At 41.4% G+C, this 72,089-nt stretch overlaps 2 protein-coding genes across 2 annotated transcripts; both read right to left on the reverse strand.

Annotated features, from left to right (window-relative positions):
* Positions 1-20,360: 20,360 nt before the first annotated feature.
* On the reverse strand, positions 20,361-21,397 carry LOC143620642 (putative splicing factor 3A subunit 1). Its single transcript, XM_077092286.1, has 2 exons — positions 20,672-21,397; positions 20,361-20,591 (listed from the first exon to the last, which is right to left on the reverse strand). Exons 1-2 carry the CDS (start codon positions 21,395-21,397, stop codon positions 20,361-20,363), a joined length of 957 nt encoding a protein of 318 aa, XP_076948401.1.
* A 14,830-nt stretch (positions 21,398-36,227) lies between these two features.
* Positions 36,228-41,518, reverse strand: LOC143620723 (E3 ubiquitin protein ligase RIN2-like). The gene is made up of 12 exons (XM_077092350.1): positions 41,439-41,518; positions 39,716-40,164; positions 39,542-39,619; positions 38,923-39,009; positions 38,710-38,831; positions 38,536-38,632; positions 38,344-38,449; positions 38,105-38,262; positions 37,886-38,023; positions 37,295-37,362; positions 36,679-37,216; positions 36,228-36,582 (listed from the first exon to the last, which is right to left on the reverse strand). Exons 2-12 carry the CDS (start codon positions 39,953-39,955, stop codon positions 36,526-36,528), a joined length of 1,689 nt encoding a protein of 562 aa, XP_076948465.1. The 5' UTR covers positions 39,956-40,164; positions 41,439-41,518; the 3' UTR covers positions 36,228-36,525.
* Positions 41,519-72,089: the final 30,571 nt, after the last annotated feature.

The following is a 72,089-nucleotide window of genomic DNA, read 5'->3' on the forward strand; positions in this document are numbered from 1 at the left end:
TTATTACATTTTTCTAATATTATCGTTTTTAACATTTTAAAATAATACACATTTAATATGACATTTTAGAAACTGATTTTCACCATTCAAATTCGGATTTTCACTATTTATATGAAGTTTACAAAAATGTGTTATATAGTTTGAATTTCACCGGTTATTCAAAAACCGAAATTTAACAAATTTGACCATTTCATATATTTTCAATATTAATGCCTTAAATAAAAAAAATTATTTTTGATAACCATTTCTAAATATTTCAAGTTATTATGATTTTAATGTCAATTTCAACTAAATCTATTAAAATATTTATTCCTACACATTCAATATTCATGCCTTAAATATAAAAAAAATTAGTTTCTTCTAAACATTTCAAGTTATTATGAATTTAATGCCAATTTCAACTAAATCTCTTAAGTGATTAATAAAAAAATATTTATTTAAACCATTTTAAAATTCGAATTCTTGACCACTTATATGAAGTTTACAAAAATAGGTTATATAGTTGGACTTTGACTATATTTTCACAAACCGATTTTTAAAGGTTAAACATTGATCGAATTTGACTATTTTTATTAATATGATTTGACTTTAATTTTGGTAAATTTGAACATTATTATAATTTTAATAATAATAATTTATTTTCATTTCTATTTATTTGAATTTTTACAAAAAAAAAAAGTTAAATAATTTATACTGTATAATCAATACATTTGTTCTCATTGTTCTCATTAATTTATATGTTGATGTATACTTATATGTATCTAAATGATTTTCAAATTCGAATTCTCAACATTTATGTGAAGTTTACAAAAATATGTTATACAGTTGGACTTTGACTATATTTTAAAAAACCGAATTTGAATAAATGTTTTAAATGTTTGTTTTTTAGATGTTAGTAATACCAGTTTAATTCTTATTTACTAAGAGGTTATTTTAAATGTTTATTTTTAGTTTTAGTTTAACACTTTTTGACGTTTGTATCTTAATTTTTTCTTAATATTCATAACACATTTAAACTTTATTAAATACGGAATTTTACCAATTAGCAACAAACTTTTAAAGCTTTCTATACTCTTCAAAATCAAAAAACCTTTTCATTTTCTTATATTTGACCATTTTTTTAATTATGCATAAATGTTAAAATTAATGTTTAAAATAAACACACCATTTTATTATTTCAAAAATAATAAAATTTTTCATATTTTTTGGAAGTTGATTAATTAACCAATTTAATTTTAAAATTTTTCATAATTATGTAAGGCCCCGTTACCTGTAGCCCCTACATTTGGTGTTGGATTTACTCATAAACACAGTTCTAAATATCAGAGTTAATTAAAACTTTACGCGGAATATAACTTCAACTATAACGTATTACAAAACTGTCAAATCTTGTCTTAACAAACATTCAAATTTATTTAAACATAAAACATAGTCTTTAAACTTCACAACATTTCTTCGAGATGCTAGTGTCTTCGATTCCATGCCATGTGTCTTCAATCACGCGAGCTGCCTCAATCTATTTGCCTGCGTGCATACTAAAAGTCAGCTACGCTGAGTGAGTTCTAGTTAATCACATAACTTACTTTACATACACATACACGTGCCCGAAGGTACGCATTACATACTTAACCTGTCCATCATTCCTTCATATACATTCATAACTAACCTTACGTTATAAAGAGCATTCGCCCTACATACCTCGGATATTATTAGGGTCCGGTACCCTTCATCCTCGGATATTATTAGGGTCCGGTACCCTCCATCCTCGGATATTATTAGGGTCCGGTCACCCTTCATCTTCGGATATTATTAGGGTCCGGTACCCTCCATCCTCGGATATTATTAGGGTCCGGTACCCTTTCTTCCATACCTCCTTAACATACCTTCTATATACATAATCGTAAGTTTCACACATACATACATCATTCATTCTTCATCTTACAACATAAGTATAACATCAACCATTTCCTGGCAGTACATGCAATTCCGAAGATCGTTCATGTACCAACAAGAAATCATTCATACATTTCACATAATACATATATGGCATACACTTATCACTTAGGATGAGTGTATTAACTAATCACATCGAGTATGCACACAGCCCCGAAAACATAACAAGGAATGGGGCTAGAAACTCACCTGAAGTCGGTTACGTTCACCTTTAATTGTTATTCCTTTCTTCAGTTGGGCACGGCTAACTGTATAATAATTACATGCATCAATAACTATCACTACTCATCTCGCGTTTCGAGTCTAATTATAACCCACAACGAGCGGGGTCCGGGGGTAGCGCCCCTAGCAGCGGGGTCTAGGGGCGGCAGCCCCTAGCAGGGTCCAAGGGGCAGAGCCCCTGGCTGGGGTCAGCTTGGAAAAAATTTATTTCCACTAACTGTCATAACATATTTTCCATTAAGATTTTAAATTATTAAATTTTGCTAACTTAAAAGTTCGAGGGCTTCTTTGCAATTAAATCAATCTTTTCTAAGTTCAGGGACCATTCTGTCATTATGTTAAACTTCTAATTCGTTACATTATTCTTAACAAATCGGGCTTTCATACGAACTGGTTCTTGTAACGAATTGAACCCCTTAAGGAACTGGTTGTTTAAACGAATCAGTTCCTGTAGCGAATTGGATAATCTAATTCGTTATCTCTTTTAACGAACTGGCTAATACGAATCAAGGGTAATTCGTTACCCTTTTCCCTTAACGAATCAGCTAAAGAATCACCCTCCGATTCGCTAAGTTACCATAGCGAACTAGGGTTAGGTCAGGGAATGTCAGAACATTCCCTGACATTCCTGTTACCTCGTATTAACTTTTCCGGCGCCGCCTTTCCGGCGCCGCGCTGGAAAGCTGCCGGAAAGCCACGGATTCGCCGGAAAAACGTGTTTTAACTCGTTTTTCACCGTTTTTCGTCCCGTTCGATCCAGATCTGAGCTAGGGTGATCCCTAAGCTCATCTTAGGTTCGGTTTATACCCGATTCCATCCGGATCTCGTGACTTAAACGGTTTAACGGTGTCGGCTCGTAGTTTCGCGATTATATCTAACGGGTTTAAGTTAATAAACATCATACTAGTATTACCTCGGGTCGGTGCTCGGTTTCCTTCTTGGTTTCGGCTAGAGAGAAAAGAGAGAACTAGAGAGATGCTTAAGTGTGTGTTTTGGGTGGTGTATGGAATATGTGGATCATGGGCTTAAGCCCACGGTCTTTCCTTCTTTCTTTCCTAACCCAAGTCCATAACCCATATCCATTTACCCAACACTAGCTCAACTCGTAATCTATTTATCTAAACCGATAACGACCCACTATAAAATAGATGAAATTTATTTTATTATTATAACCAAAAGTAGGATGTTACAAGTCTTCCCTCCTTAAAGAGGTTTCGTCCCCGAAACCTAACTATTACATAAACAAATTCGGGTAAAACTTGAGCATCTCATCCTCCGCTTCCCAAGTGGCATCTAAACTTTTGCGATGCTTCCATATCACTTTCACTACAGGTATAACCTTGTGACGAAGTTGTTTCTCCGTGCGGTCGACTATCTCGATCGGTTGCTCAATGTAGTTCAATTGTTCATCAACCTCAATGTCCATCAATTGCCCGTGAGACGTGTCATCAGCTAGGCTTTTCCTTAGGTGAGAAACATGGAAGGTTAAATGAATTCCTTATAACTCTTCTGGCAAGTCTAGCTTATAAGCCACTTCACCTACACGATCTATAATCTTAAACGGTCCAATGTACATTGGACTCAACTTTCCCCTCTTCCTGAAACGAATGATTCCTTTCCAAGGCGAGACCTTGAGCATCACATTGTCACCGACGTTAAACTCAATCGGTATTCACCGCTTATCAGCATACGACTTATGTCTGTCTTGGCAGCTTTCATTCTTGCCTTGAACTGATCGAACTTCGAAGAGGTTTCTTGCACAACTTCTAGGCTTCCCATCTCTTTCTGACCAATCTCTCCCCAACACACCGGGGTCCTACATCGTTTACCGTAAAGCATCTCAAACGGTGGCATACCAATGCTTGAATGGTAGCTGTTGTTATAGGAGAACTCTGCTAGATGCAGATGATCATCCCAACTTCCTCCAAAGTCTAAAACACAAGCACGTAGCATATCCTCAAGGGTTTGGATCGTCCTTTCAGACTGTCCATCGGTTTGAGGATGATACGCCGTACTGATGTTCAATCTCGTTCCCATAGCTTCATGGAACTTCTTCCAAAACCTCAAAGTTAATCGAGTGTCTCTATCAGACACGATCGATAACGGCACTCCATGCTTGGCTACAACCTCTTTTATGAACAAATTTGCTAACGTTTCTGACGAGATGACCTCTCGTATGGGCAGAAAGTGAGCACTTTTGGTCAAACGGTCCACTATCACCCAGATGGTATCATGATGCTTAGCTATGCGAGGTAGCTTAGTTATGAAGTCCATGGTGATGTGTTCCCATTTCCATTCTGGTATCTCTAGAGGCTGCATCTTTCCATAAGGTTTCTAGTGCTCTGCCTTGACTTGCGAGCAAGTTAGGCACTTACTGACATAATCTACTACATCATTCTTCATATTCGGCCACCAGTAGTCTCTCTTCAAGTCTTGATACATCTTGGTGGATCCTGGATGAATCGAATATCTTGACTTGTGAGCTTCATCTAAGATTCGACCTCGCAGATCTCCATGGCGTGACATCTAAAAGATTTAGATGATTTCCAATCACACTAAAGTTTTTATTTTTTTATTTGACCAGTTTATAATTATGTTTAATTGTCAAGATGCATGCCTAAAATAAACCACACATATTTTCGATAACCATTTTATAATCACAGCTCATTATCTCTTGAAACTAACAAAATTCAAATACGAGCCAGTCATGAGAAATATTTAACGAAAAACTAGCTCAAAAGAAAGTGTATGAAATATGAATAACTTACCGAAACAAATATGACATTTTAATGTTAAAAGTTATACATTTTAATTAAAAAATTGATTTTTTTGCTTGATGGTAAGTTACTAACTATATATTTTTTTCTAGTTTGACATTTGTTAGAAGTAATTCGAATTTGCAGCAGCCAAGTCCAAGAGATTCGCAATACAAAGTATAGCATTCATTTCAAAGTTTATACTGTTTGGATAAATGAGGTGAATGTTGTGGGTTATTAGTTTACTTGTAATCGTCTTTGTATTTACACATATAATCTTAGATATTCACTATAATTGATTATTTATGCTAAATAATCATCTATAATTTTAATGATACATTTCAATCATTTATACATTTATTTATTTCTATTTTTAAGAATCGAATTTGACAACTTTTTTGTAGTTTTTAATAGTCTCCGATTTTAACAAAGTTTCCATATTTTATATTTGAATAATTTTAAATTACGCATAAATTTCAAGATTATTGTATACAATTGAGAAAAGAATTATATAATGAAATTAATTTAAAATAAAGTAATGATGTTAAAGAGTTTGAAACATAATTTACTGCAAATTGCAGTCACTTTAATAAAATTTTAATTAAGGAATGACTTCTATTTAATAAAATTAAAATTAACCGGTTTAATTTTAATTATCTCTATATTATATTAATAATACCTGAATAGTGAAATTAGCAGGATAAAACTTTATTGGTTCGATTTAACTTAATACATTTAACTAAAAGGTCTATGAATCGAAATAAAATAAAAGTTTAATTACAAAATAATTTATAATAAAATATACATTCATTTATTTATTAATGTTGAAATGAAACTCATAATACCTTAAGACTTTATTTGTATATTTACTTAGGTTGCTATGATTTATTTTGTCTTTTATATTGTGAAGCAAAATGACTTTTTTTTTGTGAAATGTCGAAGAAGTTGATGGTGGGCTAATATGATGATAACATGTTCATGTCTTAGTTTGGTTTTTTAATTTAGGTTTATAGTAAGTTTGTGTAAGTATTAACTTTTGATGTACACAATCTAAATGTTTAATATTTTGGTTATAAACTTATGTTAAATATTTGTGTTGGTTTAATATATTAGTTATGAAATTTTATGGCTGTCTATATTTATATGGTTGTTTCTATATTTTCAACTCATGTGTAACATGGACTACTATTATAAATATATATCGGTGGGTTAGATACCTTTATATAAATGAATTTATGATTATCTATGTTGATTCAAGTTTGCCGATAGTCTTCATATCCAATTAAGTAAGTTGTGTTATTCTTGTTTCCTGTGTAATATTTCTAATTTTCATGTTTTTAATATTTCTGTGAACACCAAATATAAATAACCTACAATGTTCACCAAAGTTAATAGTACTTGGTTTTTCGGTTTTCTAATTTTTCTGTTTTGTATATTAAAATCTTTCATTAAGTCAGCAAAATTGAAATATCATGCTCTATAAAATTTTATTTTTATATTTATGCTGTTAATATTTTTCATATACTAACCATATTAAATTCTATTATAGATGTCTTCATAATTAAAGAACGTAATTTTTGGTCAATCAACGTCTTCCAATAAGAGGGGTAATTCAAACGGTTAGTCATTTTAATATTTTTTAGTTACCCTTTAAATGTTTTTTAAGAATGCATTTTTTTTGTAAACGTGCAGCTTCAACTCCAAGAGAACTACTTACTAACATTTTGAACGGTAACATTTTATTTTAAATGCGTTAATACACTATATTGTATTAAAATATATTTTTTTTATTAACTAAAATATAGTAAATAAAATTTAATATGTTATTAACTAAAAATTAGGCACTTGTAACAGAAAATTATAAACGATTTTTAATATATTTATTATTAACTATATTATACCTTTTTGATAAACACTGAATATGTGTTTACATATTTCTTTTTTCTATTTTCTTTTTTAGAAATGATACGAAACATAATTTTCAGTTCTCCAATACTGTTTTATTTTCTTAAAACCAATTAAAATATATGTTTAAATTAAGATGTGTATACGAATCAATTTATGTTAATTAGAGACGCAAATATATTTCTCCATTATTTTTTTACTTATATTTGGTTAACTCAATTTATATTGTTTCCATATTTTACAACAAAATTAACAAATTTAGTTGTGGTCCATATAAAAAATTAGTTTTTTGGTTTTTAAGTAAGATCATACCAATTATTTTTTTTTTATTTTAATTTGAACTAAAGTTTACATAAACACAGTATGCTAAATAAAAATAAAAAAGACCAAAATTATTTTGACTCGTATATTGGTTCTAAAAGTCGGTGTGTCAATAATGTTACTAAGAAATATGGATCAGAAGAACAGTTTGTGTGATGGAACTAGATTGCGAGTAATTAATTTGGGTAGGCGTTTTGTTGTAGTAAAAGTTATTTCAGGTACTAATACTGGTTATCGCACTTATATAATTCGTTTTGGTCTAACACTTTCAAATAAGAAACTTTCGTTTAAATTTAAGAGAAGGTAGTTTTTTCCAATTGTATTCTATTTTGCAATGACCATTAACAAAAGTGAAGGTCAATCTCTAGCAAGAGTTGACATATATCTCAGAGACCCGGTGTTTATACATAGACAACTCTAAAGAAATCGATTTTGAACTTTTGACAATTTGGTGCGAAGTACTCCTTAATCGAGAATCGGGATACTAGACTCTTATTTTTAGGTTTCACAGTTTCGCTGTTTAAATTTCGTACATGCTAGATTTGGAAATGAAAAACAGAACATGAATAGGTCGTCAAAGCAGTCCACACGGATCATAATGGAATTGGTACCAGGTATTGAACACGAACTCAAAACCCAGACACGTTAATTTGGCTAACACCCAAACACGAATATTATTATTGAGAAACTTTACAAAACTCAATTACCCAATTACCTGATTATTGTTACAATCTCTAACCCCAAAGCACGGGTATTTATAATCTAACCTATCACGTTTAGACTACAACTAGGATTGCTAAATAATATGACATAATAATTATCCACTCCTTAAATCTCGTTACTTAACCTTGCACGCCAAATAACGCCTTAAACCGAAATTCCCAACAATCACCCCCGGAATTTCGAACTCGAAACTGACAAGTCTTCAACTCCAATGTAACATCCTAAAATTTATAATGTTGAATAAAGAAAGTTATGTTAGTGATTTCGCGTTTTTAATTATTAATATCGGGTAGGAGTGGATCAAGGACTTGGATTAATTGAGATGGGTTAAATGAGAATGGGATTTAAGGGATATAAATATCCACTAAACCCAAAAATATCTTCATTTACATCTATTCCTTCACACTTCCAAAACACACACACCCCATACACAAGCCGACCGGCGGCCGAGATCCGAGGAGAGAGAGAGAGGCCGAGAGCCGTAGAGAGAGAGACCAAGATCCGAGAGAGAAGAGAGAGCGGTTGGTTGTGATTAAGCAAGGAAACAAGATCCAACAAGCTCAAAAAGGTAAGATTCTTGAACTTTGAAGTTTAAAGATCCAAGCTTTTTAGTGTTAAGTGACCGGAAATGGTCGGGAAGCGTAGTGGGTGATACTGAACCATAGCGGGGGTGTTAAAATCGCTCGAAATGTTGGACAGAAACCAAACAGCAGGCTGTCTGGGCAACTTCGCCTTCATCTGGGCAACTTCGCCTTCATCTGGGCAACTTCGCCTTCAAGCGATGAACTTCGCCTGCAAGCTAAGTTCGCCTGAGGTTTAAGTTCGCCTGATGACAAGTTCGCCTGAGGTTTAAGTTCGCCTGATGACAAGTTCGCCTGAGGTTTAACTTCGCCTAAAGCTAAGTTCGCCTGAGGTTTAACTTCGCCTGATGACAAGTTCGCCTGAGGTTTAACTTCGCCTAAAGCCAAGTTCGTTTAGAAAATAAATTAAAAATCTAATGAAAGGAACGGTCTATGGTGATAAGGAAAGTTCTGGGCTTAATGTCATTTCGATGATGAAAGCCGAGGGTTTGCTAAGGCGAGGGTGTTGTGCCTACCTGGCGTATGTCGTCAACGCTACGGCCGAGACGAAAGAAATGAAAGATGTTCCTATTGTGCGCGACTACCCAGAAGTATTCCCTGAGGATCTTCCGGGGTTGCCACCAGAGCGAGAGATAGGATTTCAGATAGATTTAATACCAGGAGCCCAACCTGTCGCGAAAGCGCCTTACCGTCTAGCACCGTCCGAGATGAAAGAATTGATGTCACAACTGCAAGAACTCCTCGACAAAGGTTTCATAAGACCGAGTGTTTCCCCGTGGGGCGCGCCAGTTTTGTTCGTGAAGAAGAAGGATGGAAATATGAGAATGTGCATAGATTATCGTGAGTTGAATAAGCTGACGGTAAAGAATAGATATCCGTTGCCAAGGATTGATGATCTGTTTGACCAACTGCAAGGTTCAAGGTCGTTCTCACGAATAGATCTCAGATCAGGCTACCATCAGCTGAAGGTGAAAGAGGCAGACATCCCTAAGACAGCGTTCCGAACGCGGTATGGACACTACGAGTTCCTCGTAATGTCATTCGGTCTAACCAATGCTCCTGCAGCATTTATGGACATGATGAATAGGGTGTGTCGACCGATGTTGGATAAGTCGGTTATCGTCTTCATCGATGATATATTGGTTTATTCAAAGAGCGAGTCTGAACATGCTGAGCATCTGAGAGAGGTACTGGAGACTCTGAAGAAAGAGAAGTTGTATGCCAAGTTTTCGAAGTGCGCGTTCTGGTTAAGAGAAGTGCAATTTTTAGGTCACGTGATTAATCCTGAAGGGATTACCGTGGACCCAGCTAAGATTGAAGCGATAACGAATTGGAAGACTCCGTAGAATCCGACTGATATACGAAGTTTCCTAGGGTTAGCTGGTTACTATAGGAGATTCATCGAAGGTTTCTCCAAGATAGCCGCACCACTGACCGGTATGACCCGAAAGTCGATAGTATTCAGTTGGGAAAAGTTTCAGGAAGAAGCCTTTGAAGAATTGAAGAAGAGGCTCACGCAAGCTCCAATCCTTACTTTGCCCGATGGCGACGAGGATTTCGTTGTTTGTGCTGATGCCTCGCATCAAGGGTTAGGTTGCGTGTTGATGCAACGGGGGAAGGTGATAGCTTACGCGTCTAGACAGTTGAAGGTCCATGAAAGTACTTATCCGACGCATGATCTGGAGTTAGCAGCTGTAGTGCATGCTCTTAAGATATGGAGGCATTATCTGTACGATACTAAGTGTACTATCTATACCGATCATAAGAGTTTAAAGTACTTCTTCGAACAGAAAGAACTGAACATGAGGCAGAGAAGATGGTTAGAATTGATAAAGGATTACGACTGTGAGATTAGGTATTACCCCGGTAAAGCTAACGTGGTCGCTGATGCGTTAAGTCGTAAGAATGAGGAAGTCCTTGCAACAGTGAAGTCATATAAGTTGATCATGAACTCAAGTCTTTTTGAAGAAATCATCAAAGTGCAGTCAGAAGTGTTAGTAGACGAAGGGTTAGTAAAGAAAGAAAGGATTTATGGCCAGCAAGATGAGTTGATGGAAAACACTCATGGAGTTAAAACTAGATTTGACCGTATGTGGATTCCACGCCATGGTGATCTTAGAAGTCGAATCTTAGATGAAGCTCATAAGTCAAGGTACTCAATCCATCCTGGAGCTACAAAGATGTACCAAGACTTGAAAAGAGATTACTGGTGGCCAGGAATTAAGAATGATGTAGTGGATTATGTTAGTAAGTGCTTAACTTGCTTACAAGTCAAGGCCGAGCACCAAAAGCCTTATGGGAAGATGCAACCGCTAGAGATACCTGAGTGGAAATGGGAACATATCACCATGGATTTCATAACTAAGCTACCTCGTACAGCTAAGCATCATGATACCATCTGGGTGATTGTGGACCGTTTGACCAAGAGTGCTCACTTTCTGCCCATACGAGAGGCCATCTCGTCAGAAATGTTAGCAAGCTTGTTCATCAAGGAAGTGGTAACCAAGCATGGAGTACCGTTATCGATCGTGTCTGATAGGGATACACGGTTTACTTCGAGGTTCTGGAAGAAATTCCATGAAGCTATGGGGACGAGGTTGAACATCGGTACGGCGTATCATCCTCAAACCGATGGACAGTCTGAACGGACGATCCAAACCCTTGAGGATATGCTACGTGCTTGTGTTTTAGATTTTGGTGGAAGTTGGGATGATCATCAGCATCTGGCAGAGTTCTCCTATAACAACAGTTACCATTCAAGTATTGGTATGCCACCGTTTGAGATGCTGTACGGTAGACGATGTAGAACCCCGGTGTGTTGGGGTGAGATTGGTCAGAAGGAAATGGGAAGCCTAGAAGTGGTTCAAGAAACGTCTTCAAAGTTCGATCAGATCAAAGCAAGAATGAAAGCCGCGCAAGACAGACAAAAGTCTTATGCAGATAAGCGGCGACGACCAATTGAGTTTAACGTTGGTGACAATGTGATGCTCAAGGTCTCGCCTTGGAAGGGGATTATCCGTTTTAGGAAAAGAGGAAAGTTGAGTCCGAGGTACATTGGACCGTTCAAGGTTGTAAAACGTGTGGGTGAAGTAGCTTATAAACTGGATTTACCCGATGAGTTAGAAGGAATTCATTCAACCTTCCATGTTTCTCATCTGAGGAAGTGTCTAGCTGATGACACGTCTCACGTGCCATTGATGGACATTGAGGTTGATGAACAATTGAACTACATCGAGCAACCGATAGCGATCGTTGACTGCAAGGAGAAGCAGCTTCGTCACAAGATTATACCTTTGGTAAAAGTGATATGGAAACACCGTAAGGGATCAGATGCTACTTGGGAAGCCGAGGATGAGATGCGCAAGTTTTACCCTAGTTTGTTTATTTAATAGTTAGGTTTCGGGGACGAAACCTCTTTAAGGGGGGAAGACTTGTAACATCCTAAAATTTATAATGTTGAATAAAGAAAGTTATGTTAGTGATTTCGCGTTTTTAATTATTAATATCGGGTAGGAGCGGATCAGGGACTTGGATTAATTGAGATGGGTTAAATGAGAATGGGATTTAAGGGATATAAATATCCCATAAACCCAAAAATATCTTCATTTACATTTATTCTTTCACACTTCCAAAACACACACACCCCATACACAAGCCGACCGGCGGCCGAGATCCGAGGAGAGAGAGAGAGGCCGAGAGCCGTAGAGAGAGAGACCAAGATCCGAGAGAGAAGAGAGAGCGGTTGGTTGTGATTAAGCAAGGAAACAAGATCCAACAAGCTCAAAAAGGTAAGATTCTTGAACTTTGAAGTTTAAAGATCCAAGCTTTTTAGTGTTAAGTGACCGGAAATGGTCGGGAAGCGTAGTGGGTGATATTGAACCATAGCGGGGGTGTTAAAATCGCTCGAAATGTTGGACAGAAACCAAACAGCAGGCTGTCTGGGCAACTTCGCCTTCATCTGGGCAACTTCGCCTTCATCTGGGCAACTTCGCCTTCAAGCGATGAACTTCGCCTGCAAGCTAAGTTCGCCTGATGAACTTCGCCTGCAAGCTAAGTTCGCCTGATGACAAGTTCGCCTGAGGTTTAAGTTCGCCTGATGACAAGTTCGCCTGAGGTTTAAGTTCGCCTGATGACAAGTTCGCCTGAGGTTTAACTTCGCCTAAAGCTAAGTTCGCCTGAGGTTTAACTTCGCCTGATGACAAGTTCGCCTGATGACAAGTTCGCCTGAGGTTTAACTTCGCCTAAAGCCAAGTTCGTTTAGAAAATAAATTAAAAATCTAATGAAAAATGTGTTAAGACAGTTAATGGAAATAAAAATCTAAGCTCGACCCCAGCCAGGGGCTCTGCCCCTTGGACCCTGCTAGGGGCTGCCGCCCCTAGACCCCGCTGCCAGGGGCGCTGCCCCCGGACCCCCGTTCGTTGTGGGTAGTAATTAAGACTAGAAAGATGTTATAAGTAGTGATAGTTAAATTGATATGTATACTTGTTATACAGTCAGCCGTGCACAACTGAAGAAAGGGATTACGCTCAACGGAGAACGTAACCGTATTCAGGTGAGTTTCTAGCCCCATTTATGTGTTACGTTTTCGGGGCTGTGTGCATACTCAATATGTTTGTTAATACACTTATCCTAAGAGATAAGTGAATGCCTTATGTGGATAATGTGAAATGTATGAATGATTGCTTGATAGTACGTGAACGATCTTCGGATATTGCACGTACTGTCAGGTTGTAACGCTATGTATAAGGTAAGTATGTTATGTATGTTTATGTGTATGAACATGATAGAGATAATAGAAGAAAGAAATGATAATGTATGGTTACGAAAAGGGTACCGAACCCTAATAATACTCGAGGTATGATGTATGGTTATATGGTTACAAAAAGGGTACCGAGCCCTACTAATACTCGAGGTATGATGTATGGTTGTATGGTAACGAAGAGGGAATCGAACCCTTCTAATATTCGAAAACTAGGGACCAGACCCTTATAATATCTGTGATGATAGGGACCAGACCCTTATAATATCTGTGATGTTAGGGAATCGAACCCTTCTAATATTCGAAAACTAGGGACCAGACCCTTATAATATCTGTGATGATAGGGACCAGACCCTTATAATATCTGTGATGTTAGGGAATCGAACCCTTCTAATATTCGAAAACTAGGGACCAGACCCTTATAATATCTGTGATGATAGGGACCAGACCCTTATAATATCTGTGATGTTAGGGAATCGAACCCTTCTAATATTCGAAAACTAGGGACCAGACCCTTATAATATCTGTGATGATAGGGACCAGACCCTTATAATATCTGTGATGTTAGGGAATCGAACCCTTCTAATATTCGAAAACTAGGGACCAGATCCTTATAATATCTGTGAGGTTATAGAGCGAAAGGCTCTTTAAAAAGTATGATTTTGTATGTAGGGAAAGCATGAAGGTAAAAATGAACGTATGATTAGGAATGTAAAGAAAGTATGAAAGTAAAAATGTAAGTAAAAGCACTTAAGTGTGTATGAAAGAAAGTTAAGAGGTTAAGTATGAAGTGTAAAGAATGTATTGTATGATTATGTGATTAACTAGAACTCACTCAGCGTAGCTGACTTTTAGTATGCACGCAGGTGAGTAGGATGAGACAGCTGGTTTGAGCGGGGACACATGGCAGAAGGATAAGAGCCTGGCATCTGAAGACTTACGATGTTTTAATTTTAATGTTTTAATGTGAAAGACAAAGGATGTTTTGAGACAAGTTATGAAATATTGTAATGTTTTATGAAAGTTTTATTTTCCGCGTAAATGTTTTAATCAACTCTGATAGTTAGAACTGTGTTTATGAGTAAATCCAACACGAAAGTAGGGTTACCGCTAACGGGGCCTTACATCCAAGTAATTGCGTCATCTCCTTGTATTTGATTCTCCCAAGAGCCTTCGTCAAGATATCGGCACATTGCTTAACACCACTAACATGCTCGACACTTACTTCTTCACGATCAACATATTCTCGAATGTAGTGAAACCGAGATTTAATGTGTTTGGTCCTTCCATGGAAAACTGGATTCTTCACGAGTACTATTGCTGATGTATTATCGATACGTAACACCACTGCTTGAATTTCCTTGTCGAATAACTCACTTATCAAGTCTCTTAGCCAAACCGCCTGACACGCGGCTGCGCTTTCTGCCATGTACTCTGCTTCACACGATGAGAGTGCAACCGTACACTGTTTCTGAGAACACCAAGTAATTGGTGAAGACCCAAGATAAAACACGTGCCCCGTAGTGCTTCTGCCATCGTCCTGGTTAATGTTATGGCTATTATCACTATAACCAAGTAACACGTTTTTCCCACGAGTGTAAGAAATACCAAAACTGAGAGTACCTTGAATATAACGAAGAATTTGCTTTATAAGAGTTGCATGAGATTACTTCGGGTTTTGCATGTACCAGCTTACGACTCCAACCGAATACGCCAAGTCGGGACGAGTTTGTAACAGGTACCGGAGACACCCGACAGTCTTTCGATATCTCGTAGCATCAAAATCTTCTTCGTCTTCAAATTTAGAAACTTTTATACTCGAATCCATGGAATTTGAGCAGGATTGCAAATCTTCATTCCCGCCTCTGCTAAAATTTTCTTCGCATACGCTTCTTGCTTAATTTTTATCCCCTCCTTGCTTTGTGAAACTTCAATTCCGAGATAATAAGTTAGCTTTCCCAAATCCGACATCTCAAGTTTAAAGCCATGTCGCGCTTAAACTCCATTATTAAGTTTAAATTGGAACCCGTCACGATCAAGTCGTCAACATACACACCGACTATTAAAAGATCGGTTCCAAATTTCTTTCGGTATACCGCTTGTTCTTCTATGCACCGGTGAAACTTCATATTTAACAAAATACCGTTCAACTTTGTATTCCACGCCCTCGGAGCTTGCCTTAAGCCGTACAACGCTTTTGATAATTTGTATACTTTGTGTTCTTCACCCTTTTTAACAAAACTAAGCGGTTGAGAAACAAAAACTTGTTCTTTTAACTCGCCATGTAGGAACGCGGATTTGACATCGAGGTGATGCAATTTCCAACCTCCATTCGCTGCGAGAGATAACAATAAATGAACCGTTTCGAGTCTAGCCACTGGTGCTAAAACCTCGTCAAAATCGACTTCGGGTTGCTGAACATAACCCTTTGCCACGAGTCTCGCCTTGTGTTTATTAAGCGAGCCATCCGCGTTTCTTTTAACCTTGAAAACCCACTTTAAACCAATCGCCTGTGCACCACGTTGTAACTCGGTTAACGTCCACGTATTATTTTTATTTATCGAGTCAATCTCGATACGCATTGCTTTCATCCACTCCGGTTTCGATTTTGCCTCATCAAAACAAACCGGTTCATCATTAGCAAGCAATAAAAAATCGTCATCAATTATACTCGAATTCAAGACATAATCATTAAAATGTACCCGGGTAACTGTGGCTCGAGAATATCTCCGAACAGCTGGCTCAGGTGTAACCGTGTTCGTGTTGCTTGTATCAGCCAGGCTTGTTGGAGCATTTTCGACTATCGGTTCTTCATTGTCATCGTCACCCCCATCACCACTTGAACTCGTAGAGTTTGACCCAGAGCTCGACCCGATGTTTTCGGTATTAACGGTTCCTTCTCCGGTGTCAATTTTATCACCAAAGTTAACCCAAAACATGCCAGGTGCTCGATCCTCTTCATCGATTGTTTCGGTACTTTTACCCCAATTCCAACTTTGCTTTTCATCAAACACCGTGTCACCCGCTCGACTCACAACAATTTTTCTAGTCGATGGATTGTATAAACGATACGCCGCCGAACCTTTCTGGCTTCCGAGATAAACTAAACGAGTCGAACGATCGTCTAACTTCTTAATATTTCCCGCAACTATTTTTGAATACGCAACACATCCAAAAACTTTAAGAAATTTAAGATCCGGCTTATTTTGCTTTAACATCTCATACGGTGTTTTGTCTTTTAACGCTCGAGTTGGAATTTTATTAATCACGTCGGTTGAATGCCTCAGCGCTTCACCCCACATATAATTCGGAACTTGTCTCGCTTTTAATATGCTCCGAGTCATATCCAATATCGTGCGGTTCCGCCTTTCGACAACACCGTTTTGTTGAGGTGTATATGGAGCGGTTAAATGCCGAATAAACCCCTCGTTTTCAGAGAACCGATTGAAATCACGAGAAGTGAATTCTCCCCCTTGATCGGTTCGAAACGTCTTGATTTTCTCACTATTTTCCACTTCCACCATGACTTTAAATCGCTTGAAGGTATCAAACGCTTCACTTTTTTCCTTCAACAGAAGAGTCCACATGAAACGTGAAAAATCATCTATCAAGACGAACACGTACCTATTTCCGGCTATGGTACTAGGAGTAATGGGCCCGAATAAATATCCATGGATTAGTTCTAAAGCTCGGGTTGCTCTAAAAGTTGCCGACTTCGGAAACGGTTGTCTCGTTTGCTTCCCGACTAAGCACGAGTCATAGATTTGATTTTCTTGATCAACTTTTGGCATTCCAACGACCATATTATTTTTCACCATTTGTTTCATAGACTCGAAATTTAGGTGTCTTAGTCTCGCGTGCCAAAGCCAATTCTCGTTATCAATCCGGGCTTGTAAACACACGGGTTTCCCCGTCTTTAACTTAATCGTATAAAGACGATTCTTGGATCGAGTAACCCGTATCAACGATTTTCCTTGATCATCATACATCAACAAGTAATCGTCTTTCATACGAATATCACAACCACTTTCCGTTGCTTGCCCAAGACTAATAATATTACTTTGTAAACTAGGAATATAATAAATGTCGGTCAATAATTGTTGCTCCCCTGTTTTACTGACTAGCAATATCGACCCTTTCCCGCAAATATCCACATAAGACCCATCTCCAAATTTAACTTTGCCACCAACACGCTTATTTAACTCAGAGAAAAAAGATAAATTACCCGTCATATGGTTGCTCGCACCGTTATCCAAATACCACAAGTCTTGTTCGTTGGAACCACCCTCGTAATCTTTTGGTATAACCTTCTGTTCATTCAAGTACACTTTTTCTTGAATGCACTGCACCATATAGAGGGACAGACCTTTTTCTTTTGCTTCGGCCAAATATGCTTGTCTTTCTTTCCTTCGTAACGGACATCTCGAAACGAAGTGACCAAATTCATCACAACGAAAGCATTGAACTTCCGAGTAATCCTTTTTAACCTTTCGTTTATCCCCTTCGTTGGACCCTCCTTGTGAACCACGGTTTTGACTCTCACGTCCACCACCACATCCTCGATTCGAACCTTTCCCGCGCCCCCTACTCGATTCGCATGAAAATTGCTTCGAACTCGAAGAGGATTCAGAATTATTAAACAAAAGTTTACCTTCTTCAGAACGCAACACGTGTCCTTTTATACGCTCCTCATAAGTCTTCAGCCTCCCGACAACATCCTCAAAACCGACTGTTTTAAGGTCTAACACTTGCTCGAGGGATGCTACAACTTGGATAAACCGGCTCGGCAGGCTTGTGAAGAATTTCTGGACTAGCTTCCTTTCTTCATACGGTTGTCCAAGTGTGGCTGCTTTAGAAGAGATCGCGGTTATTCTCGAGGCATACTCATCAATGGTTTCGGTTTCTTTCATCATCATACCGTCAAATTCACGTATTAACGTATGAAGTCTAGCATCCTTCACACGTTCCGCGCCTATATTTCTTGACTTTATGGCATCCCACATCTCTTTTGTCAATTTAAATTACCGATTTGAAATATTTGTTCCTCGGGAATCGACTGGAACAGAAGCGCCTTCGCGATGTTATTTTGCTTCGCGTCATTAGAGCCCGGGTCAATCACATCCCAAACTCCATGAATCCCAAAAATAACCTCCATATGCATACTCCAAATCGTGTAGTTTGTTTTCGTCAAACGCGGACACTGAAACGACCCGGAGATCGTCTCCTTTTTCGCTTGGTTCGCGTCACCCATCTTGATTCTCCGGCTATAGGTTACCTAAAAATTCCGTGACCTTGATTCAATTGTTCCAACACGTGATTTGATTTATGTTCACAACCAAACCACCTTAAAATATTCAATTGAATAAATCTTTACCACCAAACCCTTTCACCAAAACAATAAACTTGACATTCTGTCAATCTTTTTGTTGGCACAGATTGATATAGATAAAGTGGAAAAGTAATGGCACCACCATTTGAATCACGTGAATGGTTGCAGATTTGCAGGTCTTCAATTAAAGTTATAAAAAACTTAATAACCTCAAAAGCTTCTTTGTTTGCCTTTTGCTTTCGTAGCCCCTGCCCACTAACTTATAACCTTTCTTTTTGTGTTCCCAAAGCTCAGACTCCAAACACAAAATTTCCTCACGTCACCGGAAATCAGCAGGTCCGAACAAACGTCAATCGAACACCGATTTCAATAATCTTCGCCGGAATTCCTCACGTCACAGGATACTCCGACCTTCAATTGCACAGGTCCGACGAACACAGGTTTGAGAGCGCCGATTACCGTCAACGAACCCAATCGATCGCTAAACACATTTAATTGTTTATAATTATCCACTCCTTAAATCTCGTTACTTAACCTTGCACGCCAAGTAACGCCTTAAACCGAAATTCCCAACAGATCATGCCTATTAAGATGTGATATTATACCAATTGTGTAATAACACGCACCTGACACTTGAAATATATTTTCTATCGAAAATTGAGGTGTCCAACGCGCTGGTTTAATTGTTATCACACCATCACTCAAAATACCTCGTTTTGAGTTCAGTTTAACATGATATGAATGAGACATTATTTTATCTGTCCATGTAGATTTTAAATTAGTAGTATTTTTTTTCCTGGTTAACGAAGTCAATGAAACAAAAACATGTATTTGTGCCTGGTTTCAAAGTAATGATGTTAAAAATATTGAGGTAAAGAAGACATTTTTTTATCCTACAAATACACCAATAACGATCATGTGATTCTTTGTTTTTGTTCACATGATGTAAAATCTGGATTCATTTACATAAAAATATTAAGCAAAAAGATGTATTTTAGGATTTTAGCTTGAAGTAAGATATAAAGCTACATGGTCGAAGTCAAAATACAAAAATTTGATCAAAAGTTTCCTTACTCTATGGGAGCCTATTAAACATGGCGAGGCAATTGGGTACATACATATTTTCCAACAAATTTTAAACAGGTCAGGTTTAACCATGACATGGTAGATATGTTAACTCCACCGTAACTCATATAAAATCTGATTTTTTTATATAATATAAAAGCACGTTGCTAGAGTGTTCGACGAAGTGAATTTCGAGTTACTTGAACTTTAAATTTTGACATTGGATCCGAATTCGAGTTGAGTGGAATTCAAATTTAGCCAAGAGTAAAACACCATGAACAAAGTAAACTTCATGTTGCAATTTGACGCCCAAGAGTAAAACACGCCAATCTAAAATACCATGTTGAAAAGAAACATCAAGATGGTGGAACACCGTGACCAAAACCAAGAACGACGCGTTGTTCGTCGTCCAATATGGAAAAATGTTACCACCAAAATTTGAAGAAAACTGAACCAAATTTTGTTTATGTTACATGCATCTATAGTTGAAATCCGTTCGACCTTCTAGGTTGAATTGTTGTATATTTGTGAAAGATTATACCAGTATCCTTTCTGCATATGTTTCTCATCTAACTTCTTAATAAGAAAACCGAATGCGAGTAATTAAGAAAAAAAATTGTTTGCCTCTCCTTACTTGATGAATCCCTAAAAGTATAATACATTCTTTTTTTATGAACATCAACTTTTCTACTCCTAAAAGACCAATGCCTCTCCTTACTTGATTCAATGCAATGTCGCGATCTTCCTAACACGGCCACAGAAAAAGCTTTTCACCTCCCGTGACGTTGTAGTAAGCAAGAGATAAATGGTCTTTGAAATAACCCGCCTTCCCACCCAGCATCTGCTTGTTTGCAGAAACCTCCATCTCTCGAGCAATCTTCTCTTTGAAACTGCTTACACTCTCAGACAACGACTCCACACTTATTTCCAGCTTCCGCCTGGTCTTTGGCATCAACACACTGATACAAACAGGTCCCTGTCACAGCCCAAAGCCCCAAACCAATTAACACACGAATCTTAAAGCGGATAGAAATGTTATTTTGTAAAAAAACTTACCGGATGTTGAGCCAAGAACTCATCCTCGGGGACAAGCAAAAAGTCGTCGTCATCATCAAGTCGTTGTGTCTTTGGTTCAGGTTCTTCAGGCATAGCTTCTGTGTGCACCGGCTTTATGCTTTCAATCCTTTCCTTGACAGCATGTATAAAATCTTGCTCTGTGGTCTTGAAAACCTCAGGATGTGTACGAGCAAGACCGGCAATAACTGTTGAAATTTCGTCATCTTGGGCAAGTGCAGTCTCAGTCTCCTCCCTGATCTTGGCAAACAGCAACTGCTTTTGTTCTTTATGCTTAGGGTCTTGAATATGCTCAAACATGTAACATACATAAATCGGTTTACCAGTGACGGGTGAAACGACAGACGAAGCATGCCTTTCCGCGAATGTCTTATACCACTCCACGGGGTCCTTGGTCTGGTAACTAGCACTGGCGGCAACAGTATCGGTAAACCATTTGGGCCGAATCCTGTCGGATTTGACATAGCCATCTTGAGCACGTAAGTCAGACATTTGGTGCAGGTAATAGGGATGATATATGTCTCCATCATACAGAAAACCATAACCGCGCCTCAATGTTTCAGCATTGTCAGCGATCATACTTTTTTCATTCCGAGGTTCGGTTAAAGCCATCCACCTCGCGACGTTGTCCACAGTTCTTTTGATGTCGGTGGGAGGAATTTGTATCGCCTCCAAATCGTTTCCGCCTACTTGTGATGGAGTCGGCATTTTTCTGCTTCAGAATCTTTAATAGTGACACCCTGCAAAGAAAAAGCTACAATTTATATCTTTGAAGAAAAATAATATTGAAAAAAAAACAACCAAAGTTACCAAACTACACCTGTGTCAATTACATATCATGGATACAATAATCAATGAATGTGTCAAGCATACGAGATCAAGCTAGCGTTTTAGATTTGTTACTGATTCTAGACAAACAAGCAGATATAACCTACGCAGTTAAAGCGGGGCAATCAGATAGCGGTCAAGGACCGCTATTTGAGATATAGGTTATCGCGGTGTGATAACAGTAATTTTAATATCATGCAAAATTTATATAATATATTTAAAATATTAAAATGTAAAACATAATAGTAATATCAAAAGTCAAAACACAAAAGTGTCAATATTTGAAACATGATCTAATCACAAGCAAAGAAATCTTCCTCCGAGTCCACATCAACAAAGGAATCCAATCATAAAATCATTCATCAAGATAGCGCCGATAATAGCGGTTCCGCAATTCCAGACCGCTATTTGATGCCGCTATTTTGCAAGGGACCGCTAACCACTTTCCCACCACTTAGGGGTGTGTATGAAACCGAAAAACCGGCTCAAAACCGAAAAAAAGCAGAAATATCGAACTGAAAAAACCAAACCTAATTAGAAACCGACAGGTTGGTTTTGATTTTTAGTAAAAACCGAAATATTGGTTTTGACTCGGTTTTGTGTCTTGTGAAAAACCGAAAAATCAAATTTTTTTGCCCGAAAATTACTAGGCCAATTACCAAGACCAGAAAAAACAGAATCCGAAGCCGAACTGAACCCGAAAATCGAATATCCAAAACTGAAACTTTTTCTCGGTTTGGTTGTAGCCCAAAACCGCACCACGCACACCCCTTCGGGCCCTACCCACTGCTATTGACTGCATAGGAGATCACAAGTTCAACCTATTAATTTGGGGTTTCATTCAGGCATTTGATCAAACACCTATTGTGCATTAAATTTATTATATCATGTATGAAGATAAATCATTAGCCAACAACACACTGGGGTTAAATACAAACAATCATTGGCGTATGTATATTTATACCTGATATCAAAAACAATCAGCCGTTGTTTGAATCAATGCGTATAATGAGAGTATGCAATTAGGGCTTTGTTTTCAAACCGACCTTAGATTGATTTATTATGATGGGTTATTTAGATTGAACTTAACTGAAATTGAACCGAAAACCGAATAAGTAATTTGGTTCGGGATTAAATGGGTTCGGTTCGGTTCGGTTCGGTTTAATTGGTTTTAAACCGAATATCGGACAAATATAACAAAGCTAATAGAATGTAGGTTCGATAACGTTCTAGGAGAGAAATTAATTGCGAAAGAGTGTTATTTTGAGAAGTTGATCGGTCCATGAGAAATAGATTTTGAGCTTCGATAATCTAAGAAATTGATTGACGGTTTGGTGTGAAGTGTTCCTTAATCGACAATCGGGATATCAGACTCTTCGGTTTCATAGTTTCAAAGTGTCATTGTTTCATTTTCGCAGATGCTAGAGTTTAATAACATGAACGTGATACTTAAAATATATTTTTCTATCGAAAATTGGGGTGTCCAAAGCCAAGGCTTAATTGTTATCACGCCACCAAGTACTCCAAATACCTCATTTGTTTTGAGTTTAGTTCATTAAAAAACCTGATATGAATAAGACGCTTTATTGGTTTATTTTGATAAATTTGTAATATTTTTCTTTTAACGAAGCTAAATGAAACAAAAACAAGGATTTGTGTTTGGTTACAAAGTAAAGATGTTATAAATGCTACAATGATTCACTTCGTGACACACAAACATGTATATAATCGTTTAGCTCTATAAATCCAACATAACGTGTAATTATGTTATACGGTTTTCAAATTTCTACTTAAAGTTGGCTTTTGCATTGAACTCATGCGCAAAAATATATGTTGTATACAAACAAATAACTCGATCATTTGTTATGAATCGGTGTCTTTCGTCGAGGTAAATCATAATCCATCACCATAACATCATTGTCATTCACGGGATCGATAACCTCTTCATCTTAAAAAGATTGAGGTAAAGAAGACATTTTCGTATCCTACAAATACATTAACAACGATGTCATTCTTTGTTTTTGTTCACATGTAAAATCTTGATATATTTCCATAAAATTATTAAACAAAAAGTTGTATTTTATCTTGAAGCAAGATATAAGATTACATGGTCAAAGTCAAAAGACAAAAATTTGATCAAAAGTTTCCTTATGGGAGCCAACTTTCTATTACCAATGTGTGTTCATTTCCATTTTACATTAGTAATTAAAATGTTATTATCTGGAAATAATTTAGTTAAATTTTTGTATTAATAAATCCATTAATTAATTAATTACCTTAAATTGTTTTCCCTTTAGCAAAGCCACATGATCATGAGAGGAAGAAGATTCAACAACTTCACTTCCTGCATATAGCCATATTATTCTCATTTAGGAAAACAATACATGTCGTAAGATAATGATAAATACTGGATCGTTTATTGATTAAGGTTATCATACAATCCATAAAGATTATGACAAAACCCGATAAATCTAAGATAAACCCGTGAACTCCAACTAATAATGTCTAATAATAATATAGTCCAATACATGCGACTATAAAACAAGCCTTAGCAAATAGCAAATGTATATGTATCGATATTAACATATATTGTGCCTTGTCTTCAACACATGACCAACTACACAAAACCATTAGTAACTAACAAACTAACTAACAAAGTAACAAACTTAATTATCACCAAAATAAAAGGTTTTTGTCCAAAATTGCATGCATGTTTGCATATGTCTTATGATCTATATATCTCTATAATCAAATGTTAATGTCTAAAACATGAGTTAACCGAATAATTAGTTGTGCGAGGGAGGACGCGTTCTTGGCCTTGCATAATCCGAATAAAGCACACCAAGATGCTCATTGCGTGACGAACCTTCTTTAAAAACTCGATGATCAATCTTCTTATCTTGTGTACTTAATTCTCCATATTCATTATTTGGAGATGGTGTCACATGAGGTTCAATTTTAGTTGCCTTTTCGGAAACCTGTAGGTTATAACAAGTATGATTATAACACGAAAATATCGATCAAACACTAAATTTATATACTTTTAGAGAAAGTAGTAACCTGGAGATTAGAAGAAGGGTTAACGATGGTGGTCGCGGGAGGTAGAAGACGAGCATTTGAGAAATGCATGCAAATTATAAGTAGGAAGAAGGAGGAAAATGAAACTACAAAAGCCATATACTTAATTAGCTAGTTGCTTCACAAGTGTTTGAACTTTGCAATATAAATATATATATAGGAGTTAACTTGACACTTGGTTCAGAATAATTTACTGTTTACAATAGTTTTAATTAACGGGAAGTCATCAAAATAGAGAGGTTATTAGACTTAAGACCACTATTTTTTTCTAAGGAATATTTCTAAATTATTTTAATCATAATGACTAACTTTACTTCTAAACCAATAAAAAAAAGTGCGTGAGCTAGAGTACGTAGTTTACACATGGTACAGTAAAATGATGACATTTACACTCAAAGGCCATCTTCGGGAATAGTTAAGGGTGAGCTAATTAAAGCATAAATGTTAGACCAAGAGTGTTTTCATTCGAACACTATTTGTTCGACATATTTTTCACCTAATAATAAAATTTGTAATTTGATCATCTTTATATTTACTTGTTTCACCACTGAATTAATTTACATTAAAGAAAGCAGATTGACAATAAGTTGCACTACTAGCACTTTTAGATTTCATATTATCATATAAGTATATAACTCGAGTCAATGTTCATTTTAATAATTTGTTTCGTCTATTTGTACATTTTTTTTGTGATTTCACATGTTTGGTTAAGTTTATATTAAGTTGGCTCGATCATCTTTTCTTAATTCCTAAATAATTAACAAACTGATATAATGCAAAAGATAAACTTAATTAATATCTATTCTAACGAAACTAAAGTTTGAGTTATTATATACACTTCAATATATGATTTTAGCGCATATGTTAGACAAAAATATTGTATAAAACAAATTTAAAGATCTTAGTTTTCAGGATCAAGTCAGTTTTGATAGAATATATACCTTTAGGATAGTTAAAAACCCTTTGAATTTTAATTTCTTGCTTGTTATTTAAATATATCTATCTAATTGGTATAGTTTAAATTAAAATTGATATAGAGGAGGTTATACGTTAGTATTTAAAAAATATAAAAGCAGGGTTGAACACATGCAAATAAAGGGTTTGATGAGACTTGTGAACTCCAAAGTACCAACTATTCACAAGATCAAGAAAGTGATGTGCCTTCTTTGTCCCCCATTTTCCTTCAACTATCACTTTCACACATTTGGTCCAACTCTTGGTTCTTGCTATTTTTGCTTATATTATTGGGTTCATTACATAGGATCTAAATCAATAAACTTCTATTCTTTTGATGATTATAATATGTATACATGTGTTTTGGTCATTGTTTTACATATATATATTTTCGGTTTCTTATATTGATTTAGATGGCATGTAAACGTTTTCTATTAAGTGTGTTCACATACGCATTTGAATTAGTAAAACAACAAGATCAAATAACCTAAGAAAACACTCAACGACTACCCTTTTCATTTCCGACCACATCTTCAACCACTAGGTTGCTACCATATTCGTCGATGCCAACTCCTACTAACCATGAATGATTGACAATGGTTTATGAAACAATTATACGAGGGTTGTTAGAGTTGGGTGGCTAGAAATGATGAAGCTGGTATACGAGTGGTTTTAAAGGGATGTTAAACCGTGTTGTTTCAGTTTAATTAGAATAAAAATATATATATTAGTTAAAAAAATTGTGATAAAGAAGTAGTGTTAGGGAAAATATTTATATATATGTGGTTTGCTTTCGAATTTTATGTATGAATATGACGTAGTAGGTGGATACAACTCACAAGTACAAAACAAGGTACACACACAACAATAACAATAACAATAACAATGAATTTAATTTATAGAATTTATTTTTGTAAAAATAAAGTTTAAAAAGTTAATTTAGTTTGTGAAACCAACGTAGAGACATATGTGTTGATTGAAGAAATTACGGTGGCGTGTTTTGTTGCATGTTTTGTTTTACCATTCATTCATTCATATTTCACATTCACAAACACTAAGAACATACAAAACAAATATATATAGGCTCAATTCTTTAATCTTTATTATTACTCGATCTCGCATTTCAAGGATTTGTCCCACTTTGACCAAATTAATCTTTTATTTAAAGTTTAAACAACATAAACAAAATTTATTAATGCATTGAAGAAACACCAGTCGAACCCCGACAGATTACGAGTAACCTGAGGGTTAGATAGACGTTTCCCATGAGGGGTTAATTCCGGCAAGATGGTTCTTCCGATAACCTGCAAAACAGACACCGTGAGCTCGTCACTAAGAAAGGGGGGGGGGTTCCTCCTTGTGACCACCCTCCGGCGTGAGAATCAGTCTATGTTACTCTTTGAATATAAAAGTATATTATTAATACTAGAGCAGTTATCAGGTAAATTATACAAGATATTAGATGATGAAATGATAATACCATTTGATGTCTTTTATAGCCGAAGGTGGGTTTCCAAGGAGGTTTAGCCGGCCTACTACTCTGCCAACTGTGGCCTACACACGTGCTCTGCTGGTAATTGGTGGATAGGCAGCGGCTGACAGTGACCAGGCGTGCTGTTCACTTTTCCTTTTCCACCAACTACAGGCTAGGCACGTGGTATGGCAGGAGTTGGTGAGCAGGCGGCGGCTATTGGTCACAGTGCTGTGGCGTGTTGTCTGCCATGCTGCTGTCAGTGAGCTGTCGTATCGTTGGTCAGATCTTTTGTCCATACCTCGTCAGGTATCACACAAAAGATCCTCCATTATTATACGGACTGGCTCATTTAGGCGGGAGTTTTCCCCCTCCCGCCTTTATGCGGGAATGTTCCCGGCTTTGCTCATTCCTTCTTCAGGTAACTACTGAATTATTACGAGTCTGAGCCTTATGCGTGTAGCCATGCTGCGCGGGTGGCCAGTCCCTAATGGCGGGTATCCGCACCTGCGGGAACAGGCGGATACTTGGAAACCATAGGGAGGCATTTCCTGCGGGACCAGCTTGCGTACCGCATGTGAGGTCGTCACAACTCTGAGCGTGGTGGGTCCTGCGGGTTTGGTAGGTCGCGGCGCAGACGTCCCTATGGTGAAGTCTGCGGGTTCAACTGCGCAGACGTCCGTTTAAGGAGTCTTGCGTGTTCAACTGCGCAGACGTCTCCTTTTAAGAAAGTCTTGCGGGTCCTAACCACCTCTGCTGGGACCTACCTCTTCAAGTCCCCCCAGTCCAATGTTCTGCTCATGAATGTTTAATCAAGTGAGGTGAACTTTTGGACTCAAGCAAGGGGTTTTTGAAAAGGGTTTAGTTTTATGGGTTTTCCGCGGGAAGTCTTACCCACGGGTTTCCCAATGTCACGCAGAATTTCCCAATGTTCTGCTTGATCTCTGGGATGATGCGGATAGGTCTGTAACCTCCCCGCAAGTCAGGAGCGTTTAGAACCTTTTGTGTAGATTCTCCATGAGGTCTTGGTGGTTTTGAACATAGTGATCAATCATGTTATAACCACCAATTCCATCCTGAAGTTTCAAACAATCTAGTTCTTGACGTTCCCGCTATGCGGGGATGTTAATCCCGTTTCTGCAAGCATGGCCCAGAAGATCCTTCTTGGTTTCAATTCCCATGGAGTGCTCGGTATGCGAAGGGTTTTGCCTTGACGCTGTACCCGCACTTCGTCTTATTAGTTACTTTACTCCCAAGGTATCCCTGGCTTTAAATCCCTGCAGGGCTAGGTGCGTGAAGGGTTTTGCCTTAACACTGTACCCGCACCTGACTTATGGTTGCCGAGGTGTTCCTGGCGTTTAATCCCCTGCGGGCGCTAGGTATGTGAAGGGTTTTGCCTTAACACTGTACCCGCGCCCGACTTACAATTGGGTGCCGAGGTATGACTTTTTACGGGTGTTAGGTATGTGGAGGGTTTTGCCTTAACACTGTACCTGTGCCCGTTTTGTAGTTGGGTGGAATGCCAAGATTTTCTCGGCTTCACTTCCCTGTGGGTGCTAGGTATGTGAAGGGTTTTGCCTTAACACTGTACCCGCACCCGGCTTTATAGTCGGGTTTTTTCCGGTTTCCGTTCCCTGCGGGTGCTAGGTATGTGAAGGGTTTTGCCTTAACACTGTACCCGCACCCGGCTTCATAATTGGGTTTTTCCGGTTTCCGTTCCCTGCGGGTGCTAGGTATGTGAAGGGTTTTGCCTTAACACTGTACCCGCACCCGGCTTCATAATTGGGTTTTCTTGGCCTCTGTTCCCTGCGGGTGCTAGGTATGTGAAGGGTTTTGCCTTAACACTGTACCCGCAGCCGTCTTACGGTCAACTGGATAGCCAGGGTAAGGGGTTTTTCCCGCTTACTTTTCGAATCTTTGGGATTTGCACATGCATATTTAAATTTATTCTAGCGCTTTTCCTCATATTCTAGATAGGTTAACCGTTCATCGCGTGGTTGTCAATAGATCTAGGTACCTTTCATGATTTATGCGGTTAAAACCTGCATTTTCATTCAGTAGGGTGACCGACATATAACTATGACTGACCTGCGTGAAGGTTTTCTATTCTTTGGGTTAATGCGGGTTTTGCCGCCTTCCCCACGCAATGACTTTTCTTGATGCGATGACTACCGGCATTAGTGTTCGAATCGACCATTCAACGCGTGGTTGTTAATAGGTTAGTGTTCAGCTTCCTCTACCAGGATTCATGCGGATATACCGGCACTTTCACATAGTGGAATGGCTGAACCTTTCCCCTTTAACTGACCTGCGTGAAGGTTTGATGCTTTTGGGTTTGTGCGGGTTTTGCCGCCTTCCCTGCGCAACGATTCTTCACTTGATGCGGCGGATACCGGCATCTCCATGTGCAAAGTTCATAAAATATAAATGTAAAATCATCAGCTTCAATTTGAAGGAGAATCGTTTCCATTAGAAGTGGCTCTAGGCCTTTTCTTTACAAATTTGGAATTGATCTACATACAAACTGTGTAATTGAGCTCCCATTAGGCGTGGCTTGGATGGGAGCACCATCGAGCCGACATGTATCTTGTTCGGGATCTCGTTGTTTACGCAGTATGTAGTCTCCGTTGAAGCTGCGATTCTTATTCGTGCGTTTCCCCAGCTGGGGTTCACGCATCAGCCTGCTCGACGCTCACTTCGCCACAAGGTGCGCGAGTGTCCCATCCTTGACAAATGCTTCGACCAAGTCCTTTACGTCTAAGCATTCTTCAGTGTTGTGACCTTTGGTTTTGTGAAAATCACAATACTTTCTCCGATCAGCGTTGTGGCGATGCCGGATAAACGGAGCCTTTGGCCACGAGAGCTCCTCCGTGGCGAATATCTCGGTCACACTCTTTGTGAGTGGCGTACACCTGGAGTTCTTCTCCGGTTTCACGTTATCTCTTCCGCCCAACCGATGTTGGAAACCGGACGGGGTGTCAAAGTTTACCCTTGACTGCCAAATGCCCAGCTTCCGCTTTTTGTTTAATCGGGCGGTAAGGACGTTGTTTTCCCTCGTCTTCTGGGTGTAGAGGTTCGTGCTCTGTGGAAGATCTCTACCCAGTTGCCTCTCGGTTTCCGCAAAGCGTTTAGCTGCGGTCATGATGGCATCCCATGTGGATGGCATGCCATCTTTGCCCGTCAGGGTGCGGATGAGTTCCGGGTCGTTTGCGCCCTGGATGAAAGCGGCGCGAACGAGATCTTCGCTAACGTTGCCCAGGCTTAGCTTCTTCGAGTTGAAGCGAGTGATGAAGTCAGGCAAAGATTCTTCCTCCTCTCGGACGCACTTGAGGATTGTCCACTGCTCCTCAGTGTACTTTCTTTGCTGACTAAAGTGTTGGCTGAACTTCTGTTGGAAGTCCGCCCAATCGTAGATGTGGTGGACCGGCAGACGGTCGAACCACGCTCTAGCTGCCCCGCCCAGCGTCATTTGGAACATATAGCATCACGTGGGTTCCGTCCAGTTACTGACGGTCGCCCCCGCGATGAATCTGTTCAAGTGATCGTCAGGGTCAGAAATACCATCGTACGTGCCTATGTTGGACATTTGTTTGGCACTTCTTGGGGCGATTGCTTCCGCAATGTCCCTTGCGAATTTGGACGTTCCCGCCCTTGCCGCAGTTGGCGTGAATGTTTTGGAGAAGTCCCGTGGGCTGTTGCCCACGTTTATTGGACTGAATGCTTCTCCAAAACGCCTTCTCGGTTGGGAATCCGTTTCTTTACGCTTCCCTTTCGCCCTATGACGAGGGTTCGCGTCTTCCTCGGATTCCTCCGAATCATCGTCGTATTCGAATTCTTCCACTTGTTGGAGTGAACGTAAACGTTCATCCAACTCAGTTTGGAACTCTTTTTGACGTTCTTCGGCCCACGCTTTAACCTCATCGAGTGTTTGGCAGGGGAGCCTCGTCTGTTGATTTTCTAACTGGGTATCGGTGAATCCCAGTGTCTGATTATTTACTTCACTTGCCCCGGCTTGGGTAGCTGGGGTAGTGTTCGTAAAGTTTGTGTACTCGGTATTCCCCCTTATAGCTGGGGTCATAATTACCGGAGTCTCTTGGTTACTCGGTTTTGGGACCGGAGTATCCTTAACCATCTTTCCAGAAATTTTGAAAAAACTGGAGAAAAATAAAGTTCTAGCTTTATGCACGGATGGCGCCAATGAAGAAACACCAGTCGAACCCCGACAGATTACGAGTAACCTGAGGGTTAGATAGACGTTTCCCACGAGGGGTTAATTCCGGCAAGATGGTTCTTCCGATAACCTGCAAAACAGACACCGTGAGCTCGTCACTAAGAAAGGGGGGGTTCCTCCTTGTGACCACCCTCCGGCGTGAGAATCAGTCTATATTACTCTTTGAATATAAAAGTATATTATTAATACTAGAGCAGTTATCAGGTAAATTATACAAGATATTAGATGATGAAATGATAATACCATTTGATGTCTTTTATAGCCGAAGGTGGGTTTCGAAGGAGGTTTAGCCGGCCTACTACTCTGCCAACTGTGGCCTACACACGTGCTCTGCTGGTAATTGGTGGATAGGCAGCAGCTGACAGTGACCAGGCGTGCTGTTCACTTTTCCTTTTCCACCAACTACAGGCTAGGCACGTGGTATGGCAGGAGTTGGTGAGCAGGCGGCGGCTATTGGTCACAGTGCTGTGGCGTGTTGTCTGCCATGCTGCTGTCAGTGAGCTGTCGTATCGTTGGTCAGATCTTTTGTCCATACCTCGTCAGGTATCACACAAAAGATCCTCCATTATTATACGGACTGGCTCATTTAGGCGGGAGTTTTCCCCCTCCCGCCTTTATGCGGGAATGCTCCCGGCTTTGCTCATTCCTTCTTCAGGTGACTACTGAATTATTACGAGTCTGAGCCTTATGCGTGTAGCCATGCTGCGCGGGTGGCCAGTCCCTAATGGCGGGTATCCGCACCTGCGGGAACAGGCGGATACTTGGAAACCATAGGGAGGCATTTCCTGCGGGACCAGCTTGCGTACCGCATGTGAGGTCGTCACAACTCTGAGCGTGGTGGGTCCTGCGGGTTTGGTAGGTCGCGGCGCAGACGTCCCTATGGTGAAGTCTGCGGGTTCAACTGCGCAGACGTCCGTTTAAGGAGTCTTGCGTGTTCAACTGCGCAGACGTCTCCTTTTAAGGAAGTTTTGCGGGTCCTAACCACCTCTGCTGGGACCTACCTCTTCATGCATTTTGTAAAATTTGTTTCTTTGCTTTCTGTACTTTTTTTTATTATTTTTTTCAAATAATGAGTTTTTAATTTACACTTGTTTTCTTAATTCTTTAGTCACGGTATCTGATATTTAAAACTAAGTTCTTATGTACACGCATGGAATAAATGGACTAGAACCATGATCATGCAAAAGAGAAAGACGCCGTTAGCCTGGCCATGTGGAGGGGCTTCGACGCCCCTCTGTGTGACACGTAGGAAACGATGCTTTAAAGTATCTCTTCATAAAGCTTCGTTGTGGTTTAAAGTCTCTTTACCATATCATATAGATATATATGTGTGTGTAAGAGAGAGAGTGAACACTTGCCCCCCCCCCCCCCTCTTGCCGGCCATCATCCTAATACCACCTTCCCCCATGCTAACCCCCAAAAGGTGGGGTGTTTGGGGCTTCACCACCCACAACCTCAAGTCTAACGGCCTAGAAAATGGCAGTTGGCACATTTATTGCCCAAGCTATCCACGTCATCCTTAAGTGTAGTCTTTCTCCTGACACGGACGTAGAGAAAAGTAACTTGTTACAAGCCAAATAGAAGAACTCAACCCAAAAGACTAGTATGATGGGTGAGGAAACCCGTGGCTTATAAAGCCCACATCAATTGCCCATACAACTTATCATCAATTGCCCATACAACTTATGTGGGACAATTCTCATACCTTGCAATGGTTTCAGTCCGTAACAATACACTTTCCTTAAGTGCCAGCGTCCTCGTTGGTCACAGTTGGCTCATTCCAGGCCACCACTCCGAGGCTGGCTCTGATACCAATGTCACAAATCATACATAAAAACTCAACCCAAAAGACTAGTCTGATGGGTGAGAGAACTTATTTGGCTTATAAACCACACCTCAATTGCCCATACAACCGATGTGGGACAAGTTCCATACCTTGCAATGGTTTCAGTCCGTAACATAACCGCCAATTGCTAATGCGGTTACGGACCTAGTATTTGATCCATTGGTCCGGATACACATACGACGATCATTGATTTGTTTGTGAATGTTGCGTTGCCAGTCAAGTTATGAATGTTTAGATTGTTGACTAACTTACAAGTGTTCCGGATTGATGGTTCAGTTGTGTGTATCTGGTCTAGACACCCGTCTGGATGATTCAATTGGTATCTTTAGACTTTTGAATTTCGTACTAATTAATTATCACAAACCACACATTAAATATTAGTTATGGCTTGATTTGTCGTAGTGTTGGTCTTCGATATGAACGATCATTTGTTAGGATGTTAAATCACCTCAATGGTATTACTGTCTTTTATTTATGAAAAAAGAAGTAACAAAGAACACACCCGACCCACCTAGCTCTTCTAGAGTGGTATCTCTCTGATGAGTTCAGGCGCTCGGAAGGATGCCTTTTTCGCCTTTGACATAAACTGCTCAGGAAAGCACCAAAGCCAATCCCAACCTCCCGTGGAACATCGCAGTGATATATGATCACATTGTCGTGGAAAGTGGGTGATAGTGATACATATGTAAGGGTTGATCCAAAATACAAAGACCCTTTTGTCAGTAACCAACGCATATATATATGGTCACATTCCAACTATATGTAGTGATACATCGCAAAGGAATAGTGATACATCGCAACTATATGTATCTAACCATATGCATCATCCTATCCAAAATAGGGCTGTCCAAACTGCTCGCCGCTCGTTCGTCGTTCGCTCGAATTTTGCTCGAAAAATGCTCGCTCAATTTCGGCTTAGTTTGGAAGTGAGCCGTTTGGGTCGGTTCGGTTTAAAAGCAATCCAAGCACGAGCAAAGCCTCGCTCGGTTTGGTTCGGTTCGTTTTGCTCGAATTAATTTTTATATATTAGTTTATAAAACTTTATGTATATATATAAGTATACTATTTTTTTAAAGTTTTTAAAAATTTCCCTCTATTGTGTTGAACTCAAAGTTCAAATTTAAACCATAGTCACTCGTTTTATATATGTTTTATTGTTAACTATGAGTTTTATACATTTTAAAGGTGAAAGTTTAGACAATTTAGAGTTAAAGGTCTTGAATTAATGATATTTTGAAGTTTTAGAAATTTAAAATTGGAAACTTTGTACAAAATCAAGCAAAACAAAACCGAACCAAGCCGCTCGGTTTCAAAACCAAACCAACTTTAAGCATAAAGATTTCGCTTGTTTCTTTAAATTCAATCCGCTCGGTTCGGCTCGCTTTCAAACCAAACCAAGTATGAGCATGGCCACATTCGGTTTGGTTCGGTTTGTGAACAGCCCTAATCCAAAATATATCCGTTGAATAGGTATCTATGTAGTTGGATAGGTATACATGTTAAAATTCCAATTATAGGATGATGCATATAGTTGGATGCATATAGTTGCGATTTATCACTACATGGCGGACCCAGAAATTTTTGTCAATGGGGTCCCAATTTTTTCGGTTTACAAAACTTTCGGGTCGGTCGTTATTCGGGTCGGGTAGAGGCGAACACGGAAATATGGTGCCAAACGACCGTCCGTAGTGGCACGTTGTGCCAGATGTTATGGGCTATAACGCGGGGGGTACACCGCACCCCCCCCCCCCCCCCCCCCCGCGCGTTATGTTGAATTTTTTTTTGCGCGTTGTATCTAAAACGCGAGAATGGCACGCAGATCAAAAAAAATTACCGTTGGTTTGGAGCCGTTGGGGTTTTTTAAAAAAAAATTAATTATATTTATACTATATAAACAAACCAAACTCATATTTTTTAACACATTCCTTCCAATCTACCAATTTACACAAATATTTATATCTTTTACACTAATATTTCTACCATCATGTTTCCAAACAACAACCAAAATATTCTCGGTTTCGGTCAATATGCCCGTCAAGCCAACCAAAATCCACAACCGAACCAATCTACCGCCCCGATAGTCCAATCTCTAAAAGCCAATCGACGAGCGAAAATTTTAGAAAAATATAAATGAGTTTTAGTTTTATTAGTATTATTTATGTTTTTTTATTTTAATTTGATGTATTTTTTTTTAATTTAGTTTAATGTATTTTTTATTTGGAAGTTTAATGTAATTTTTAATTTTATGTAAATTTATTTAAATGAATTATTATTTAAAAAAAACAAATAAAATTATAATGACTGGGCGCCACGTGGCGCATAACCCCTGGATGTGGAGAGTTATGACTACAGCCTGTTTTTGTACAAAACCATAACTCTGACTGGGCGCCACGTGACGCATAACCCCTGGATGTGAAGCTTTATTACACATGGTCTAACTATTCTTTAAATTTACAAATGATTAAAGTTGGGAGGTCATGGTTGTAAATAATTTGAAGAAATAAAAGTTGGTGTTAAAATGTCTACTATGCCCGTATTTAAGGTTGTACTATGTGTTTGAAAATTTGTAAGTTACTTAAAATTAAGTGTCTTAACTTGCCCATTAATGATGCATTATATATAGTATAGATTAGACGATGTATCACATTGTCACGGAATTTTAACATGTATACCCTCATAGGATGATGCACTTCAAACATACCAAGGTACCGTTGATCCAAAATCCAAATACCCTTTAGACAGCGAAGATTGTATTAGTCAAGTAAGAAGTATTTGACAAAATTTTCATTACAAGACTAAGGCTAAAGACTTCCGTCATCTTCAATAGTCTATACGTTTTTGTGTAAATCCAACTTATAGAACTATGAACCGGTACAAAATCACGAGATTTTGCTCTTGGGGAATTAATTTAAATAAAAATTGACAGAGATCATGTAATCAACTTTTTCGTCAAACTGTATGCTATTTTATTGAATTGTACAAATATAAACTTATATTAAATCACAAGAAAGATATCAATATCTATAAACAATTGTCCTTTTTCAAAATAGAACTCAACTTAATATATTATTACTACTACTACTACTACTTAATTTAATCAAAGTTGCACACCTACCAGTTTTCAACCAAACCCCCTTTTAAGGCAAACTACTTTCAAGTAAAATGTTCCACACATGTAAATCAATTTTATTTAAAACTCTACTCCACTTGCACAACACCAAACACAAGACATTCACAAAATCATACACAAAACTAAAAAACTTGTTTTCTTTTTTCCCTAAAAACTCGAAGATATCGGTCGACCAATTTTGTCTAACTTATTTTTTCGGACTCTTTCTATATACAACAAACTATATAACTTTATAATAGAACATTCATCACCACACTTTTTTGTGTGTTATTACTTCAAAGAGACCGAGAAACAACAATTACATTTGGAGAAGATTATTCACAGTAACAGAAACCGAGTTTGTCCGCTGCAAATCCTGCACAAGTAAAAAAAAAATAATAATAATAATAACACGTTTTACCCTAAAAAAATAATATTGAACTTGAGCGAGAACATAACACATATAACATACTCTAAATATTAATTCATCGGGGACATGCGGAAGCACTTCACGAACAGTTTCGGCCATTGCGAGTAAATGTGACAGATCATCGTCTGAAACACGTGGGGCCGACCTAATAAGTGAACCACCACGATGTCTTACGTTACTAGTAGAAGGATTGTTTGAAGTAGACGTGCTAGCTTGAGATGAATTTATCGGCCATAGATTCCAAGAAGCGTCTTCAAGGGCACTTTGGGCATATGTTTCACCGACAGCTGCAAGATGTCTCATCACCATTTGGACTCGGCCCAAACCCACGGATCTTATCGATGTAGATGGGCCCGCCCCATCAAATCTCCAATCATCATGTTCTAAAGGGGTCTGAGTTTGATTAGCTACACCGCTAGGATCATTTGGCAGTTCAAATGTAGAGCTGAGCTGGCGGGCGAGTTGTTCGTCACTTGAAACGTTAGCAGAATGTGGTGCAGAGTTTCCTTCATGTGTACCGATAAAGAGTGGTTTACGACAAGTGGGGCAGGAATAATTGTCACTTAGACCTTGGTCTAACCTGCCATCTCGGCATATTAATCACAACATAATGCTAAAGCAACTTTAATTATAAAAAATATATGAAACTGTTTGTTACCATGATCTAAGGCATGAAAGATGAAAAAGATGATTATATGAGAGCTTCTTAGCCTTGGCCATCGGTTCCTAAATGTAACAAAACGAAATTAGATAATATTTTGAGTGAACTGCGGTTATCGTCCCTGTGGTTTGTCCAAATCTGCGGTTTTAGTCCAATAGTTTCAAATTTGCGATTTTCGTCCCTGTGGTTTCATTTCACTTGCAATTAAACCCGAATTCACTAACCCCGTTAAGTCTGGTCGTTAAACCCATCAGCGTGCCCCTCACGTAAGGGGCATTTTTGTCTTTTCTCCTCAAATAAACCCCATTCGTAATTTGCAAGCCCCCCTCACGTGAGGGACTGGGGTGTATTTGGGAAAAAAGGACAAAATTGCCCCTCGCATGAAGGGTAGGCTGACGGGTTTAACGATCGGACCTAACGGGGTTAATACATTCAGATTTAATTGCAGGTGAAATGAAACCACAGGGACGAAAATCGCAAATTTGAAACTATTGGACTATAACCGCAGATTTGAATAAACCATACGGACGAAAACCACAGTTTACTCTAATATTTTAAACGTAGCAGAACAAATATTGAAATGATTACCCGACAAATGGCGCATTCATCATCATAAGTTTGTATCTCTTCAAACGTTGCATCAGGAAGAGCCCCGTGAAGTGTTCCCAAAGCTATCCTTAACTTAATAAACGCTCTGATACGCTTTGCAACTGTGCTTAACAAGGCCTGCCTATGAAATAAAAATAATATAAACAAAAGTAGCATTTTTATCTTCAACACGTTAAAAGAGGATATTATAGAATTTACACGTATATTTAGGAAAAGAACTGCATCTACAAGATGAAAAGTCATGCCATGAAGCCGCCAGATGTGCACATAATGACCAAGAGCCATTAACAAAGTCATAATGTCTAGAAAAAACCCGAGATTCCGTATAATAACACTCTTCAATTCCCACAATGAACCTGCGCATATACATCATGTCCCGAATAAGAAATTTAGAAATGCGTATGCCATAGTAGAGCAGTTAAAAATCAATGTCTTGCCTGCTGCTGACATGTCCAAAAGCTTTGATATTTTGGAGTTTTTGGTGTTGCCACTTGAGTGATGAAGCCATACATCAAGCAGTTGAAACCCATGAACCAAAATAGCCTAAGAGCAGCATAAGGCGTGAAGAAACGGTAAATACATTCTATAAAGAGAAATGGTATTAGAAAAGATGGAATAGATTAATGTACCTGTAGTGTTTCGAAGGCAATGCTAAGAGGCTCAAAGAATAATAACAGAAATACAGGTGATGATATTGTTTGGTAGATGAGTAGGCACGCCCTTATCCTGCAAATAACAGTAAAAAATGTAACAGACAATGAAGCATGAAAATTTTAAAATAGCATAAATTGTTGAGCAAATACCAGATTATGTCGACAACAACAACCATCAATAAAACACAATATACACGGAAGTAAGTCCCGGGAGTCGCAGAAGGGGAAGCGTTCAACCGTTCAAGGCGGTCCCTGGCTAGGGCTTGAAACATCTGTACAAGTTAAAAATATAAATTTTGCAATTCATTACATCCCCACAAAAAAAAAACAAAAAAACTCATAAACTATAATAAGTAATTATACCTTCAAAGAACATAACAGAGTCAACCATGTCAACCACAATCCTGCATGAACCATTGTTGGTGGAACTACCAATGGAAGAAACGTTCCCTATGAAACCAATAGTATAATCAGCCGTCAAGAACTAACTAGCTTGTCAAATATACAAAAAGTTACCATGATCATAATAATATGCATAAATGTATCATCTATGCAGTCAGTCTCGGTGGTATATCGGTGGTATCTCGGTTATCGGTCCTCATATGAAATATCAGTCAGAATATCAGTACCAATGATATCGGCGATATTTCACCGATATATCACCGATATTCCCGATAACAATGTTTTAAGACTTAATTTTCAACTTTCAGTGTTTAATATTGGTGTTTTGCAACTTGAAAAAAGATAATTTGTTAATAGGAGGGTATACTGAATTGTTAGTGTTAAAGTGCTATAAATATATATAAATTTTACATGATATTAAAATTTACCGATATCCCACCGATATCTCACCGCGATAACCGATATCTCAAATATCGGCCCTTGACCGATATCCGATATTTTTCCGCATTAACTGCTTAGTGTATCATATGGAACACAGATATAAAGCCAAAAATCAAAATCATAACATACAACTGCCTACCTTGTAGAAAACATAATTAACTACTCGCTCCACCAACTTCCGAGATTCAGATGCATTGAGCTCAACAAAAAATATTGTCTGCATGAAGATACATATAATCAAGCATAAATAATATGCCACATACAAGCACAATCTATATTCATTAGGTGCAGAGGATATACAAAACTTAAGTACCTTAAGAGTCAAGATGATAAGCATAAAAACGTTGAGAACAAAATTGACCACCAACGCAAATGTGGTACAAGAGCCCAACAAAAGGTCCATAACATGGCTGGCAACCCCAGGCTGAAGAAGATTTTCACCCATCAAACCATCTGACTTTAGTTTCACATATGAAAGTTCGGTCCAATACCGGAGGCCTATAAAGCTCAATACCGTACAGGCTGCTGAAATCGATAAATAACTCACACCCATCGAATACAAGGAAAATTTCACTAGGGCAACTAAAACTCCAGGATTTCATGAGATAAAAATATACATGACCTCCTCCCTTGCCCACTGAACCGATCACTGTGCAAAAGTTATGGAGAAGATAACAAACTATAATATAACTTAGTTTGTGCACCTCCCCCAAGGGACCTTTCAAAGTATCAATAATAAGTACTGAAAGCAATATAAGTAACCTGCATCACAATATGTTGTGTATTAGCAGCATATATCACAATATGTTGTGTATTAGCAGCATATATCATATAAGAGAAAAGATGCAATACATATATGCAATAATTGCTTAACGCACAAGAATACAAGAATACTTATATTTCATGAAATCGATCCATGAAATCACATCACAAGATCTCAAAATCGTCAATATATATCCAATTAATCATTGGTTCACCAAAATAAACAGTTTTGGATCGTTAATCGATCAATTTTTTACCTTTCTTCATAAAAACCGTTTTTGAGCGTTTTAGTTTTTGGCTGAGAGTTTTAGGTTTATGGTTGAGCGTTTTGAGCGTTTTAGTATTTTTTCCTTTGAGCGTCTTGAGTACGTATTGTACGTTAAGGCATTATTGTACAGTATCTCGACCCTATCATATAAAGGGAGAAATATAGCAAACTTAGGGGGTGCAAACAAGCCGAGCCGCTAGAGCCTAGAGCTCAGCTTGTTTTGGCGTTTCGAGCGACTTTTCTAAAGCTCGAGCTCGGCTTATGAGCGTTTTTCTCAAGCTCAAGCACAGCTCCGGCTCGTTTATTATTTATTAATTACTTTATATACAATTTTACAGTATTTTTATATACTTTGAGAAAACCTTAAATGAGCCAAAGCTCGGCTCGAGCTTGACTGTGTAGTGTGAAATTAATACATAGAAGTCCAAAACAGCTAAACTAAAAAATACACAAGGCTCGTTAAAGCTCGACGAGCCTAAACAATCTTCCCATACAAGGCTCGATAACTAAACGAGCATCATTTGATGCTCAACTCATTTCAAGCTTTTTATCAATCCGATCTCAAGTAGGTTGCGAGCAGCTCGAGCTCGGTTGTGTAGTGTGAAATTAATACATAGAAGTCCAATGTGGAGTAATGTGTAAGCATCATTTGTGAATTGTGTGTTATTTTATAATAATAATTAAAGTTTTTTAAGTTACGAAGGATATTTATTTCATATTGCTATGGGCATATAAGGTGCACAATTGACCTAATTATTATTATAGTTATGAAGAAGGATATTGCAATAGCATATATTCTTCAAATTTTAATTAACACACGGATCGTATATTGAATTCAATTCAAACAGCAGAAGGAACCCTAGCAATTATTAATATTATATATAGAAGGCGCCCTAACATTACGAATCGTGCAAATACATATACATACATAATAACAATGAAGCGCGTATATCAATAATAATAATAATAATAATGAAATTAGGTAAAGTGAATGCACCGAACGAACCTGAATTGAATTGAATTGAATTGATTGAAGACAGAGATGTTGAATTGGCGAAGAAGAAGATAGAAATGAAATGAAAAGAAGGAGAAAATGTGAACAAATAATAATATATTAATATGATTGAAGAGGTAGGTCCCAGCAGAGACCAGTTGGACCCGCAACACTCACCTTAAACAGGGACGTCTGCGCAGAGACCAACTGGATCCGCAGGACCAACCATGCTCAGAGACGTGACGTCCTTACGCGCAGTACGCAAGCTGGTCCCGCAGGAAATGCCTCCCAATGGTGAAGGACTCCGCCTGTCCCCGCAGCCTCGGATACAAGCCATTAGGGAAGGCCACCCGCGCAGCATGGCTACACGCACAAGGCACTTAGCTCTCGATCATTCAGTGTCACCTGAAGGAATGAGTAAAGCCGGGAGCAATCCCGCACAGAGGCGGGAGGGGGAATACTCCCGCCCAAATAAGCCAGTCTGTATACTGAAGGATCTTTTACTGTACCTGACGAGGTATGGGCGAAAGATCTGATCAGGGATACGACAGCTCACTGATACAGTATGGCGAGCAGCATGCTCCTATACTGTGTCACTATTAGCCGCTGCCTACTCACCAACTACTGTCATACCACGTACGTAGCCGGCAGTTGGTGGAAAGGGAATAGTATACAGCACGCCTGGTCACTATCAGCCGCTGCCTACCCACCAACTACCAGCAGGGCACGTGCGTAGGCTACTGTTGATGAACAGGAACACTGTTGCAGCCGGCCATACCTCCTTGGAAACCTACATTCGGCTATAAATACCCCAAATGGTATGATCATCTCAACACATTACATTATCTTATATCATCATAATATACCTGATATCTGCTCTAGCAATCTCTTAATATATTTTTATATTTAAAGAGCAATCTAGTCTGATTCTCACGCCGGAGGGTGGTCACAAGGAGGAACCCCCCCTTCTCAGTGACGAGCTCACGGTGTCTGTTTTGCAGGTTATCAGAAGAACCATCTTCAAAGGGTCTAACCCCTCGTGGGAAACATCTATCTAACCCCCAGGTTACCAGTAATCTGTCCGGGGTCCGGTTAGTGTTTCTTCATTGGCGCCATCCGTGCATAAAGCTAGAACTACAATTTTCTCCAGTTTTTTCAAACTTCTACAAAGATGGTTAGAGAAATTCCGGTAACCACAACCCCAGCTACTGGGGGAGATACCGGCAACACAGTTTTTACGAACACTACCCCGGCTACCGAAGCCGGGGCAAGTGAAGTAAATTTTACGAACACTACCTCACTTACCAAAGCTGGGGCAGGTGCAGTAAATGATCGACTACTGGGATCCACCGATACCCAGTTTGAGAAACGAAGACTCCCCCGCCAGACTCTCGATGAAGTTAAGGCATGGGCGGAGGCACGACAAAAGGAATTCCAGGCTGAGTTGGACGAACGCTTGCGTTCCGTGCAACAGGCCGACGAATTCGAATACTGGGAGGATGACTCGGAGGAATCCGACTCCGACGCGAACCCTCGCCATAGGGCAAAAGGGAAGCGTAAGGAAACGGAATCCCAACCGAAAAGGCATTTTGGACAAGCCTTCAAACCAAAAAGCACAGGTGGAAGTCCACGAGACTTCTCCAAAACGTTCAGACCAAACGTTGCAAATGCAGGAACGTCCAAGTTTGCAAGGGACATTGCGGAAGCAATCGCCCCAAAGAGTGCCAAACAAATGCCTAACATAGGCACATATGACGGTTTATCTGATCCAGACGATCATTTGAACAGGTTCATAGCGGGGGCAACCGTCAGCAATTGGACGGAACCCACGTGGTGCTACATGTTCCAAATGACGCTTGTTGGGGCTGCTAGAGCTTGGTTTGATCGTCTACCGGTCAACCACATCTACGACTGGGCAGACTTCCAACAGAAGTTTAGCCAACACTTCAGCCAGCAACGGAAGTATACCGAGGAGCAATGGACAATCCTCAAATGCATACGAGAGGAAGATGAATCTCTGCCAAACTTCATCACTCGCTTCAACTCAAAGAAGCTAAGTTTGGGCAATATCAGCGAAGATCTTGTTCGCGCTGCCTTCATCCAGGGCGCACATGACCCAGAGCTCATCCGCACCCTAACGGGTAAAGATGGCATGCCATCTACATGGGATGGCATCATGACAGCAGCAAAACGCTATGCGGAAACGTAGAAGCAACTGGGTAAAGATCTCCCACAGAGCACAAACCTCTACACCCAGAGGACGAGAGAGGACAACGCCCTCACCGCCCGACTAAATAAAAAACGAAAGCTAGGCATTTGGCAGTCAAGGGTAAACTTTGACACCTCATCCGGCTTGCAACATCGGTTGGGCGGAAGGGATAATGTACAGTCGCACCGAAACTCCAGATGGACGCCACTCACCAAAAGCGTCACTGAGATATTCGCCACTGAAGAGCTCCCATGGCCAAAGCCTCCAATAATCCGACATCGTCACGATGCTGATCGGAGCAAATACTGTGACTTCCACAAGACAAAAGGCCACAACACTGAAGAATGCATAGACGTAAAGGACATGGTCGAAGCATTTGTCAGGGATGGGACGCTCGCGCACCTCGTGGCTCAATAAAGGCTGAGCTGGCGGGTGCGTGTAGAACCCCAGCTGGGGAAAACACGAATAAAAATTCCAGCTTCAATGTCGAAACTACATGCTGCGTAAAGAACGAGATCCCGAACCAGGTGCGTATCGGCTTGATGGCACTCCCATCCCAACAACATGGGAGTTCATTTACACAGTTTGCATGTAATCAATTCCAATTTGTAAAGAAAAGGCCAAGAGCCACTTCTAATGGAAATGATTCTCTTTAGAACATCGAAGCTGATGATTTTACGTTTATACTTTTATGAACACCAATATGCCGGTTTTCACCGCATAATTACGTGAAAAGTCGTTGCGTGGGGAAGGCGGCAAAATCCGCATAAACCCAAAAAACGACAAAACCTTCACGCAGGTCAGTTGAAGGGGAAAAGTTCAGCCATCCCAATAATGAAAGTGCCGGTCTATCCGCACGAATCATAATGAGGAAACTGAACAATAACCTATCAACAACCGCGCGTCGAACGGTTAAACTATGCAACACTGGTGACGGCATTCACATTACATGAAGTCGTTGCGTGGGAAGGCGGTCCTACCCGCACGAACCCAAAAACGTGACAAACCTTCACGCAGGTCAGTCATTGGTAAACATTGGCTATCCCACTAAATGAAAGTGCCGGTCTTAACCGCACAAATCATGAAAGGAAACCAAACCTATTGACAACCGTGCGTGGAACGGTTAATCTAAACTTAAAAAAGGATGAGAAAAACCTACACGCAGGTCAGATATGGGTAAAGTTTTGCCATCCTGCTAAGTGCAAGTGACGGTTCTACCCGCACAATCACGAAAGAGGAAGCAAGACTTCCTGTTATCAACCACGTTCAAAGGTTAACTTATCCTCAAAAGATGAGGAAAACCTACACGCAGGTCAGATATAGGTTTAAAGTTAAGCCATCCTACTAAGTGCAAGTGACGGTCCTATCCGCACAATCACGAAAGAGGAAGCGAAACTTTAATCCATTATCAACCACGTTCAAAGGTTAACTTATCCTAATGCCTTAGAAATTTCGAAGAAAGATAAGGAAAACCTACACGCAGGTCAGATGAAGGTTAAAGTTTAGCCATCCTACCAAGTGCAAGTGACGGTTCTACCCGCACAATCACGAAGGAGGAAGCGAAACTTTAACCCATTATCAACCACGTTCAAAGGTTAACTAATTCTAAACACTTGGAAAATTGCTAATTTAAACTAAGTATGCAAGTCATAAGTTTATAAAGCAAGGAACCCAGAGAATGAAATAACAATCTTAGCAAAAAGATTAATATTTCAATAATATATTACAAGAATGGCCGGGTAACTACCCGCCTAAAAGAATAAAACTATACAAGTCTATCTTAGCAATGGGAAGGGATCTTCAGGATCAAGCTTCAGGGCCGCTTCCACTTGGACCCGCTCCGTCAGAAGAACGGGGTGGTTCGAGGAACGCTTTGAGGACAGCTAACCCATCATCAGCAGCAGCTACTTCGTCCACCTTCTCCATCACTGGATGCGGGAAGGCGGCGTATTGGTTCACTGCTTGGTCATAAATGGCTTCGGTATCCACATCGAACAAAGGGAAGTTGGAAGGCGGGACGCCTTTCTCAACAAACCCTAGACCAAGCAGGAAGCCGGCCTTTTCCCCATCCTCATGAGAAGCGTTGAGGGCTGCGCTCATAGCATCATCGTAAGAGGTCTCTGAAAAGACCCGACGCACAACCTACAAAGAAAATACAAGTATTAGAACCTTTTCTTACAAAAGAAAAGCGTGAAGATAAAGCTAAACATACTTGAGGCAACGCTTCTCGAAGAAGCCATTGGAGGGCAGCTTGAGCTTCGTTATGGGCGCGTTCGACTTCGCTCTTGTTAAGGTTGGCAAGTAAAACTTCCTTTGCGGCAGCCTCTTCGACGCCCTTAAGCTTCCGCTCGGTGTGGTCAAGCACCCCCCTCTGGTCCAAGATTTCCTGGAGTTTCTTGGCATCTTCCATTGCCAAGGCATCATGAGCGCGTTGGAGAGCCTCTAATTTGGCCTTGAGCTCCTCATTCTCCACACGCAAAGGCTCAGCAACGGCTTCAGCCTTGGCAGCCCTCTCGGTTGCGTTTCGCGCAGTCTCCCTGGCCAGCCGAAGCTGTTCATTCACAGCTTGGGCAGCCTTGGAGCGGGCCTCGAGTCGCGCCTGAACTTCAACCTCGAGGGCCTTGAATGTAACACCCCGACCAAAGGCGGATTATACATCGGGGCGCCACATATTGTTTCATTACTCGTGACACTATTGGGTGTCAATATTTAATAAATACATTCATTCGCGCACGCGCAAAGTAAACAAGATAACATAAATCAACATAAATCAGTATATTACAAGGCAAAATATTCGAACAACAATAACTTGTCTTGATACATTTTAATCTAGGTCCAAAAGTAAAGACGTCCTACGTGTCCACAAGCTCCAAATGTAGCTACAGCAAACCTGAACATGTGTTAAAATAAACGTCAAACACTTGCGTGTTGGTGAGAAATCAAGTTTAATACAATACATAGATAACCATAAATCTGCGCGCAACATGTGTATGTCTGGTTTTCAACAAGGGTGTAATCTGATCGGGACCAACTCTAAGATTCATAGACTGCCAGTGCTCACAATTGAGCTCACAAACAAGACAAACTGTGCATGTGTAAACAAAAGAGAAAATCATAAACGATAGTTCTCCCGTGTTCATCTAATGGTACCATGAGAACTGCGGAATAGACCGACAAGACGGTTAATGATCCACACATACAAATAAACAGCCAAGTCTACGTCCTCAACACATGGGATACTGCGCGACTAAAGTTCATAAACAGTTTAAGACTCTAAGTTTGTATGAACACATGAACATCCCAAAACATTAAAAGCAAAAAGGGATTAGATACGAGATTACTCACTTGATAAACGATGCGGTGTAAGATAAAGCAAGAACCAACTTTAAACAAGCACAAGTTAACCTATAAATAAGATTATTGTTTTAATGATCTGTTTTAAGTCTTGATTATAAGTTAGCATAATTAATAAGTAAATTATTATATATAATATATGTTACCGGAAAAGCAGGGCAGAACAGGGAGGAAGACGGAGGCAGAGAGGAAGACGGCAGAGAGAGCAAGGAGCAAGAGAGAACATGAGAGATTAAGTGCTTTGTGTGTGATGTGTTAGGAAAAATAACATTACTATTTATAGGGAAACCCTAGGAGACATGAATCCAGAAAAAAGGGGAAAAGATTTCAAGACAAACAGAACAAGACAAAACAAAAGATAACAAAAGATATCAAAAGCAAGTAAAAGATATCAAAAGATATGGCAGCAGGGAAAAAGAGAAAAAGGCTGACAGGGAACAGTAAAAAAGCATGGGAGGGTCAGATAAAGGTACTGGTCAAGCATGGAAAAAGCAGATCTCCAAAGATAATGTCAGTCACTTTTTCTGCCAACCAATGGGGCTGGTGCGCATGCTGCGCCGAAAGTAACTTTTCAGACATAAAGCAGATTAGGTCAACAGCTCAAAAGATAAGACATCACAAAAGCAAACGGCTAGATTCAACAGAAGAAAACTCAAAGGGTTTAGCGCGAGAAAGCTCGAGCGCGAAGGCAAAGGTGCGCGAGCGCGAAGGCAGACAGAACCAACCTTAACGCGTCGCGGGAAGAACTACATTTCTAAGCGCGCCGCGGGAAGAATCACATTTCTTAGCGCGCCGCGGGATGAACTACGATGCTTAGCGCGCTGCGAGAAGAACTACAAATCCTTAGCGCGTCGCGGGAAGAACTACAGTTCTTAGCGCGCTGCGAGAAGAATTACAATTCTTAGCGCGCTGCGAGAAGAGTTCGTCTCGCGAATCGCTGTAACAGGTGGTCTTCACGCAGGCTTCCTTGTAAGGAGTCTGGCGCGTGGAGCTGCGCAGACAACCTTAGGCGGGAAGGAACAAAGGACAAGCAAAGAGTTAGAAGAAAAAGAGGGAAACAAGGCTTAAGGGCGGGACGGCGACAAGAGGGAAAAGAAGGCGGAAAGAGAGAAGGAAGAGGGACGGGACGGCGGAAAGAAAGAGAGAGAAAGAGGCGGGAAGGAAAATATATTATTATTATTAAAAGTAAAATATAAGTATAAATAAATATTAAATCATAAAAGAAAGAGATCGGGTCAGAGAAACGGGTACCTGGGTCGGGTCGGATCGGGGCAGATGTCACAGTCTCCCCTACTTTAAGAAATTTCGTCCCGAAATTTATCTTGAAGTAGGTTGCGCAGAGAACAGGTGCGGGTACTTGATCTTCATTTGATCTTCCCTTTCCCATGTAAACTCGGCTCCGCGCTTGGACTCCTAGCGAATTTTCACGATAGGGATACGACTGCGCTTGGTTTGCTTTACCTCGCGATCCATAATCTCAACAGGCTTCTCAACGAAATGCATAGATTCATCAACTTGAACTTCATCAAGTGGAATGTGAAGGTCCTCGTCAGCTAAACACTTCTTGAGATTGGATACATGGAACGTTGGATGCACATTACTGAGCGCGGGCGGCAGGTCAAGTCTGTAGGCAACTTTTCCTACACGCGCGAGAATCTTAAATGGTCCAACATATCGAGGAGCAAGCTTACCTTTCTTCCCAAAGCGGACAACACCCTTCCAGGGCGACACTTTGAGGAGAACAAGATCACCAACTTGAAATTCGAGAGGCTTTCGCCTGCGATCTGCGTAACTCTTCTGTCGGCTTCTGGCAGTCAGCAGATGATCACGGATCTTGGCGATTTTATCGGTTGTCTCTTGAACAAGTTCGGGTCCTGTGATTTGAGCTTCACCCACTTCGCTCCAACAAATCGGGGAGCGGCACTTACGACCGTAAAGTGCTTCAAATGGGGCCATACCGATACTGGAATGATAGCTGTTGTTATAAGAGAACTCGATCAAAGGCAGGTGCGAATCCCAATTACCTCCAAAATCAAGAACACAAGATCGGAGCATATCCTCAAGAGTTTGAATAGTTCGCTCAGACTGACCGTCATTCTCTGGGGATGATATGCCGTACTCATGTCCAAGCGAGTTCCTAGCGCAGATTGGAGAGATTTCCAAAAGCGAGATATAAAACGGCCATCGCGATCGGATATGATGCTCAAAGGAGTACCATGGCGGCAGACAATTTCCTTGACATAAAGCTGCGCGAGTTGCTCAACACGGTAGTTTTCACAAATGGGCAGAAAGTGAGCAGACTTAGTCAAACGATCCACTATTACCCAAATGCTATCATGTTTGCTTGCTGTCAAAGGTAACTTGGTAATAAAGTCCATCGCTATACCTTCCCATTTCCACGTAGGAATTTCTGGTTGTTCGAGCAAACCAGATGGGCGTTGGTGGTCAGCTTTTACTTTAGAACAAGTCAGGCATTTAGCTACGAACACAGCAATATCCTTTTTCATACCGGGCCACCAATAAGTAATGCGCAAATCCTTGTACATCTTATCAGCTCCAGGATGAATAGAATACCGAGATTTATGCGCTTCACTCAGGATATCAGCGCGAAGATTCTCATCAAAGGGAATCCAGATGCGATTGAGATAGCAGAGAATTCCACTCAGATTGGGCACAAAATGCGCTTCCGCGCCACACGCTAACTCGGCGCGAAGGTTACTATTACTGATGGATGCGCACTGCGCGTCACGAATACGCGATTCAAGGTTGCTTTGGATCGGCGCGAAGTGAAGCTGGGTGCGCGGCAAGATACAGTTAAGCTGGCAGGGTTTTCGGCTGAGCGCATCGGCTACCACATTAGCCTTACCAGGATGATACCGGATCTCACAATCGTAATCGCTGATGAGTTCGTTCCATCGGCGTTGTCTCATGTTGAGTTCCTTTTGATCAAAGATATGCTGAAGGATTTTATGGTTAGTGTAGAGGATACACTTAGTACCATAAAGGTAGTGTCTCCAGATCTTCAACGCAAAAACAACTGCACCAAGTTCAAGGTCGTGAGTCGTATAATTCTTTTCATGAACCTTGAGTTGCCTTGATGCGTAAGCGATAACCTTGCCTCGTTGCATAAGAACACAACCGAGACCTTGGTTGGAGGCATCGCAGTACACGACAAAATCATCATTACCCTCAGGTAGCGCAAGAACAGGAGCTTCACACAACAAACGCTCGAGCGTTAGAAAGGCTTCTTCTTGCTTCGAGCCCCAAATATACGGTTTACCTTTGTGCGTTAGAGCTGTTAAAGGCAAAGCGATCTTCGAGAAATTCGAAATGAAGCGCCGGTAATAACCAGCTAAGCCCAAAAAGGAACGGATCTCGGTAGGAGTAGATGGCGTAATCCAGTTCTTGATTGCTTCAATTTTGGATGGGTCGACATGAATACCCATCTTGTTTACAACATGACCAAGAAACTGTACTTCATCAGACCAGAATTCACACTTGGAAAGCTTAGCAAAGAGCTGCTCGGTTCGAAGCTTTTGCAATACCAACCGAAGATGTTGCTCATGCTCGGCCTTGGTCTTAGAATAAATCAGAACGTCATCGATAAACACAATCACGAATTTATCCAAGAAAGGCCTACACACCCGATTCATTAGATCCATGAAAACGGCGGGTGCGTTGGTTAAACCGAAGGACATGACCAAGAATTCAAAATGGCCATAACGAGTTCGAAAAGCAGTCTTCGGAATATCTTCATCGCGGATGCGCAACTGGTGATAGCCAGAGCGGAGATCAATCTTGGAAAAACAAGAGGCACCTTGGAGTTGATCAAAGAGGTCGTCAATGCGCGGTAAGGGATACCGGTTTTTAATGGTGAGTTTGTTCAACTCGCGGTAATCAATACACATGCGAAACGATCCATCTTTCTTTTTAACGAACAACACCGGAGCACCCCAGGGCGAAGAGCTAGGGCGAATGAATCCTTTAGCAGTCAACTCTTGAAGTTGGCTTGCCAATTCTTGCATCTCAGCGGGCGCAAGACGGTAAGGAGATTTAGCTACGGGGGAAGCACCAGGGACAAGATCAATACGGAACTCGACTTCACGAGCGGGAGGGATACCAGGAAGATCATCAGGAAAAACTTCAGGGAAATCACGCACAACAGGGATATCGCGAAGCTTCTTCTTTTCTTCAGCAGGTTTAACCACATGGGCTAGAAATGCAATACACTTCTTCCGCATGAGTCTTTGGGCTTCGGCGCAAGACATAAGTTTAAGACCGCGGGAGGGTTTTTCGCCGTAGATATGAAGATCACCATTTTCTCGAGGTATGCGAATCATCTTCTTGGCGCAAATAACTTCGGCGCGGTTATGCGACAGCCAGTCCATACCAATGATAACATCAAAGCTTCCAAGAGGCATGGGGATGAGATCGATCAGAAAATCGTTTTCGTTAAGGTTAAGCGTGCAATCTTTAATCACTGAGTTAATTAAAACAGTTTCACCATTAGCCAATTCAACTGAAAAATTTTCTTTTAAATCGCTGCGCGGTCGCGCAAGCTTCTGCTCAAACGCGCGAGAAATAAAACTTCGATCGGCGCCAGTATCAAAAAGTACAGAAGCATAAAATCCGTTAAGCAAAAATGTACCAGTAACTACGTCATTATTCGCTTGCGCTTGGTGCGCGGTTATGTTAAAAGCTCGTCCGCGTGTCACTTGGTTCGAAATCTGGTTCACCGGATTCGCTTGTGTGATTTGCACTTGTAGTCTCGGGCACGCGTTCCGGAAATGACTGGGATCACCGCAGTTTTAGCACGACCTGGGTCGTGGGTTTTGATAGGTTGGTTGTGGGTTCTGCGGGTAGACTGGTGGTGTTGGCGCAATTGGATTGGCGGGAAGGACTCTACAGTTTTCTGCAAGGTGACCAGCGCGGCCACATCGGTTACAAAGTCGACATGGGACTTGAGGTGGGTGGTGGAGTCTACAGGTTGGGCAAAAGGGGTGGTTTCCTGTGTAAGGTTTCTTAGTTGGCGGGGCAGGGAGTGCTGGATTGGTTAAGGCATAGTTGTGGGCTACAGGAGGTGTTGGGTAGGTTGACAGAGGGTTAGGCGCGTAAACTGGAGGTTGGTAGATGGGTTGCTGGACAATGGGCGGGTTGGTAAGCGCGTAAGCTTGTCTGCGCCTACGTTTCTGGTTATGGTTTGAGGGTTCAGGTTTGGTTTCTGTTGGTTCAGGGGCAGTCTTGGTGAGTTTGGTCTTTTCAGCTCCCCGCAGGAACAGGGTTCCTGCTCTGACATGGTTGTCGCTGAGCACAGCGGCTAACTCGATGGCGTCAGAGAGGGTTACTGGGTTTCTGGCCCATACAGAATCTTGAATTTCCATGGGGAGACCCCCAAGGAATTTCTCTATGGCTCGGCGGGAAGGGGTAACAAGGTGAGGGACAAGCAGGCTTAGTTCATGGAAGCGCGTCGCGTACTCGCGCGCTTCACCGCTGTATTGCTTCAAGTTCCAAAATTCTTCCTCCAAGCGCTTAACTTCGTTAGGAGGGCAGAATTCTCGCGTCAGAATTTCCTTAAATTCCTCCCAGAGCATGCTAGAAGCAGCTTCTGCGCCACGCGCATGAGCTACTCCATTCCACCATGTAAGCGCTCTAGATTCCAGGACACTGGAAGCATACAGGGTTCGTCTGTCTGAGGGGCATTGGGTGTGGAGGAAAGTGTTTTCTATTTTCTCAAGCCACTGGAGCCTCACGGTGGCTCCTTCAAGACCTGTGAACTTTGGAGGGTTACCCGCGTTAAAGGACTTAATGTTGTAACCAGAGGTGTTGGTATTGTTTTGGCTCAAAGCTTGGGCTATTGCGGCGGCCATTTCCTGGGAACGTTGCAGCGAACGTCTGCGCGCGGCTTCTTTCTTCTTGAGATGGCGAGCTGATAGCGGAGGCATTCTATAAAAGTTTTAATTTTAGTTAATATCTTGGTTTTAGCGCAAAGTATAACCTCGGAAAGCTTGGTTTCACGGAGTCAGTTACTGTCAAAAGTTAAAGTAAAATAAATGACCCTAAATGCAGACTTAATAAAGGTAACAAATTCGAATCAAGAATCGACAATTCATGTATCACCATGACTTTCCGAATTCCCAATTTAAAATATACGAGCAAACGAGTATTGGAGATTGACGATTCATGTATCACCATGACTTTTCAATCTTCAATATAAAATATACAAGAAAATGAGTATTGGAGGTTGACAATTCATGTATCACCATGACTTTTCAAGTCTCCAACCTCAGAACATAATCGTAAATGGAAATTGAAAATCAACTATTCATGTATCACCATGACTTTTCGGATTTTCAAATCCAACAAACGAATATGTAAGTAAAATCAATAAAAATCGAAATCCAACAAAAATCGAAATATCGCGAAATAAAACATAAAATCATACACTGCGCAAGCGGGAGCATATTCATAAATAACGAGTAATTAACAATAAGCGCGCAAACATGAGATTTCTCTCATGCGCGAGAAGGGACTCTTAGGTATTCTAGGCCGTTACGTCTAACCACCTATCCTAAAGTCAACGAGCTCTGATACCAATCTGTAACACCCCGACCAAAGGCGGATTATACATCGGGGCGCCACATATTGTTTCATTACTCGTGACACTATTGGGTGTCAATATTTAATAAATACATTCATTCGCGCACGCGCAAAGTAAACAAGATAACATAAATCAACATAAATCAGTATATTACAAGGCAAAATATTCGAACAACAATAACTTGTCTTGATACATTTTAATCTAGGTCCAAAAGTAAAGACGTCCTACGTGTCCACAAGCTCCAAATGTAGCTACAGCAAACCTGAACATGTGTTAAAATAAACGTCAAACACTTGCGTGTTGGTGAGAAATCAAGTTTAATACAATACATAGATAACCATAAATCTGCGCGCAACATGTGTATGTCTGGTTTTCAACAAGGGTGTAATCTGATCGGGACCAACTCTAAGATTCATAGACTGCCAGTTCTCACAATTGAGCTCACAAACAAGACAAACTGTGCATGTGTAAACAAAAGAGAAAATCATAAACGATAGTTCTCCCGTGTTCATCTAATGGTACCATGAGAACTGCGGAATAGACCGACAAGACGGTTAATGATCCACACATACAAATAAACAGCCAAGTCTACGTCCTCAACACATGGGATACTGCGCGACTAAAGTTCATAAACAGTTTAAGACTCTAAGTTTGTATGAACACATGAACATCCCAAAACATTAAAAGCAAAAAGGGATTAGATACGAGATTACTCACTTGATAAACGATGCGGTGTAAGATAAAGCAAGAACCAACTTTAAACAAGCACAAGTTAACCTATAAATAAGATTATTGTTTTAATGATCTGTTTTAAGTCTTGATTATAAGTTAGCATAATTAATAAGTAAATTATTATATATAATATATGTTACCGGAAAAGCAGGGCAGAACAGGGAGGAAGACGGAGGCAGAGAGGAAGACGGCAGAGAGAGCAAGGAGCAAGAGAGAACAGGAGAGATTAAGTGCTTTGTGTGTGATGTGTTAGGAAAAATAACATTACTATTTATAGGGAAACCCTAGGAGACATGAATCCAGAAAAAAGGGGAAAAGATTTCAAGACAAACAGAACAAGACAAAACAAAAGATAACAAAAGATATCAAAAGCAAGTAAAAGATATCAAAAGATATGGCAGCAGAGAAAAAGAGAAAAAGGCTGACAGGGAACAGTAAAAAGGCATGGGAAGGTCAGATAAAGGTACTGGTCAAGCATGGAAAAAGCAGATCTCCAAAGATAATGTCAGTCACTTTTTCTGCCAACCAATGGGGCTGGTGCGCATGCTGCGCCGAAAGTAACTTTTCAGACATAAAGCAGATTAGGTCAACAGCTCAAAAGATAAGACATCACAAAAGCAAACGGCTAGATTCAACAGAAGAAAACTCAAAGGGTTTAGCGCGAGAAAGCTCGAGCGCGAAGGCAAAGGTGCGCGAGCGCGAAGGCAGACAGAACCAACCTTAACGCGTCGCGGGAAGAACTACATTTCTAAGCGCGCCGCGGGAAGAATCACATTTCTTAGCGCGCCGCGGGATGAACTACGATTCTTAGCGCGCTGCGAGAAGAACTACAAATCCTTAGCGCGTCGCGGGAAGAACTACCGTTCTTAGCGCGCTGCGAGAAGAATTACAATTCTTAGCGCGCTGCGAGAAGAGTTCGTCTCGCGAATCGCTGTAACAGGTGGTCTTCACGCAGGCTTCCTTGTAAGGAGTCTGGCGCGTGGAGCTGCGCAGACAACCTTAGGCGGGAAGGAACAAAGGACAAGCAAAGAGTTAGAAGAAAAAGAGGGAAACAAGGCTTAAGGGCGGGACGGCGACAAGAGGGAAAAGAAGGCGGAAAGAGAGAAGGAAGAGGGACGGGACGGCGGAAAGAAAGAGAGAGAAAGAGGCGGGAAGGAAAATATATTATTATTATTAAAAGTAAAATATAAGTATAAATAAATATTAAATCATAAAAGAAAGAGATCGGGTCAGAGAAACGGGTACCTGGGTCGGGTCGGATCGGGGCAGATGTCACATTGAAGGCCTTCTCCTTGTCGGCGGCAGCGGCCGCCAGCTGTTGGTTCTCCTCCCGAAGAGCCCGCGTTTCAGATACTTCCTTTGCGCGAGCTGCTTTTAACTTGTCATTTTCATGACAAAGCAGCTCGACGCGTGGCTGCATCCGGGCCAGGAGAACCCGAAGCTCATTGGTTAGCCTACCCTCCTGGTAGCTAACCATGGCTTCCCCCAACGCACCATGAGGAGCAGCGTGGCGAGCCCAGTCCACGCACTCCACAGGTGTGCGAAGGGTTGTTCCTCGGCGGATGTTCCATCGTGGAACATACACTTCATTAGAATCCGACACTGCAAAAGAAACAAATTCAGTAAGGAAAAGATGATAAAAAACATAAGGGAAAAAGAAAGGAACCCTACGCACCTGTAGGGTCAATGACAGGCCGATAGCCGCCAAACCCATCACCTGAACCTAAAGGAAATCCATCCAACAGGTCAGGCAGACGGGAAGGTGGCAAAGATCGGCGGGAAGCCCTGCGCGTACCTGATGGTCCGGCCGTCGGTGCCGGTGGCGCGGGCATGGTGGCAGCCGCCGCCGTGGTCGCCGCCTCGTAGTCAGCAGCAGCAGTAACCGCCGGCTCTGTGAAGGATGCTGTAAAAATCGCACTCACGGCCGACGGTGACGTCATCCCGGCTGGAACAGTCTGCTCAGAGGGAGCAACTGAACCAGCGGAAGCAGGCGCAGGCACCTGGGTCGACGCCTCAGGTAGGCTGACCAAGCCTACCGTCATTGGCGGACGGGTACTCCTCTGCGCTTCACCTCGGAATGCGTCAACATCCACGCCTGCACAAAGAAGTGTTAGATAAATTTATAGTGATAAATCTACAAAGACAGAAATTATGATTGTACTTACGGGTTTTCTTGCGCCTGAACGTACGGACGGGCGGGGAGGAACCCGATGGAGCCGGCCTCTTGGTACCGGTCACCGTCGTCTTCGTTGGTTCTCCGGAGGTAACGGTCGTAGCCTCCGGAGCAGTGGTCTTCTCACCACCGGGGTTCCCCGCCACCTCTTCACTATCTGACTCCGAGTCAGATAGAACCACCGGATCAGCTGTGGAGGCCTTCTCCTTCCCTTTCCCGCCGGCAGCAGCCTTCTTCTTCCGCACCAACGGAGGAACATCTGAGGATTCCTCAGAAGACAGGTCAGGAATTCCAGCAGCGGGTACAGCATTGAGAGATTGAGGAAAGAATATCGCCTTACCTGGCCGCCGGTGGCTCAGGATCTCGTGGCCCAGCGGATAGACCTCCACAAACCGATCCGCCGTTTGCTCCAGGATGGGCAACTCGCCCTCGTCCAGAGCACGAGTACCCATCCGCGCGGGACCGTCAGTTTCCCGCGGGTACAGAAGCGACTCCAAATCATTTCCCTCTGAAAGAAAAGAAACAGTTAGAAGACAAACTCGTATAAAAAAGAAAGACAAGACATACCATAGGGAATAGAGTTCAAACCGTATTCGAGAAGGATGGGAACCTGAGACGCATCCTTCCACACCCGGCTCATCCCTAACATGACCATCCCGGACTCCGCAAACCGGTAAACCGGAGATTGGACCCGGGATATCTTCGAAAACCATTCCGCCTCCTGGTAATTGGGGGCGTGAAGGCTCGGTATCGCTTGGCCATTTTTAAACTTCATGGCAAGAGGGATGGCGCGGGCAGAAATGTAGAAGAATTCCTGCTTCCACGCGCGAAGACTGCGCTCGGTGTCGCAAATCTTCAGACCCTTAATACGGGTCGTCAGGGTGTACCACCCCTGGATGCACCTCCAGGTATAGAAGGTCATCAGGCGGTCCACATGGGGCTCGATGCCCAAAATCCGGCACACCCACTCAAAATGGCGAATCTTGGCGATCGCCATGGGGTGCAGCTCGGTCAAATGAACACCGTGCCTCTCAAGGACACGGTAAACAAATTTTGTCAATGGGAATCTAAGATTCCCATAGACAAAAAATGCAGCATAAACCCCGATCTTGCCTCTGGGGGCATCGTACACGGTCTGGTGGGATTCAGGAAACTCAGGCTCGAGATGATCGAGCATGAACTTCCTGACAACATACCGATACTGATCGGCGGGCAGAGCACACTGGCACTCGCCAGCAGTACCCCTGTCGTCAGCTATAGCTTCAGCATCACGAGAAGACATCTTGCAGAGGAAGAAGAGAACGATTTCGAGAGAATGCTCGATTGAATAAAGGAGTATTCGCCGGAAATCGCCTTAAAGATGAAGAGAAGAGTGAAAAGTGTGGATTACAAAGAACCCTCTCCCCCTTTATATAGTAATCGCAATTAATGCGGTGAATTTAATGCGGAGGAGAGAGAAATCGAATGTGCAATGAAACTATGACACGTGGCAAAAAGCAAGCTGGCAACAGCTGTTGACAGGACGCGTGCCAGTAATTTCGCGGCCACGCGCCCGAAAAATCGCGCCCACGCGCCTGAAAAAGCGACTGGAATGACCATGTACTGTCACGTCACCATAACTTCCTGCACGTCCTGACACAGTCAGAAGAAACCGTCGCACGACGTTTCAGAGGTTTGGACTGTTCTTATCTTTTCACCAACTCTTCGAATTTCAAAATTCAAAATTCGAAAATATTAAAAAGTAAGCGGGAAAATACCCCTTACCCATTGGCAAACAAGTAACCGTAAGACGGATGCGGGTACAGGGTAAAGGCAAAACCCTTCACATACCTAGCACCCGCAGGGAATTGAAGCCAAGTAAACCTTGGCGAACAAGTAACCATAAGACGGATGCGGGTACAGTGTAAAGGCAAAACCCTTCACATACCTAGCACCCGCAGGGAATTGAAGCCAAATATTCCTCGGCAACCAAGTAACTATAAGACAGGTGCGGGTACAGTGTAAAGGCAAAACCCTTCACATACCTAGCACCCGCAGGGAATTGACGCCAGGAATACCTTGGAAGTAAAGTAACCGTAAGACGAGCGCTGGTATAGTGTTAAGGCAAAACCCTTCACATACCTAGCGCTCCGCTGGGAATTGAAACCAGGAAGGATCTTCTGGGCAATGCTTGCGGAAACGGAAATAACATCCCCGCATTGCAGGAACGTCGAGAACTACGTTGTTTGAAGCTCCAGAATGGAATTGGTGGTTTTAACATAATTGATCACTATGTTCAAAACTACCAAAACCTCATGGAAAATCCATACAACTGGGACTCAATGCTCCTGACTTGCGAGGAGGTTACAGACCTACCCGCATCATACCCAAAGACCAAGCAGGAAACTCGGGAATTTCTGCAAAGTGACAAGGACTTCCGCGGGAGGAATCCCCATGGAAAACCTTAAAAAACCCTTTTCAAAACCCTTTGCTTAAGTCCAAAAGTTCACCTCACTTTATTAAACACGCATGAGAAGAACATTGGACTGGGGGGACTTGAAGAGGTAGGTCCCAGCAGAGACCAGTTGGACCCGCAACACTCACCTTAAACAGGGACGTCTGCGCAGAGACCAACTGGATCCGCAGGACCAACCATGCTCAGAGACGTGACGTCCTTACGCGCAGTACGCAAGCTGGTCCCGCAGGAAATGCCTCCCAATGGTGAAGGACTCCGCCTGTCCCCGCAGCCTCGGATACAAGCCATTAGGGAAGGCCACCCGCGCAGCATGGCTACACGCACAAGGCACTTAGCTCTCGATCATTCAGTGTTACCTGAAGGAATGAGTAAAGCCGGGAGCAATCCCGCACAGAGGCTGGAGGGGGAATACTCCCGCCCAAATAAGCCAGTCTGTATACTGAAGGATCTTTTACTGTACCTGACGAGGTATGGGCGAAAGATCTGATCAGGGATACGACAGCTCACTGATACAGTATGGCGAGCAGCATGCTCCTATACTGTGTCACTATTAGCCGCTGCCTACTCACCAACTACTGTCATACCACGTACGTAGCCGGCAGTTGGTGGAAAGGGAATAGTATACAGCAGGCCTGGTCACTATCAGCCGCTGCCTACCTACCAACTACCAGCAGGGCACGTGCGTAGGCTACTGTTGATGAACAGGAACACTGTTGCAGCCGGCCATACCTCCTTGGAAACCTACCTTCGGCTATAAATACCCCAAATGGTATGATCATCTCAACACATTACATTATCTTATATCATCATAATATACCTGATATTTGCTCTAGCAATCTCTTAATATATTTTTATATTTAAAGAGCAATCTAGTCTGATTCTCACGCCGGAGGGTGGTCACAAGGAGGAACCCCCCCCCCCCTTCTCAGTGACGAGCTCACGGTGTCTGTTTTGCAGGTTATCAGAAGAACCATCTTCAAAGGGTCTAACCCCTCGTGGGAAACATCTATCTAACCCCCAGGTTACCAGTAATCTGTCCGGGGTCCGGTTAGTGTTTCTTCAATGATTTATTTGCTTCCTTGCAGGTAGATAGATAGATAGATATATGATAATATCTTCTTCTTGCGGTCAGACCTTTTTTTTTTCTTTCTTTTTTTTTACCTGTTGTTTATCTTTTGCCCAATTTAACCAATTTTATTTATTATGGGAGAATTTTATTTTAATAATTCTAATTATTATTATTATATTCTACTCGATATAATGATTAAAACTATTTCAATTCTTGCGTTGCTGCATGGTGTGTTAAATGCATTACATGTTTGATTCAGCCTTCACTTGAGTTTAATCAAGGTAAAATTTTCATTTATATTACAGATTTCTTATTTCAATCGGATTGGATCTGATTTGTCGTAGTTGCTTCGGGAAGCAGATTTTTGTTGTACAATGAGAAGCGTATAATCATGATATTGTTCGGTTCGCTGACGAACGAATTCGTTGATGATCCGTTTGTGATTTGAGTTTCGTCTATTAGTAATGGGATTGCGATTAGTGGTGAGGTTGAAGTATGATATTTTGAGTGAAATGACTTAGAATGTTGGATGGTGGCGCGGTAGAGGATGCAGCCGCCAGTGTGGCGAGGGTAATCAAAGGAATTTTAATTGAGGATTTTTGTAAGGGCTTTTTTCAATGTTTAAAGGGTAATCTCATTAGTAAAAATGGGGAAACATGCAATTAAACTGTTCGGCTGGGTATATATGCAATTAAAGTTTGTTTGGAACGGGAAATATGCAATTATCCTTATTAAATTTTGTGTATATGTGTATATTTGAAATTCCAATACGATTAATCCTTGTTAATCATGATTAATCGTTGGTCCCCCTACTCCATCTATCGACTAATGCCTACGAGTTTTAAAACATTGCTTGAATCTCAAACATGTTGACCCATTAAACTAACAAAACTACCGTAATAATGAGCGAATTTTTCCAAAATAGCCGTTTGAGGAGAGAGATTCTCAAAATACCAATTTTTTTAAATTCCATAAATATCCATCCAAACCGTCAGCGGAAACAGGTTTTGAACCAAACCTATCGGCCCTGACGGGTTTATAAATATTCATCCAAAATCTTATATTTTTTAAAGTCAGTTTTTGAAAACCGTCAAAGACCAAGTTTATAAATTTTGTATTTTTAATAATTAATTATTATAACTAATGTTATTCATAATTATTTTTTCTGTTATAACTTTTAAAATATAAGATTTTAAATTTTTTTTGAATATACCGCTAAAACGAGCTTATTTTTATCTACGTGTTGATATAAATTTTACTTCAAACCGAGTTAGATCAAATTTATGCTAAAACGTTCAATAAAAACTTGACCCAACTCGATTTTGGATAAAATTTATGTCAACACGTAGATGAAAATAAGAACCTCTCAACGGTATATTTGAAATTTTACAAAACTTTATATTTTGAAAGTTATAAAAGAAAAACAAAATATAAATGAAATTAATTATACTAATATTGTACTAAAATAAAACTTACAAAACGAAATTGGTGCAAAGTTGTTGGAAGAAGGATATGTTGTAAATTCGATGTGTCTCAACGGATATGGGTGCAAACTTGAACGAGGTTGTCAGATTTTAGACAAGTGGCAGTTGAAATTCATCGGCTCGATTCCAACTGTATCACCGTTCTTCATTTTCACAGAGACATTTATAGAATATTCAAATTAAATGAATCATTTGGGTTTCTCTCTTATAATTATAACACTCGGGATATAATGATATTTATATAAGTCTAGATTATGTAATTCTAACACAACCGACTTGTATTTCTCTTTATTGCTAGCTTGATCTTATTTATCTTTGAATCTTCATCATAGATTTTGGAAAGTGCTTTCTTATATTGATGGGTCGGGAATGCTCTTGGAGTCCCAACCTTAATTTTTCTTGTAATATACTTTCCAACGTCCTTTGAAGTTGTGGGTGGACCCATGGACCCAAGCCACAAGTCTTCTAATACATTAATATACTTTACATTAGTTTTGTGGCTATCACAATTCATAAGTTATTTATTACATGAGGAAACACACTTGTGTTTGGATGGGCAGGAAAACACGTTAGTATTGATCTTATTGGAGTATCCTCCCTTGTTAGACTTAGGAATGCTGGGTTTGTTGTTAGGCAGACTGTATTGAAGGCGGAATCAGGAAAAAAATGCTAAACATGAGAAAACATGTGTCGAGAATCAACACGTCTTCATTACTTTTGCTTTTGATATATTCGGGTCTCTTGCCCCCGAAACTATTACGTTTTTTTTAAAAGAGTTTAACGGGTCGTGCACAGTAACTTATCGACGCCAAAGAACTATAACTTTGTTTTCAGTAGCACCAGGTTTGTCATTCAAAAGAGGGTGGCGGTGCAGCTTGTTGTCCGCTTACCCACCTCTCTATTGTAATTGTGTCCTTTTATTTAATATGGAGAGTTTATACAAATAAATAAATAAATAATTTATTACACTATGTAAACTTCTCTTAACACACATAAGTACGATTCAAATAGCTTAACTATTTCGCCGTACTCAATCCTTGGGACGCCCTTGGTTTCATGTTTCCATTGCTATTGCTATTCGTTGTTCTTGCTAACGTTTGAAGTTTATATCCATCTTATTATCGTTTGTTTGGATTCCGATTCATATCCGCTTGTATTTTCTATTGTTGTCCAAAAACTCGTATGATCTTCAATCAATTTTTTTGTTCTAATCATTGTCCGAAATAATATTGATGGTTGATGATCTTTCTTGTTTCTTTATGATCTGGTTTTGTACGTGATCTCTAATCTTGGTCTACTTTATTTTCTTGATTGAAGAAACACTAATCTACCCCGGACAGATTACGGATAATCTGGGGGTTAAATAGATGTTTCTCACGAGGGGTTAGATCCGGCAAAGATGGTTCTGATAACCTGCAAAACAGACACCGTGAGCTCGTCACTGAGAAGGGGGGGTACCTCCTTGTGACCACCCTCCGGCGTGAGAATCAGACTAGATTGCTCTTGAATATAAGTATATATTAAGAGAATGACTAGAGCAGATATCAGGTGTAAGATATGAGATATAAGATGAGATAAGATGATATACCATTCCAAGGTGTTGGAGTATTTATAGCCGAAGGTAGGATTCCAAGAAGGTACAACCGGCTGAATAGTGTTCATGTTCTGCCAACTGTGGGCTACGCACATGCCATGCTGGTAGTTGGTGGGTAGGCAGCGGCTGATAGTGACCAGGCCGGCTGTGCACTATTCCTGTTCCACCAACTGCAGGCAATGCAGGTCCTCCGACAGGTTGGTGAGTAGGCAGCGGCTAATAGTGACATACAGTACAAGAGCGTGCTTCTCGTCATACTGTTGTCAGTGAGCTGTCGTATCTTTGGTCAGATCTTTTGTCCATACCTCGTCAGGTACAGTACAACAGATCCTCCCGTATCGTACGGACTGGCTAATTTGGGCGGGAGTATTCCCGGCTTTGCTCATTCCTTCTTCAGGTGACATTACTGAATTATTATGAGAGTTAAGTGTCTTGTGCGTGTAGCTTTGCTGCGCAGGTATCCTTCCCTGATGGCTTGTATCCGCAGCTGCGGGAACAGGCAGAGTACTTCATTGGGAGGCTTTTCCTGCGGGAACAGTTTGCGTACTGCGCGTAAGGACGTCAGTCTCTGAGCATGGTGGGTCCTGCGGATCCAGTTGGTCTCGGCGCCGACGTCCCTTTAAGTTAAGTCCTGCGGGTTCAACCGCGCAGACGTCCGTTAAGGAGTCGTGTGGGTTCAACTACGCAGACGTCCCTTTTCAAGGTGAGTCTTGCGGGTCCAACTGGGCTCTGCTGGGACCTACCTCTTCAAGTCCCCCCAGTCCAATGTTCTTCTCATGAATTGTTAATAAGTGAGGTGAACTTTTGGACTTAAACAAGGGGTTTTGAAAAGGTTTTAGTTTTAAGGTTTTCCATGGGGATTCTTCCCGCGGAAGTCCTAATGTCACGTGCAGAAATTCCCGACTTTTCTGCTTGATCTTTGGGTGTGATGCGGGTAGGTCTGTAACCTCCTCGCAACTCAGGAGCGTTGAGTTCCACTTGTGTAGATTCTCCATGAGTTTTTGGTAGTTTTTAACATAGTGATCAATTATGTTTAAACAACCAATTCCATCTTGGAGGTTCAAACAATCTAGTTCTCGACGTTCCCGCTATGCGGGGATGTTATTCCCGTTTCCGCAAGCACTGCCCAGAAGATCCTTCTTGGTTTCAATTCCCTGCGGAGTGCTAGGTATGTGAAGGGTTTCGCCTTGACACTGTACCCGCACTCGTCTTATAGTTACTTTACTTCCAAGGTATTCCTGGCTTCAATTCCCTGCGGGTGCTAAGTATGTGAAGGGTTTTGCCTTGACACTGTACTCGCACCCGTCTTATGGTTACTTGGTTGCTGAGGTATTCTTGGCTTCATTCCCTGCAGGTACTAAGTATGTGAAGGGTTTTGCCTTAACACTGTACTCGCACCTGTCTTATAGTTACTTGGTTGCCAAGGTAAGGGGTATTTTCCCACTTACTTTTGAATCTTTTTGAAATTCGAAGAGTTTGTGAAAGGATAAGAACAGTCCAAACTGTTGAAACGTCGTAAGACGGTTTCTTCTGACAGTGTCAGGACGTGCAGGAAGTTATGGCGACGTGACAGTATATGGTCATTCCAGGCGCTTTTTCAGGCGCGTGGGCGTAATTTTTCGGGCGCGTGGCCGCGAAATTAATGGCACGCGTCCTTTCAACAGCTGTTGTCAGCTTGCTCGTTGCCACGTGTCATAGTTTCATTGCACCTGCGATTTCTCTCTCTTCCGCATTAAATTCATCGCATTTATTGCGATGAGTATATAAAGGGGGAGAGGGTCCTTTGTAATCCACACTTTCACTTCTATCTTCTCCTTCTAAGCGATTTCCGGCGAATATTCTCTGAAATCGTTGCCTTTCTTCCTTCCAGAATGTCTTCTTTTGCCGAGGAGTCTGACGTGTTCGTCGAGAATCCGTCGTCCACTTCCGATAAGGATGACAAGAGTACTGCTGGCGAGTGCCAGTGTGCTGTTCCGGCCGACCTCTATCGGTACGTCGTCCGGAAGTTCATGCTCGAGCCGTTCTAGCCTGAGTTTCCGGAGCCACACCAGACGGTGTACGATGCCCCCAAGGGCAAGATAGGGGTGTACGCTGCATTCTTCGTTTATGGGAATCTCAGGTTCCCATTGACGAAGTTTGTATACCGTGTCTTGGAGAGGCACGGTGTGCATTTGACGAAGGTACACCCGATGGCGATCGCCAAGATCCGCCACTTTGAGTGGGTGTGCCTCATTCTGGGCGTGGAGCCCCACGTAGATCGGTTGATGACCTTCTACTCTTGGAGGTGTATCCAGGGGTGGTACACTTTGGTCAATCGGATCAAGGGGTTGAAGATCTGCGCTACCGAGCGCAGTCTTCGGTCGTGGAAGCGGGAGTTTTTTTATATCTCCGCTCGCGTCGTCCCCCTTGCGATGACGTTTAAGAATGGGAGAGCACTCCCCGCCCTTCACGCCATTAACTACCAGGAGGCGGAGTGGTTCGCCAAGATCTCCCGGTTCCAGACTCCGGTGTACCGCTTTGCGGAGTCTGGGATGGTGATGCTCGGGATGAGCCGGGTGTGGAAGGAGGCGTCACAGGTTCCCATCGTCCTCGAATACGGTTTGAACTCTGTCCCTTACGGTATGCTCTGTCTTCTTTGTTGATATAGGTTTTTCTTCTAACTATTTCTTTTTTTATTTCAGAGGGGAACGACTTGCAGTCTCTCCTGCAGCTGCGGGAGAGTGATGGTCCCGCTCGGATGGGTACTCGTGCTCTAGATGAGAACGAGTTGCCCATCCTTGAACAGACGGCGGATCGGTTCGTGGAGGCTTACCCGCCAGGCCACGAGATCCTGAGCGCCAGGCGGCCAGGTAAGGAGTTATTCAACCCTCGACCTCTCAATGCTGAAACCTCTGCTGGAATTCCTCTAATCTTGTCTTCTGATGAGGAATCCGCAGATGGTCCTCCGTTGGTGCGGAAAAAGAAGGCTGCCGGCGGGAAGGGGAAGGCGAAGGTTGCCTCCACTGCCGATCCGGTGAATCGGTCTGATTCAGAGACCGAAAGCGAGGAGGTGGCGCCTGGTGGTGATAAGACCACTGCTCCGGAGGCTGAGACTGTCACCTCCGAGCAGCCCATGACGACGGTGAGCGGCGTGAAGAGGCCGGCTCCATCGGGTTCGTCCCCGCCTGTTCGCACCTTTAGGCTCAAGAAAACCCGTAAGTACAAACTTCCTTTACTTTTAACTTCATATCTTTTCGCCATTATACTTATTATATATCTTCTTTGTGCAGGCGTGGATGCTACCGCATTCCAGGGTGGAGCGGGAGGTAGCAGTTCTGGACCCATGAAGGTAGGTTTGGTCAACCTACCTGAGGCGATGACCCAGGCGTCCGCGCCTGCTTCAGTTGTTGGTTCAGTTGCTCACCCGGTTGAGCCAACTGATCCAACTATGATGACATCTCCGCCGGCTGTCAGTTCCATATTCACTGATTCTTTCACTGAGCCGGCGGTGAATGTTACTGTGGATTCTTCCGCAGCCACGGCCGCGGTTGTGAGTTCTCCTCTGGTGAGTTCACCTCCGTTGGTTTCTACCGCGGCGGCCTCCACCATGCCTCCTCCGTCATCGGCAACCACGGCCGATCCTTCAGGTATGCTTGGGGCTTCTCGCCAACCTCTGCCTCCTTCCCATCTGCCTGACCTCTTGGATGGATTTCCCTTGGGTTCAGGTGATGGGTTTGGCGGCTATCGGCCTGTTGTCGACCCTACAGGTGCGTAGGGTTCTTCTGGCCTTTTTTTTTTTTATATATATCATCTTTTCCTAACTGCTTTTTGTTTTTTGCAGTGTCGGATTCCAATGAAGTGTATGTTCCACGATGGAACATCCGCCGAGGAACAACCTTTCGCACGCCTGTGGAGTGCGTGGAGTGGGCTCGTCACGCAGCTCCCAGTGGTGCGTTGGGGGAAGCAATGGCTAGCTACCAGGAGGGTAGGCTAACCAATGAGCTTCGGATTCTCCTGGCCCGGATGCAGCCGCGCGTCGAGCTACTTTGTCGTGAAAACGACAAGTTAAAAGCAGCTCGTATCTAAGAAGTAGCTCAGGCGCGGGCTATCCGGGAGGAGAACAAGAGGCTTACCGCAGTGGCTGCTGTGACAACTGCCCAAATCCGACCCGACCCAGGTACCCGTTTTCGGATCCGATTTTTTTTTAAGATTTAAAATTTGATTATAATCTTTATAAATTTATCAAATATATATATATATATATATATATATATATATATTACTAATAATAATAATGATAATAATAATAATTCCCTTCCGCCGTCCCGCCCCTTTTTCTCTTAACTCTTTGCTTGTCCTTTGGTTCTTCCCGCCTAAGGATGTCTGCGCAGCTCCACGCGCCAGACTCCTTACAAGGAAGCCTGCGTGAAGACCAGCTGTTCCCGCGGCGCGCAAAGGATTGTAGTTCTTCCCGCGGCGCGCTAAGGATTGAAGTTCCTCCCGCGGCGCGCTAAGGATTGTAGTTCTTCCCGCGGCGCGCTAAGGATTGTTCTGTCTGCCTTCGCCCTCGCGCCCTCAAGCCTTCTCGCGCTAGACACTTAAGTCTTTTCTCCAGTTTAAGCCAGCCTGTATGCTTTTGAAATATCTTATCTTCTGTGCTATACCTGCCAAGGTATGGGCACAGTAGGCCAGATCTGACATCTGTCCGAAAAGTCACTTTCGGCGCAGCTTGCTTACCAACCCTCTTGGTTGTTAGAAAAAGTAACTGGCATAATCTTTTAAAATCTTCTTTTCCATGTCTTGAACAGTACTTTGACTGACCCCTCCCATGCTATGAACAGTAACCTGTCAGCCTTCCCCATCCCCTGCAGCTGCCACCATATCTTTGCTTTGATTTGATAAGATTTTTTTCCCCAATTCAAGGGATGTGTTCCCTAGGGTTTTCCTATAAATAAAACTAATTTCTTGGATAATTAAACACTACACTCAAACACTTAAACACTCCCCAAAATCTTTCTCTCTTACTCTCAGCCGAAGATCCTCAGCGACGCCTCCACTCCCCTCTTTGCAATCCGTCTTCTCTTCTTTTCTGCCCAGAAATCTCGGTAAATATATAATATATAATTTTTTTTAATAATTTGTTTAAGTGACTTGCATATATTCAAGACATAAAAACCAATCGTTAAACCAATAACCTCTTATTTATAGGTTAACTTTCGCTTGTTTAAAAGTTGGTTCTTGCGTTATCTTTCAACGCACCTTTTACAGGTGAGTAATCTCGTACCTAATCCCCTTTTATTTTTAACGTTTTGGGATGTTCATGTGTTCGTACAACTTGAGTTTTAAACTTGTTTATGAAATTATGTGCGCAAAACCCATGTGTTATGGACGTTTACTAGTGTTGTATATTTGTATGTGTTGATCATTAACCGCTTTGATCGGCCTATTCCGAAGTTTTCATGGATCCATTAGATAAACACGGGAGACCTATTGTTACGATTTTCTTGGTTTGTTTGCACATACACGAATGATTATTTGTTTTTGCTCGATTTGGAGCACTCTATGAACTATGAGCTATGATCTATTTTGGCTTGATCACAATCTGTTTACACACTATGTTGAACACCAGTTATACACATGTTGCGCGTAGTGCTTTGTTATTATCTATTTATATCTATTAAACTTGATTTCTCACCGACACGCAAGTGTTGACGTTTTATTTTAACACATGTTCAGGTTTGCTGTAGCTGCTTTTGGAAACTCGAGGACACGTAGGATGTTTTCTTTTACTTTGGACCTAGTTTAAAATATAACAAGACAAATTTATGTATTTGAATATTATGAGTTATGATATGTGATTTATGTTACTTTATGGTGTGTTATGCGCATGCGCAATGAAATGTATTTATCAAATATTGACACCCAAATAGTGTCACGAGTAATGAAACAATTCGTAGCGCCCCGATGTATAATCCGCCATCGGTCGGGGTGTTACAGATTGGTATCAGAGCTCCGTGACTTTAGGATTAGGTGGTTAGACGTAACGACCTAGAATACCTAAGAGTCCCTTCTCGCGCATGAGAAAAATCTCATGATTGCGCGCTAATTGTTAATTACTCGATATTTATAAAATATGCTTGCGCATACGCAGCACATGATTTCATGTTTTATCCGCGATCTTTCGATTTTTATTGTTAAATTTCAATTCGTTTCCTTACTTACATATTCGTTTGTTGTTGGGACTTAACATTGAAAATCCGAAAAGTCATGGTGATACATGAATAATTGATTTTCAATCCCCATTAACTTTATGTTCTAAAATTGAAGATTTGAAAAGTCATGGTGATACATGAATTGTCAACCTCCAATACTCGTTTACTCGTATATATTTTAAATTGAAGATTTGAAAAGTCAAGGTGATGCATGAATTGTCGATTTTCAATTCGAATTCATTACCTGTATTAAGTTTGCATTTAAATTCATATTTTACTTCAAAATTTGATAGCATTTAACTCCGCGAAACAAGCTTTACAATGATATACTTTGCGCTAAAACGATTTCCCATACCAAGATATTAACAAAAACTAAAACTTTTATAGAATGCCTCCGCTATCAGCTCGCCGTCATCAGAGGAGAGAAGCCTCGCGCAGACGTATGCAGCGTCGTTCCCAGGAAATGGCCGCCGCAATAGCCCAAGCCTTAAATCAAAATAATACCAACCCCTCCGGATACAATATTAAGTCCTTTAATGCGGGTAACCCTCCGAAATTCACAGGGCTCGAAGGAGCCACCGTAATGCTCCAATGGCTCGAGAAAATTGAGAACACCTTCCTCCATACCCAATGCCCTCCAGACCGACGAACCTTATACGCCTCAAGTGTCCTGGAATCAAGGGCGCTTACATGGTGAAACGGAGTAGCTCACGCGCGTGGCGCAGAGGCTGCTTCTAGCATGCTCTGGGAAGAATTCAAGGATCTTTTGACTCGAGAATTCTGCCCTCCCAACGAAGTAAAGCGCCTTGAGGAGGAATTTTGGAACTTGAAACAGTACAGTGGCGAAGCGCGCGAGTACGCTACGCGCTTTCACGAACTAAGTTTGCTTGTCCCGCACCTAGTTACCCCTTCCCGCCGCGCCATCGAAAAGTTTCTTGGGGGTCTCCCCATGGAAATTCAAGATTCTGTATGGGCCAGGAACCCAGTAACCCTCTCTGACGCCATCGAGTTGGCCGCTGTGCTCAGCGACAACCATGTCAGGGCAGGAACCCTGTTCCTGCGGGGAGCCGAGAAGACCAAACACACCAAGACTGTCCCAGAACCAACAGAAACCAAGCCAGAACCCTCAAACCGTAACAACCTCAAACGCAGGCACAAACCCAATCATCAAGCCTACGCGCTTACCAACCCGCTCATTGTCCAGCAACCCGCCTACCAACCTCCAGTACACGCTCCTAACCCACTGTCAACCTACCCAACACCCCCTGTAGTCCATAACTATGCCTTAACCAATTCCGCGCTCCCTGCCCCGTCAACTAAGAAACCTTACACAGGAAACCAACCCTTTTGCCCAACCTGTAAACTTCATCACCCAACTCAAGCCCCGTGTCGACAATGCAACCGATGTGGCCGTATTGGTCACACTGCTGAGTACTGTAGAGTCCTTCCCGCCAACCCAATCGCGCAAACACCACCAACCTACCCGCAAAACCCACAATCAACATACCATAATCCACGACCCAGGTCGTGCTATAACTGCGGTGACCCTAGTCATTTCCGGAACGCGTGCCCGAGACTGCAAATACAAATTACGCAAGCTAATCCGGTTAACCAAATTTCAAACCAAGTGGCGCGCGGACGAGCTTTTAATATAACCGCGCACCAAGTGCAAGCGAATAATGACGTGGTTAATGGTACATTTTTACTTAACGGACAATATGCATCTATACTTTTTGATACTGGCGCCGATAGGAGTTTTATTTCTCGCGCATTTGAACAAAAACTTGCGCGACCGCGAATAAACTTAAACGGAAACTTTACAGTTGAAATGGCTAACGGTGAAACAATTATAATAAACTCCGTGATCAAAGATTGCACGCTTAACCTTAATGAACACGATTTTCTAATCAACCTCATTCCCATGCCTCTTGGAAGTTTTGATGTTATTATTGGTATGGACTGGCTCTCGCAAAATCGCGCCGAAGTAATCTGCGCCAAGAAATTGATTCGCATTCCTCGGGAAAATGGTCAAGATCTTCATATCTACGGCGAGAAACCATCTAACGGTCTTAAACTTATGTCATGCACTGAAGCCCGAAGACTTTTACAAAAGAAATGTGTCGCGTTCTTAGCTCATGTGGTCAAACCCGATGAAGGAAAGAAGAAACTTCATGAAATCCCCATCGTGCGTGACTTTCCTGAAGTCTTTCCCGAAGATCTTTCTGGTTTACCTCCCGCTCGGGAAGTCGAGTTTCGTGTTGATCTTGTTCCTGGTGCATCCCCCGTAGCCAAATCTCCTTATCGACTTGCACCCGCTGAAATGCAAGAATTAGCAAGTCAACTTCAAGATTTGACCGATAAAGGATTCATTCGCCCTAGCTCTTCGCCGTGGGGTGCTCCGGTTTTGTTCGTTAAAAAGAAAGACGGTTCGTTTCGCATGTGTATCGATTACCGCGAGCTGAACAAGCTCACCATTAAGAACCGGTACCCCTTACCGCGTATTGACGACCTCTTTGACCAACTCCAAGGTGCCTCTTGTTTCTCCAAAATCGATCTCCGTTCTGGCTATCACCAGTTGCGTATCCGCGAAGAAGATATTCCCAAAACTGCCTTTCGAACCCGCTACGGTCATTTTGAATTCTTGGTCATGCCCTTCGGTTTAACCAACGCACCCGCTGTTTTCATGGATCTAATGAACCGGGTGTGTAGGCCCTTCTTGGACCAATTCGTGATCGTGTTTATCGATGACGTTCTGGTATATTCCAAAACCAAGGCCGAGCATGAACAACATCTTCTGTTGGTGT

The sequence above is a fragment of the Bidens hawaiensis genome, unplaced genomic scaffold, assembly GCF_021521415.1.
Source record: "Bidens hawaiensis isolate Kalapana, Puna unplaced genomic scaffold, B.hawaiensis_p1.1 tig00002631_1, whole genome shotgun sequence".
In the NCBI taxonomy this organism is placed as follows: domain Eukaryota; kingdom Viridiplantae; phylum Streptophyta; class Magnoliopsida; order Asterales; family Asteraceae; genus Bidens; species Bidens hawaiensis.

Excerpts from the sequence above, each read along its gene's own strand:
- LOC143620642 (XM_077092286.1), bottom strand. The coding sequence starts at position 21,397 with ATGCCGACTCCATCACAAGTAGGCGGAAACGATTTGGAGGCGATACAA. Across the intron at positions 20,592-20,671 it reads AGTTCTTGGCTCAACATCCG|GGACCTGTTTGTATCAGTGT; the intron begins GTAAGTTTTTTT and ends GGGCTGTGACAG.
- LOC143620723 (XM_077092350.1), bottom strand. The coding sequence starts at position 39,955 with ATGGGTGTGAGTTATTTATCGATTTCAGCAGCCTGTACGGTATTGAGC. Across the intron at positions 39,620-39,715 it reads TTATCATCTTGACTCTTAAG|ACAATATTTTTTGTTGAGCT; the intron begins GTACTTAAGTTT and ends ATCTTCATGCAG. Across the intron at positions 38,024-38,104 it reads TTCTTTTCCTAAATATACGT|GCCTTGTTAAGCACAGTTGC; the intron begins GTAAATTCTATA and ends TTTCATAGGCAG.